This window comes from Zootoca vivipara, chromosome 1 (genome assembly GCF_965207765.1).
Source record: "Zootoca vivipara chromosome 1, rZooViv2.hap1.1, whole genome shotgun sequence".
Taxonomy (NCBI): domain Eukaryota; kingdom Metazoa; phylum Chordata; class Lepidosauria; order Squamata; family Lacertidae; genus Zootoca; species Zootoca vivipara.
Window position 1 is genome coordinate 55,613,472 of NC_142582.1, and position 72,089 is coordinate 55,685,560.

The following is a 72,089-nucleotide window of genomic DNA, read 5'->3' on the forward strand; positions in this document are numbered from 1 at the left end:
AAGTGCAAATGCCAGGGACTGAATCTGGACTGCTTTGCACATGAAATACGTGCTCTCTTAAGTGTTTGTCCTGACCAAACACCAACCAGAGGAAACATGCAGAACAGTTACAAGAACTTCCCTCAAGGAAATTTACCTAGATGCACAGAACAGGTGGCGAACCACTAGAGCTAGAGCCTTCTTCCCATCAAGGGAAGGTGGGGGACATTTGCCTTTCCCCCAGATGAACTGCTATCCTCAGATTACTTTAATAATAATACAGTAATAATAAAAGCAGGTATCTAGCCCATTATATATTCTATCTGTCTTTCTGTCTAGTCATGGGCTTTGAAGATGCTTGAACTCAGGATGAAAGGGAGAAACGTGCTAAGAGGAAGGCATGATTGGCAAACCCTCACCATGATCAACTCAGGCCCTGAGTTGTATGCTGCTTCTTGTAAGGATGTGTGTGAAGTGTAGAACATTTATTGAACTAACAGAACTGGACAACAGGGGCAAAGCAACTGCTTACAGTATATACATTTCTGAAGGCCTGGGCCACTCCCACTCCCAACGTGATTGGCTATCTAAACTTCCAAGCTGCGAATCATGACTCAGAGTTTAAGGGACAATGGCAGAGGCCCAAATCCTGTAATGTTCTGTGATTGGATATCATGTATCGAATCAGAACACAGGAGCTCAGTATCCTTAGTCCAGACTCAAGCTCAGGCAAACACAGACCACTGAATACATAACAGTGTGGATCCAGAATTGGCCTCCACAGTCACTTATTAACCTACTGTTAAAACCATGCTTATGGAAGACAATCTTACTCGGCTATGAGTGATTGCCTAATATGGGAGAAACTACAATCCTTTGTTGAAGAGAGATGGGGAAGGCCCAAACTGAGGTGGTTCTGGGTAAGGGGAGGTATGGTGTGGGAGGTGGGGCAGGCCAGTTAGTGACTGTGCTATATGCCAGTCCCTCCTCCAGCCTGGGGAATTGTGGTTGTCCTATCAGCCAGTCCTCAGACCTGCAGTGGCTGCTTTTCAATGTCAGCTCAGCTCTGGCAACTGGATCTCCCTCATCCGTGATCAGATTGTGGATGAGGAGGCCAATCTGATCTGCATCACTGAGACCTGAGTGGGTGAGCAGGGCAGAATTGGTTGTGCCCACCTGAGTACTCAGTGCAGCACCAGGGCCAGGGTTTGCCTGAGACGTTTTGGCACCTGTGGCAAGATGCGCTGCCAATGCTTCCCCATTCCTAATTATCTTCTAAAAATTGGCATACAGTCACTATTTCAAAGTAGACAGGATCTGTTCAGCTGAACACAACCTTAAAAGGGTTATCCTATCATAATACTCTATGAGCCACTGGGCCAGCTCTTGACAATCCACAGAAATTAAATGTGTTAAGTGGTAAAAAAGAATAATAATAATATTTATCCCTTCCATTTTTGAGCAACATACATCTGCCTGAAGTACTACTGGTACAAGGCATTGTGGAGTAATAAAAATATGGCAAAAACAATAAGGAAAGAAAGCAGGAGAAATAAACCATGTGTTATTCTAAATTAGGAGATGAAGAGTCCCAAACAACATTATAACATATGCAAAAAAGTGTTTTACCTAACTAAATACTTTCTTCCCACAGAAAATATTGACACACTCTACAGTGGGCATCTTAACTACCACATGCAAAGCAGACTGCAGGTTATTATACCATTATCTCCTAGCAATCACAAGCCGATACACCAAAGTGATGTATGGAGTGTTAGGGGAGGGGTAATACCCCCAGGAGGGGGCACATTGTGCTCCCTCTAGGGTAGTTTTTCCACCTTTGGTCTCCACCCTGCCCTCAGCAATCACCTGTGGTTCCTAGAAGCTGTCAGCATGTAACAATGGCTACACCCTGGGCTGGCTAAACTAGGTGAGAGTAGCCAATGGATCTCAAGCTCTCAATGAGTTAGGAACTTCCCCTTCATGTGAAGACAGGCTGCAGGCAGATTGAGCGGATGAGACCAATAGTGGGACCAATGGCTAAGCAGGCAGTTTTTGCAAGTATTGTAGAGGGATGTGAGAGGCAGATGGGGCTCGTCAACCTGGGAAGGTAGCCCATCTAGGAGAAAGAAAACTCTGATCCTAAACCTCTGCTGCATTATGGCACATATTTGGGACAATAAAAAGCTAAGGAGTAAACCCAACACAAATCCAGAGTGGAATCCCTAAGACGCTTGGATGGCACCTTGTCCATCTCCTTCCAGCCGGTGCCAAGCATATTGATCTGATTTCTTTTGGACCACATCAGTAAGGCCGAGAGGGAGTCTTGTCATTGGGCAGCCCAGGACCTCCATACACGCTGCCCAGGCTTGCTTCCAGGGAGAGTTGACTTCATTCCTGGAGGTGCACTCCATTGTCTCTTGAGACAGACTGATGCCAATAACAAGAACATCAAAAGATTTATCTCAGTTTCGTTACAGGAAAGCGCCACACCCTTACCACAACAAATGAATAAACAAATCTGAAAGTTTTTTAAATTAGCACTGTGCTTGGTTTGTTTATTAAAGTAATTTTAAAAAACAAAAAACATAGCACTCAGTAATATTGTGCAGATCCAATATCCAAACTGGGAGGAGAGACTAATTTTAAACTACTGTACAGTGCTAATTCCACAATATTAGCGATGAAGCTGTTAGCCAGCTGAAATGAATGCTCAATTCAAACTTGGCAACAGTGAAGGCACCCATCTTAATACTGGTACCCACCTAAGGGTTACACTGATGGGGGAGATGGGGAAGGGGATCTAGCAATAGAATTGTGAATGAATGATAAACTTTTCTTCCCCTAGGGAAAAAAGGATTACAGGTATCAGACAACAGCAGATTAGTTTATGTGTCTCTCTCTGTGACGAGGACTCCAATGGAGCGGTTTGTTGGGGGCAGGGCAGGGAGGATGGATATATAGTTTTTAAGATCCAGAGAATGCTATTCAATTTTAACTACATTGACCAGGCAGGAGGTGGGGAATATTCACTCTTTACCACCATCCCTATGAACATTAACATCACAACTCTATTAACAAAATTGGCTATAACATTTTTAAAGGGCAGAGAACTTGCTCCCCATCATTGTGCAAACAGAGATGTGATTTTATATATTTTGCTGCCTGAGGTAAACCAGAAAATGCTGCCCTACAACCTGACTAGGTCATTGAACAATCACCAGTTTAATTGATATCTTGGTCATATTTCTTTCCCATCACCACTATAGGTTTTTATCCTGGGGGGAAGGATGTTGGGGTGGTTCCAAGCGATCAATCAGAGCAAATGCAACTTCATCGACTCTGTATTTGTTTAGGCTGGACATAAGGGATGTGTATGCTTTTGGGGTTTTTATTGAAACGGTATGCCTGATGAGACACTTGAGGGGGAAGAAAAATGTAGGCATGCAGGTCCTGCTTACTGAACACAATGCATTCCCAGGATGTTGTTCATTAGGCAAGCATTCACATTCACAAGCTTAATGGTTTCCACTATTTCCTATGGGGCATTTCTAATCCATGAACTCTTTCCCCCCTTCTGCCATTATTTCTTCCTAAAATGGTTGCAGCCAACCAGCAAAAGAGAGACAAAGCACAAACTGATCTGCCCGATCTCTCCTGCTTTGAGCATAATTGAGCCCCCTGCTCTACACCCTCTACACATATGACTGCACAGCCATCTATTCAAGCAACAAAATCATCAAGTTTGCTGACGACACTACAGTGGTGGGGCTCATCTCAGGAGGGGATGAATCCGCCTATAGGGACGAGGTAGAGCAGCTCTGTGTTTGGTGTTCAGTGTGGCTGAATATGTGTTTTTTGTTTTGTTTCTTGTTTTTGTGTTTTATGGGATAGCATCCAATTTTATTGTAATTGCACAATGACAAGAAAATCTTATCTTATCTTAATTCCTTGTGTTCAAATAAGTGAATTTGTGAATAAGGAGTGGGCGGATAGCGGGACCTGTGTGTAGTTGCATGTTGTTATTTTGGAAAGAAGCTCTGGGGACAGCAAAGGAGACTGGAGTAGAAAGAAAAAGAAAAAGAAAAAGAAATACTGAATGTTACTCCCTAGCATATCCATCTACTTTATCCATTTGAGGATGTAGATCCATTGATTCCAATCCACTTCTGTCAAACCAATCTTGCTGCTTTTAAAAGCCCCACTATAGAGTTCAATGGGGCTTACATCCTGCTCCTATGAATGCTAACCTAGAAACAAATCCTATTCAGTTAAAATGGATTTGCAGTCCAACCCCATGCAGGTTTACTCAGAAGTAAGTTCAAAGGAATTACAGCCCGATCCTACCTAATGACACTCCAGTTTGTTTTACAGCCTTCCTTTCTACTGCTGCCTCCTCCTGCCCTTATTCTGTGGCATTTCCTTTCACTTAGCTGTTAGCACTTTCCTGAAAGTGTGCCTCCTATGTCACGTAAGCAAAACAGAAGGAAGGAAGGAAGATGAGCTAGAACCATCTACAAAATCTGCTGCCGGAGCAGGTTCTGAGCAGAAAGAAAAAAAGGATTTGGTTGGGGACACGCTTTGATCATGCTAAAAGATATTCATGCCATAATTTTCAGTTTTACAAACAGGCTCCTCCACAGTGTTTCAAGACTCATCATGTTGCAAGTGCCTACTTATACAACAACTTTGGTCTTACCACTTCAGAATGTGAAAGGACTTGTCAATAGAAATGACCTTAGTATTTGATGTTTGCTTCAGGGAGATTTCAAGCGTTTTTTCTACTCACACCCACGGCGAAAGGGAAAAGTGCCCTTGCAGGTTGGCATCCGTTCTCCTTATTGGGCAATTCTGAGTCACAGATTTTGTTCCTCTGACAGTTGTTCATTTTTCTTTTGCAATGGAAAATCTCCCGCCTCTTCCACTGTCACTGTCCTTGGCAAGGATGGCTCTGTCATGACAATCCTATGAAAATTGCATCATTCCAATGAGCACGAAGGACCCACCCCTTGTAAAGAATGGCTAGGCTGCACCAGGGGCAAGCATTCTCTTTCCATTCAGTGATGCTAGCCCACGTGTTTAACACTGATGCAAGCTGTAAAACAAGGGCTGCCTGCTGTTGTGTTACATCAGTGCAATATTTGCAGCTTATCAGATTAGTTCATTGAAATGGGACTCACAGAAGTTACTCATTTGTGTGATGAGAAATTGGGAAATTAGTGAGGACTGAGCATTTCCCCAGCCTTATCATGTCTGTACATGTATTTTCAAACCACTCCTTAGTTTATGAAAGGGACAGATTGGTAGAGGCTTTATAAATCTCACATGCTCTGCAATTCATATGCAAGTGAATAAGAAGAGGATGTTGTGATTACTAAGGCTCACCATGGGTTTCTCAAAAGTAAGATATGCCAGATGAATCTCATTTCCTTTTCCTGATTCAGTTACAAGCTTGGTGGATCAGGGGATGCTGTAGATGTAGTGTATCTTGATTTTGGCTTTAGACTAAGTTGCCCATGATAGTCTTGCAAAGAAGCTGGTAAAATGTGGGCTGGGTAGATTTGTAGCTGGTTGACTGACCAACCCCGATACTGCTCACTAACGGTTCCTCATCATTTTAGAACAAAAGTGACAAGTAGAGTGCCACAGAGTTCTGTCCTGGGCCCGTTGATGTTCATTGTGTTTATAAACAACTTGGATGAAGCAAGAGGGGATGCTCCTCAGATCTGCAGATGACACCAAACTGGGGTTCAAGATGACCTTAGATGGAAGAACTGGGCCCAAATCAACACAATGAATTTCAATAGGGACAAATGTCAGGTTCTGCACTTAGGTAGGAAAAACCAGCTGCACAAATATAAGATAGGGAAAACCTGGCTTGCCAGTAGTAACTGTGAAAAGGATCTTGGGATCTTAGTAGATGACAAGCTTAACATGAGTCAACAATGTGATGCAGCGGTAAAAAAAAAAGCCAACTCTATTGTAGGCTGCATCAATTGAAATATAGTGTCCCAATCAAGGTATACCTCTCTACTCTGCATTGGTCAGACCACACCTGGAATACTGTGCCCAACTCTGGGAACCCCAATTAAAGAAGGGTGTTGGCAAGCTGGAATGTGTGCAGAGGAGGGCAAGCAAGAAGCTCAAGGGTTTGGAATCCAAGCCTTACGAGGAATAGTTGAGGGAATTGGGTATTTTTGGCCTGGAAAAGAGGAGTCTGAAAGGAGATATGAAAGCCACCTTCAAATATCTGAAAGACTGTCACAATAAAGATGGAGCTAGCTTGTTTTCTCCTGCTCCAGTGGGTAGGACCCGAACCAATGGATTCAAGTTAGAAGAAAAGAGATTCTGACTAAATATCAGGGAGAACTTTCCGACAGCAAGAGCTGTTTGACACCGGAACAGACTTCATCGGAAGGTTGTGGACCCTCCTTCCTTGGATGTTTCTAAGCAGAGGTTGGATGGCCAACTGTCATTGATGCTTTAGTTGGGATTCCTACATAGCAGAGGGTTGGACTAGATGACCCTCAGGGGTATCTTCCAACTCTACTACAACTCTATGATTCTTTGAATTGCAACTTTTTCTTAAGGTGGAAATGGAGGGCAATATTGATATAAGATACAGTGTTAGTGCATTCAGGGCCAGCTGGGTGCTTCTCCTACAGGAGTAAGAAAAAGAGTCTAGAAAGAGCAGCTAGGGAACACAAAGAGTCTATGGAAGCACATTTTGGTTAGAGGAACAGGCTGTGCTTGAACTTCATTGCCTGAACTTATGAGAGTTCTTCAGCAACCATTCTCTGTGGGGTGATGTGGCTTTGGGGAGTGAGGCCCCATCTTGGCATCTACCCCACCCACCCCCCAATAGGGTCTCATCTTTGGTAAGAAAGATATACTACTTTGTTATCAACTGCAGGGAACCTGTCATGGTCTGATATTTGCGGTACTGATCATTAGCACCAGAAGAGAGTTTTCTTCCCTTCCAAGATATGCAGATATGAAAACACCAAATCATTCTGACCCTGGGCAAGAAACTAATATTTCTTGCTCACGTGAGAAGCCAGATATGGCTCACGTGAGAAGCCAGATCTGAAGAACACATTTGTGGGCATAGCCACATTAAATATTTCAACATCTAAGGAGATTATATTAAACCAAACTGTTTTGCTGGATTTAGGAATCCAAACATGTTTCTAAATCCTTTCTAAATCCCCTTCATCATATTTATTTTTGACATTTTGTTCATCAATTATGGTAGAGAATTCATCATGAATGCAAAACTTTCCATTCTATGACCTTTTTTAATGTACGCAGCTGTATTTTCAATTACATTTCAATTTGCTTTCTTTTTTATGACAGAATGCCCCCAGCTCTGTTAATTTCTTCACAGCTTTCAGAAGAAACTGCCTCAACAGTTCATTTTTTAGTACTGAATCTGCTATAATAGCAGTATGAGAGCCATACCAATAAAACTGAAATGTCAGGTTGAGTGATACACCTCCTGGGGCAGCAGTTTTGAGCACAGACACACCATAAAGTCTACTGATATTCAAAGCCAGGGCAGGCCCAAGGCATTTTGACACCTGAGGTGAACCCCAAAATGGTGCCCCTCCCCCACCTTTAGAGGTGATGGTGTGGACCCCCTCCCCCCACTTTATCTGGAAAAAGTTTTAAAAAACCCAGACTCCAATACACTCTATAGCCCCACTCCCACCTTAAAATGAAGCTCACCAAAATGTGACCTGAGTAGAGCATTGAACACCTTAATAAATTGCCCTCACCAAGCCTGCCCAAAGCACATACTGACTCTGTTCACTTCAACAGAACTGAGCACGCACATTGCTCAAGGGCTGACACATATGCTGCACCCAGAACCACAAGAATAAAAAGTTTAGGTAATTATCTCTGTTTTGAGACAGAGGCGAGACATGTATCCTATTCCTATACATGCCCCAAATCAGGTTTTAACCTTATGCACTTCTACCTGGAAACAAATTTTGTTGCAATTAGCTGGGCTTACCTCTGGGTAAATGCACAGTGGTTGGTTGGTTGGTTTTTTAAATCAAACAATACATTATATCCAAGACAGGCTACCCCCCCCCCTTTCAACTGCACACCCTCAGATGAAAATAGGGACAATTCTCACTCCCACAAATGAATGCATTTTGGTACACACATTGCTTGGCTGAAGAAGTGCTTTGCATAATTTGGAGAAGTGCAGATTTGGAGGGATCACTGTGTTTTGTTTTGCAAATTGTTGCAGAAAGTGTGAATTAGGTTGGTTCACCATTATATGTGTTATGTATTGGTTTAATTTGTGTACATGAGTTTCTCTGCTAGTCCTGTAACTACCTTTCCCGCTCCAGGGCGATTCAAATGGGTGCGGTGACAGTTGCTATTGGTTAACTTGTTAGCACAATTTGGATCCTCACTCTGATAGATTCCTACTGCAATAAAGAAGACTGTTCTTGTTATACTTGACTCCTAGCAGTTCCTTGCTAGTATCACTATTCTGAGCTGACTTCACGAAGAGCTGAAATCACACTCACAACATAACAATATGTGAATGGAATTAAACGTGTACCTGGTCTAATCCACTGATCCTCTTGGGCTTGCCGGTCGGAACGTTGGCGGTTCAAATCTGCTCAACAGTGGTGAGTTCCTGTTGCTCTGTCCCAGCAGTTTGAAAGCATACCACTGCAAGTAGACAATTAGGTACTGCTGAGGCGGGAAGGTAAACGGCATTTCTGTGCGCTCTGGTTTCCGTCACGGTGTTCCATTGCACCACAAGCGGTTTAGTCATGCTGGCCACATAACCCGGAAAGCTGTCTGTGGACAAACACCGGCTCCCTCTGCCTGAAGCGAAATGAGCACCACACCCCATAGTCACTTTTGACTGGACCTAACCGTCCAGGGGTCTTTTACCTTTACCTTTTGCCTTTACCATAGACTAGCTAAACCAGTGGTCTGACATGGTGCAAATAAGTTTCCTGTGTTTCTCACCCAACATCACCCAGTCTGTTTCAACGCAGAGTATACATTTGGTCTTCCCAGGTCCTAGTCTGACACTCTAACCAATATACCATACTGTCCCTCAGTTTGCTAGAATGGGCTCCCAGATTCAGATTGGGACACTAGTATTGAGAATATGGTGGTTTCCCCCTCCCCCCTCTCTATCCAAGCCAGGGACCCCATGCCTGCAATTTGCATGGCAAAAAAAGATCCCATTGGAAGAAATTGGCACCCATTCTCCAAATAGCAAAGGTGGGGAATCTGTGGCCCTCAAGAGGTTGTTGGGCTACAACTTCCATCATTCCTGACCATTTGTAGTGAAATAGAAGACTCTGGGAATAGCCAGAAACTGGGGTTCATGGTAGAATGCATTCTGGAACTGAGAAAGCGTGGCATTTTGGGAAATGGGCTATGCCGACCTTTTTCTGGAATGTGTTCTGGTCTTCTTTAAGAGCCTTGTGTGAAGTGCCTTCCCGTGCTAATTGCCTTCTGTGTGAGATAACAAGAAAGAGGGGGTAACTTTCAATTATGGGCTGATTGCAGGATAAGGCTTAGCTGTGAAAGGGCGTCTAACCTTTGCCAGCTGCATGGGGAGGCGTCCGGGAATAGGAGAAGTTATTTCTTTGATATGGGTAAATCATATACAGGCTTTTGTCCTGTCAAGCTATAAGATGGATGTCTATCAACCAGCTATTGGCTAATTCCTAATTAAACAAGTATGTTAATTGGTTAATTCAAACTTTCCCTCGTGGGTCTGAGAAGGATAAAAGTCCCGTTCTTTGTAATGGAGATGGCTCTTAGCCCTGCTCTAAGCAGAGGCTTTTACTCACTTCTTGGAGGAACTTGCCTAAGACTCTTGCCTGATTCCTACCTTTGGGAGAGCAGCCAAGGTGTTAGTAAATTCTGTTCTGTTTGTGAGTACAGTACATTCTCGAGTTGAGTCAGTATATTTTACAATGTTTGTATTTTGTTTACCTGTAACCTGGAATTGGGAACTACGTAATCTTGATTTGATATGTGGTTTTCTTTAAAATAATAAACCTGAAAAAGATTATTTCTAGTCTGTGGATTTTTGGGGGAACTTCCATGAGGCAAAGCTAAGTCTAAAGTGCTCCAGACTGCTCGCTCCTACTGTTTTGGAATTTAGTTGTGCTCATGGAAAGTGAACACAGGCTGTGCAGCTGTAAAAGCAGAGGGACTTATCCCTTTCCCCCTCTGTTTGGGCTGGCAGCAGTTATTTGCAAAGGGTGGTGGCAGCATTTCTATGAATTGGCTTGTTTTGGGGAGATAGGGTTGGGGGAAAGCCCTCCCCTGGCTAAAGGAAACCGTTGCTACACCATTGGTCATGTTGATTGGGACTGAAGGGAGTTGAGAGTGGAGGGCCATAGGTTTCCATTCCCTACAGTGCAGGAAATTGCAGGGTCTGTCTGCTTTGCAGGGCCTGTTTGTGCTACTGTGTTCTATTGTGCTGAGACTCTGATCTTGGAAAGCAAAGGAAGTCATAGGAGGTTGGCTAGCAGCAGGTCTAACGGGAGTGGAATGCCTAACCTAGAAAAATGGATAATCTCCCTGTAGTAAGATGTGGTGTTTCATGACCAATGGCGTCTCCCTTTCCATACAGTATATATTGAGTCTCTCTTCACAAGCTGGACTTTCTGTACCTAACTGTACGCAGCTGTATTTTCAATTACATTTCAATTTTCTTTTTCTTTTTTCTTTTCCCCATTTGCTTGTGTGACAGAATGTCCCTCCAGCTCTGCTAGTGTCTCCAGAGATTAAGGAGAAACCTCATCAGCAACTTAATTTCAAATCTTTGTGGTTCTGAATATGCTGTAAAAGCAGTATGAGGAACATACCCATGAAGCTGAAATATCAAGCTGGGTGATGAAGCTGCGAGGGGAGCAGTTTTAAGCACAGGCACACCCTGAAGACTACTGACCCTCAAAAGTGAGTGGGAGAGCACATTTTGCATACAGAAAACCCCAGGTTTTGTCTCCAGCAGCTCCAGGTAGGACTGGGAAAGATTTCTTTTCCAAAACTCTGGAGAGCCACTGCCAGACACAGAGGGCCATAGATCTTCAACTGGTGGGTCAGCACCACTCCCAGGATGTGGCCTGATCTAAGGTGGGTCACAAAAACAGTAGTATCACCATGCAAAGATAAGATGCAGATTCAGTGGTACCTTGGTTCTCAATCTTAATCTGGAAGTCTGTTCCAAAAGCAAGACGTGCTTTCCCATGGAAAGTAATGCAAAACAGATTAATCCGTTCCAGACTTTTAAGAACAACCCCTAAAACAGCAATTTAACATGAATTTTACTAGCTAACGAGACCACTGATCCATAAAATGAAAGCACTAATCAATGTGCCATACTACAGTATAAAATAAGACAGTATTTTAGATGAGAAAAAAACTTTTTTCTTACCTCCACTGATGATAGTCATTGTTTGGATGGGGGGCTTTTATCCATTTCTGCAGTCATACAATCAATCAGTAGCTAAACTGGGTTCCACACAGTCACAAAAACAAATTAACCAAAAACCCCTCAAAAACAAAAACGCAAAATAAATAGCAAAAACAAAAGCGCCAAACTTAAGCCGTTCCAGAAGTCTGGTTGACTTCCGAAATGTTCGAAAACCAAGGTGCAGCTTCTGATTGGTGTAGGTGCCCTGGAAACAATAGCCGACAGCTGCATCAGATGTTCAGCTTCCAAAAATTGTCCGAAAACTGGAACACATACTTCCGGGTTTTTGGCGTTTGAGTACCAAGGCATTTGAGAACCAAGGTACCACTGTATATGAAATGGGTGTGAAAACGTTAGACTACTTCCATAGGAATAAGAGAATAAGGTTGCATTTTGCAAACAATTAACTTGTGCCATTTCAACCTTACATGGTTGAAATCCAGCCAATTTTTTTGTGTCTGCTGAACCAGGCTTTTTCCAGCCAGAACTCACTGGAACTCAGTCCCAGCACCTCTCAGGTGGCTGCCATTGCCATTATAAGAGAACAAGGGAGGTGTTCATGTTTAGTTCTGGCACCAATCTTTTCTAGAAAAATAGCACTGGTGCTGAACATAATAGAAAATATAGGCCTCCAACTCCAAGAAGTCTCCAACTTCATGGAAGTCATTCTTTTGAGTGCCACCCACACCACATGACTGAGATTTCATTGAGTTTCTAGAACTGGAGTAGGAATGCAAACTGAAAGCAGAGCAGCGAACAAAAGATAGGTCAGTCCGGGCCCCTTTCCATAGGCATTGCCTGTTAACGCTGCTATGTTTTGCAGTGGCACAAGCTGTATACTGTAATTTGGTAACAAAGCAAAGCTTTAGGCCTGCGTGGGTGATGGAGAGCAGTTTGTCCCTGGCCTGCACCAAGGAAGGGGCCTTGGTTCTGCACATACTATTGGCCACCAGTAGTGAGTAAATGCCATGTAAGATTTTGAGGCCAGGTGCCACAGGGGAGTCATTCTCTCTCTCTCTCTCTCTCTCTCTCTCTCTCTCTCTCTCTCTCTCTCTCTCTCTCTCTCTCTCTCTCTCTCTCATATGAACAGTAAACCTTGTTAGCTTGCCAGGTATCAGAACTGACTTGAGAAACAGGAAAGCCAGCCTGTCAGGGGGAATCAAAGCAAGGTTTACCTTTTGCCTGGGCAGCCTCAAAACAACAGCCATTCCACATCTAGCTCTTTTTTTGGTCTACATGTTCTTATGTACTTTTTAATGTGAAACTTTTGCATCACTCTCTACTAACAAAAAAATTACACTCCTAGCTATTTGCTCTGTTGGTCACATGCTTCCAGATTCCCCCTTCCCAGAACTTTACAGATTGCTTGTATTAATACTTATTACACAACACCTTTGCGATAAATTGTGTAACTCCACAGGTTTAACTTTTTAAATGGTACACATTATGTATTTTAAATAATTCTTTATAATAAAAAACATACCCTCAAAACAAATATAAACAGTATATAAATTCAGTTTCGTTAATGTATTAACAGAGTTTAACGGATTGGAGTTCTCCAATCTCAGCCTTTGCCCTTTGATAAGGGCTGGCCCATCCATGAGGCAAGGGGAGGCAGTGGCCTCAGAGCAGCAGGCCCCAGACAGCTAGGAGGGGTGGCAGTTTCGGCCTCCAAGGAGCGCCGCACTCGCTGCATCCTGCGCTTGTCAGCTTCCTCCTCCTCCACTGTGCGTGCGGCTAGATAACCTACCATCATCTCCTCCTCCTCCTCCACTGTCTGCCTGCCTGCCACCTGCTCATCCCAATTTCATTTTATTTTTTTAAAAAATAGCAATAGATAGATGCAGTTGTGTGGGACAGAATGCTGTCTAACTGTTGCTGGGGTAAATGGAAAAATGGGAAGCAGAGGAAGATTGGAGTATTGTGAAAGAAGGCATGGTCGAGTGGCTCCCTTTTTTCTCCCTGATTGTCCTTCAAGGGATAGCTAAGGGAAAGCTGAGCACGCCCAGCCCAAGGAGGGGAAACAGCTGGTGGGAGATTAGCAGCCAAACCCAACTGATGCATATTTTTGCTAGTTAGCATGAGAAATGGCTACAGTAAGTTCACAGAGCTGTGGCGCTGATAGGTGGATACTCTAAGACAGGCATCCCCAAACTGCGGCCTTCCAGATGTTTTGGCCTACAACTCCCATGATCCCTAGCTAACAGGACCAGTGGTCAGGGATGCTGGGAATTGTAGTCCAAAACATCTGGAGGGCTGAAGTTTGGGGATGCCTGCTCCAAGAGCAGGTGAGGAACAACTGACGGAAGAAAAAGGAGGCTACACATTCTTCTGGAAAGGTCTAACTGAATAAGAACATTGAATACATGGGAGTAGGCTTTGCTATCAAAAACGATCTTGTGAAGCTCTTGTCAGAAGTCCCGAATGGCATTAATGAGCAACTTTCAACCCTTCAAATAAAACTTGCCAAAAAGCAACAGGCTACTATTCTAATCGCTTATGCACCAACACTGGATGCCGACGAAGGCATTAAAAAAATATTCTACTCTCAGCCGGATACCATCCTAACAGAGACGTCTAAGGAGGATAAAATTATCCTTCTGGGTGATTTTAATGCGAGAGCTGGTCAGGATTTCAATCTGTGGCCTGGGACTATTGGGAAAGAGGGAATTGGCAACAGCAACCAGAACAGAATCTTACTTTTGACGATATGTGCAGTGCACAACCTTGTTATTACCAACATACTCTTTTGACAAAAAAATAAATTAAAAACATCATGGAGGCACCCTCGGTCAAACCACTGGCAACCTCTTAGACTATGTAATTGTCCAAGCTGAAGATCGCCATGATATGCTCCTTACCAGAGCTATGACGAGTGTCGATGACTGCTGGACCGATCACTGACTAATATGCTCCATGATGGCTATCAAGATTATACCTCAACACAGGCTTCAAGGAAGGAATCCAAGGTGCAAAATGAACACTCAAGCCCTTCAAGATCCTGTTAAGTGGGATTGCTTCCAAACGACTCTTAAGGACCGTCTGCTTTCGGAATTCCCTGATAACATCGAGAAACACTGGACCAAGCTAAAAACATCTATTATTACAGTCTGTGAACAAACTATTGGATACCAAACCAAGAAACACCAGGACGGGTTTGATGAGAATGACAGTGAGATTGAATGTATTATTGACAAGAACAGGAAGGCCTTTCAGATCTGGTAAAGAGATAGAAACTGTGCCACTAAGAAAAAACCTATGACAATGCTAAGGCTGAGGTTCAAAGAAGAACCAGAGAACTAAAGAACAGACAGTACCACACTTCTAAAAGATAAAGAAGCTATTGCACTGTGCTGAAAAGAACATTACCAGCATCTCATTAACTGCAACTCCCCTGTAGCTGCTGAGGTCCTCTCACAAATTCCACAAAAACAAATTAGAGATGAGCCTGCAAAATCTTCAAATCTGGGAGAGTTGTGTACAGCTATTGAAACAACAAAGCCAGCGGACCTGATGGGATACCTACCGAAGTCTTCAAAGTGGGCGCAATTGAACTTCTACAACAACATCACAAGCTCATCGGAAAAATCTGGGGGGGAGAGGAGATCCCAGCAGGTTTTTAGGGATGCCAAAATTAGCAATCTCTTTGACAGAACAGATTACGGAAACTATCGAGGCATCTCTTTATTAGCTGCGGCCGGCAAAACTCTTGCAAGGATCTTAGCAAACAGTCTCTTAACAATATCCGAGGCAACCCATCTGAATCCCAGAATGGTTTTAGACCTTCTAGGGGGACAGCAGACATGATTTTCACCGCTCGGCAGCTTCAAGAAAAATGCAAAGAGCAAAACCAACCCCTGTATATGGTGTTTATTGACCTGACTAAGGCCTTCAACACTGTAAATTATAATGCCCTGTGGACTGTCCTTTTGAAAACTGGCTGCCCAGATAAATTTGTGAAGATAATTAAGCTCCTCCATGATAATATGACAGCAACAATCACAGATAACAATGGCTCTCAAAGTGAACCATTTACAGTGGGATCACATGTTAAACAGGGTTATGTTATTGCCCCCACTATATTCATTATTTTTCATTGCCATGACGTACACCCTCCAGAGTAGAAATCATATATCAAACAGATGGAAAGCTCTTCAATCTGAACAGGCTGAAAGCAAAAAGTAAGGTTACCGTAACTTCCGTCATAGAGCTTTAGTATGCTGATGACAACGTAGTGTACACACGCTCAGAGGATGATCTACAAACCATCCTAAATATATTCACAAAAGCTTACGAAAAGCTTGGCCTATTGCTCAACATCCAAAAAACCAAAGTGCTGCACCAACAAGCACAAAACAACCGCTCTACAGCACCACAAATCCAACTCAATGGTGCAACATTGGAAAATGTTGATCACTTCTCCTACCTGGGCAGTTATCTTTCCACAGGGGCCAACATTGATGCCGAAATCCAACATTGCCTAAGCTCTGTGAGTGCAGCTTTCTCCTGATTGAAGTGCAGAGTGTTTGAGGACTGGGACATTCACAGGGAAACCAAAATGCTTGTTTACAAAGCTATTGTACTACCAACCTTACTGTGTGCTTGTGAAACATGGACCACTTATAAACTCCATCTCCAACTCCTCGAAAGATTCCATCAACAGTATCTCAGGAAAAAAAATACACGTCATTTGGGAAGACAGGCAAACTATTGCCAGTGTATGGAAGAAGCAAAGATCACCAGTGTCAAAGCAATAATTCTTTAACATCAACTTTGTTGGACTGGTCATGTTGTTCAGATGCCTGGACAAACAGGCCAAACCCTACGCCAAGGGATAAATGGACATAAATCTGACATCAGGAATCACAAGACAGAGAAACCAGAAGGAGAACACTTCAATCTCCCAGGACATTCTATACAAGATCTCAAAGTAGCTGTCTTATTGCAAAAGAATTTCAGAAATAGACTGGAAAGAGAAGCTGCTGAATTGCAACTTATTACCAAACTTAAAACCATGGAGAGACCTGGTCTGAATTCTTATCTCATTATACATGATAAAGCTATCTTTACCCATCTCACCCCTTGCTTTTCCCTGTAAGACCAATTGCAGTCGTTAACAGTCGTCAACAGGTTTACCACACCTAGTAGCCAATCACCCATTCCCACCACCCTTCTGAGTAATACCCCTCCCCACCCTCTCACTATATATAAGGGTCTGGTGACTTCTGTTTCAGTGTATCTGAAGAAGTGTGCATGCACATGAAAGCTCATATCAATGACAAATTTAGTTGGTCTCTAAGGTGCTACTGGAAGGAATTTTTTTATTTTGTTTCAACTCTAGTCAAGGCAGTACCAATGCCAACCACAGAGCAATAAGGCTACACTTTACGGCGTGGGGCGTGGCATGGAAATCACAGCCTGTCTTTATATTTACAAAATGAAGAACATTTGCAGTTGCTTGCTCATGTGATTGAAATGAGTTCACATACTGGGGTGTTGCAATATTTTGTAGTAAGAGCTTATGCCACACAGATTCCACTGCCATGACAGTACATGCGGCACAGCAATACCTTAATTTAAAATAAAGCAAACCGTGCTGGGTGTTGGTAGTGGCTCATAGCCATACAGCTCAACATTGCTGCAAGGAACTCAAACCCTTAAGAATCATATGCTTGTAAAAAAGAAAAAAGAACAGGGACAGATTTATGAACAAGTCATCATCCTACTACCACAGATGGAAGAATGTCTTGCCTGAGTACATCATAGAAATACATGGTAATCTCCTAATTTTTCAGCATTATTACTGAATATGTTGGAGAAAATTTTAACCTAACCCAGTGTTTATCACTGGGTGAGTTTATTTCTCACTCAGCACATATCATATTGGAATATTTTGTGTGAGGTCTGAGTTAGAATGTGCTGGTGTTTGCTAAGCGACTCTTTTGCTAGTGTCTTGTTGGGGGGGGATTACTTCTTTAATGATATGAAATGTATTTTTCTTGCAGCTTAATTTGGGGGGGTTTATGAAGATGTTTGTTTAATGAGAAGCCAATGGGAATAATATTTCTGAGTAGAAACGTATGTGACAGTGTTGTAACATTCATATCTTTAGGCTGAAATGTGCCTCTACTTTGGGAATACATGTTAGCAGGTTTTTGCTACAATTTAAAAGTTATGCAATATTCTTTTTTGCCATATAAATAGTTTGAAAATGTGGCTGCTTAAAACTTGACATAATGGATATAAATTTCACAAGGAAAATGTTTAACTGAAGATTTACACTTATTATGGCAAAGGAGGGGGAATGGACTGTATTTGCTAAATTATCTGACTGTGTAAATCATGGGTGGGCTTTTTTTTGGGGGGGGGAGGGAATCCATGCTGAAGCTACTTAGAAAGAAGGTTTTCCCAGCCACTCTGGGCGGCTTCCAACAAAATATTAAAACACAATAGTCCATCAAACATTCAAAGCTTCCCTAAACAGGGCTGCCTTCAGATGAATTCTAAAAGTCTGATAGTTGTTTCTCTTTGACATCTGATGTCAAAGAGGGCGTTCCACAGGGCGGGTGCCACTACCGAGAAGGCCCTCTGCCTGGTTCCCTGGAGCTTGGCTTCTCGCAGCGAGGAAACTGCCAGAACGCCCTCGGTGCTGGACCTCAGTGTCCGGGCAGAACGATGGGGGTGGAGACGCTCCTTCAGGTATACTGGACAGAGGCCGTTTAGGGCTTTAAAGGTCAGTACCAACACTTTGAATTGTGCTCGGAAACGTACTGGGAGCCAATGTAGTTCTTTCAAGACCGGTGTTATGTGGTCTTGGTGATTAAGACTCTTTATTACAAAAATATTCTAGAATGTTTAATTTGCAAATGCTAATATTTATAATTATTACTATAAAAAGTTGCCGGAATTTGACAACCTAGACTGATACATAATGTGCAGTTAGTTGAATTTTATATAGTGCGATGTGCTCCAGCGTCTTTCTGTCATTCAGCACCTCATGCTCCAAAATTGGAAAAGCATCGGCTGAACTTGGTCCCTTCCAGAAAACCTGGAACCACCCATCCTGATTTGTTGGACGGAATATTAGATGCTACCTTCCACTTATTGAGTATTCATTCCAATTTGTTTGTGGGGAGGTTAGATGATGTTGCTGACGGTGTGAGCAGGGGCATAGGAAGGGGGGCAGTGGGGTGGACCGCCCTGGGTGCCCTCACTGAGGGGGGTGACATTCGGTGCGCTGCCCACCCGCAACTCCCAAACCTACCCCGAGCTGTCGAGGTAAGGGGGGAGCTGAGCCACTTTGCCGGCGGCATTCTCCCCTTCCCCCTTCATTTGACAGCTTGGGGGAGGCTTGGGAGTCGCGGGCGGGCGGCGCGCTGAATGTCTGCCATGGGCAGCTCGCTCCGCCCTGGCTGCAGGGCGCGCATGCCACTCCGGGCACCCGAGTGGCTATCCTGTGCCTGGGAGGGCAACCTCCATGCCACCCCTCTCTCGGGAGCACACCCGCCCTGGGCAGCTGCTCCACTGCTGAGTATAAGGTGCCAAAAGCCCAGGCACGCCTGTCTCCTTGTATTAGCAGAGAAGCAGAAGCATAGTGGATGTGTGGAGAACAATTATCATAAAAACAACCCATAGAGGCAGCAGGAAATTCTTCATTTTCTCAGTTTACTGAGTTCAAAAACCATACAGTTCATGCTGAGTTTCAGTAGGTTCAAAACTTAGCACCTGAGAGCAAATCCAGTTTTTTTTGTAATAAAAAAATACACCACACAGGATAAAATATTACAACTGAAATAAAGAAGTATTGAATGCAGTAGAAGAAGACAGAATGACAGAACTGCTCAGCGGACAGCAGATATAGTTTGTGCCCAGAGCAGTAGCCTTGAACAAAGATAACACACAGCCTGGAAAAAACACCAGTTGTGCTCTTGTGTCCCCTGAGAAGCTTAGTGACAGCTAAAAAAAAACACCCCCGCTAGAATGTTCTAGAAAGTTCTGGTAACTTCCACACCCACAACAACTTACTCCCTGACAATTGCATCAATGTTATCCCACACTTTCCAGTGCATTTCTGTCACTTTCCTTACCACTTTTCTGAAAAAACAAGTTTGTTGTTCAAGAGCTACAAATCAACTTTAATTGATCAACCTGAATTTTCCAGTAGGTGACTGAATCCCAACCTAAAATAGTAACAGTCTGGAAGTGCCCTTAGATGATATCACAGAACGATGAATCAGGCATTTTCTGTAGTGCTCCCACCACAATAGCTATCAGTATAAAACAAAGAAAGACCAGGGACTGATAAAACAATGGAATTATATTAAACCGGGACTCTGAAAGCTTGGGAGAACATCATCTGCATAATTGGGACACACCCCTGCTTGGATTCCCACAATGATGTCAGGACTTACAATTGGTTAATATGGAGAAAGCCATTAAGGGCTTTATTACTGTTAGCACCTTGATCCCACCAAATAGGTATCTGGCATTGGCACCGTTTTCTGGCTAGATCTCGCTGAAATCTCATGAGATCTTGTGAGGTCTTGGTGAGATTTTGTAGGATCTCATCAGAAATTGGTCCCAGTGCCACCTCTCCACCAGGACAGTGCCAATGGCAGGGCTGGGTGCTGACGGGACAGTACTTCCCATTTCACCTTAAGACATGCCGGTCTTACACCCTTCCCCTTCCATTTTTGACTAAAACAGACAACTGCCTGCTACAATTCTAGAACACCAGATTTTGGTAGACTGACTCACACATGGATTTCAAAAAACCATTGAAAATCCTGTTGCTCACAGCAAAAAGTATCTTGATAAAGGCGACATTGCTAGATACACTAAATGACTGTGTCCTAGTAGGGTTGGCCTTGAAAGCAACCAGAAGGACCTGGTGTGAGATGTAAGAATTGTTCTCTCCAGCATGCTACGGGGGTTACTCAAAACCACATTAACATAAGCTGAACTAAACTATGTATTGCAGACCAAATCCAAGAGATTGAAAAAGAAGAATCAACATGGCTTCTGCAAAGGAGGCCTTGTTTCACTAACATTTTAGAGCTATTTGACAGTGGCAATGAGCATGTGGTTGTAACCCTTGAGTCAGCACCCCAGGGCAGGGATGAGTGTCTAGGGATATCCTTCGTATATTAAGTTCTGGCTCATGCCCCCTTTCAGGAAACCTGGGACTCCCATTTGGATCTCTAAGTAGCAGCCTTCCCTCAACTAACTAACTAACTAACTAACTAACTAACTAACTAACTAACTCACTCACTCACTCACTCACTAACTCACTCTCTCTCCCTCAAACACACACACACACACCCCTACAATATGAACAAGCAATTATATTTATTCAGCTAACAGCAGTTCAATGAGATTAGCAATATAGGGAACAGTGTAAAAATATTTTTTGTTCATCATGTCCATCTTCTTCCAGGGCACCACCATGCCAAAGGAAGGATGTGCCCTTAGGGCTTACTCACAGTTTGGTGATGAAGCTAATGAAAGGACTTCTTCAGGACACAGAATTTGAGAGCGTTGCAATATCTTGTTCCAGCAGAGAGTCTGCAGCAGCAACTGGGGTGCGCTGCAATAAGGTACTCCAACCAGCTAGTGGTAACAGAGAGGCTTCTGCAGATCTCCAGCTCCTCCAAGCCAATAGGAATTGCTAAGCCAGGTCCAAGGTTCTAGGGTCACACTAAGTTTCCTCTCTAGGTGTGATCTCTGCCAGTAGTGATTCAGTCAGTAAAGCTTAGCAATTCCCTATTTCAAACATTCTGCATTTCTCCCCTCTCCACAAGGAGAACTGTAGTCCTAGTCTCTCCCTGACCTGACCAGATCTGTGCCCCCTGCTCTCCAAAGGTCATGTACATTTGGGATGAACCAGCATCCAGCAGCACTCTTAACTAAGGGGAGCTAGTTGAGGAGGAGGGCCCAAGTGGCCCAGACACCTTTCTGTTTGTTGTTAACTTATTCCAACAGTTACAGTAAAACACAGGAATGCAATTCTATCCAACATGCACATGAGTGTGGCACACTGTATTTGGACAACTACGCTTCCTCTGCAGTTTCTGCTTCCGCTGCTTAGTGGAGAGTGTTCTTTACAGCTTTACATTGTGATCCAGGAGACATTGTGTATTTTGGAATTTCAAAAAGCTGTTGACAGTTTCTCACCAAAAACTCCTGAGCAAACTTAAAAGTCATGGGATAAAGAGGAGAGTTTCTTCTACGGATCAGTAACTGGTTAAAGAACAAAAACAGTGTAGAAATAAATGGGTAGCTCTCACAATGGTGGCACACAAGGAACTGTATTGGGACTTGCTCAAACATGATCTGTGATTAAGACTGAGGAATGAGGTGGCCAAGTCAGACAATTGATCCTTGCTCATTGTCAAATATAAGACTAACCCTGCAGAGTGCTAAAAGATTTCTGCTGTTAGGATAGTACTAGATTCTATAAGGCATAATCTTCTAGAAGGAAGGCCACTTTCACAGCAGGAATAGTATGATATTGCTCTGTTAGGTTCACATTGCATATTTTACACAATAATTGGTGTGTCTTTGGTATGACTTCATGACCACAACTCAAACCAAGCACAGGTTTACCCCCAAACCTTTTAAACTTGTAGTGCTCGCAACTAAGATTCATTGTAGCTTTAGCAGGCTGGTTTTCATCACTGAACTGAGTTTCCATTGAGACTTCATCAGATCACCTGCTTTGAGGTGTGGTTGGGAGAACAAGCTTAGTCTATCTGTTGTACCATTTGTATAGGTCTTGTACACCCACATCTTCTTTTGCCTACCGATCTCTTAAAACTCTATTATGCAAACATTTTAATCCCCTAGCTTGCCAGCATTGTTTCCAGCAACTTTTGCATATGTGGGATGATTCTGATCTGTCATCACATATTGCACAACTTGAGCAACTGGCTCTGTCAAATAATAATTACTTATGATCACAAAATAAACTAACATGTGAAATAAGATAATAAGATGAATTTGAGCTCTTAATATAGGATGGCAAAAATGATCTTATAGATGTGTATGTAAATGAGTATATATAATGAGTAGCATTATATGTAAAGGACGTGTAATGACATGGAGCATGGAAGGCAGATTGAGAGGACCGTACTTTTCTGTGTATAAGACAAGACTGTGAGTGATTTTCAGCAGTCCCTCCTTTAAAAAGCTCAACAACTCTGTGCCATCTCCCCTAAATAGGGGGTTTCTTTTATATGGGTGCATCTTATAGACGGAAAAGTACAGTATATAAGTAAAAATTGTAGGAAAGGAAAACAACAGTGACCTTACTGCGGTGTAGACCTCGAAGCCAGAGTGAAGACTTAGGTGATGCCTTCCTAGGGCAGATTACCAAACATTCAAAAACTTTCTCCTCTCCCTCCACACAACATAAATCTGCTTCAGAAGTTTGGGGAAAACCCTGGAACAGATTCAGAGGATACATGGGGTAAAGATTAAGGAGAGAAGCTTCACTGCACAGCTAAAAGGCCCTGTGCTAGAAGAGGAAGCTGGATACTGCCTATATCAGGGGTGGCCAACTCCCAAGAGACTGTGATCTACTCACAAAGTTAAAAACTGGCGGTGATCTACCCCATTTTGGGGGGTTCAGGTCAAAGTTGTGGGGGTTTTTTTAGGGGGAAGGAAAGCCCCATTTCTTTGGGGCGCAGGACAAAAATGTTGAGCTTTTTTTAGGGGAGCCAAAGTTGTTGAGCTTCTTTGGGGGGAGCCAGTGATCTACCAGTGATCTACCACAGACATCCAGTGATCTACTGGTAGATCACGATCTACCTGTTGGACGTGCCTGTCCTATATTATAGCTTTAACTGTGCAAACCATATCACACGCATCATTTACACCCATAAGATTGTCATAAGATTAAGGCTGTGAGACAAACTGAGTGCCCTAATCTGAGCTGCCACTGCATCCTTGCCCAACTAAGTTATTGCCATCCATCGCAATATCAGAACGCACAGATAAGATCATTTTTACCAGGGTCATGGCAGGCAAAGACGAAGAGTACACCTGCCCCTCCCCCACCACTCATGGTCCCAAGGCTGCACAGGCTTCCTTGAAGCTGCTGTTAACACCACATCAAATGGGGCTCTAATTAAAGTTAAGAGCAGACTCAGTGGGAATATTCACACTGCCAGAGCACATACACAAGCAAAATCTGTGATGGAGAATGTTGTGAGGTAACTTTAATCTTTAGCCCAAAGCCTTAGGTTAATAGCCAGTGTTTTGGTAGTCAACAAATTGCAGTATCATCTGGGAATATGAAGGGGGTGTCTACAGTGCTAGCTTTTGTCTCTCACTCAGTCAAGGAGAAAGAGAAAAGCCCAGGGTCAGAGCAGTTTGAGGGCAAAGTCTCTGGCAGGTCCCAAGCCAAGGAGAGGAGAAAGGGATACATTTTGGCCCAGGGAAGCCTGGACTGGAGTATTATAAACTCATTATCTTGAGGGGGAAATTGAAGCTAAGCTAAAAGAGATCATGCTTAAGAAGGTTTAGCAAAGCTTATGTCTCAGCACATTTATAGTATCTCTGTATTTATGCGTGCCACTTAGAAGCAGCCCTATAACAGAACAAGCAAAATGAATCTGGAGGGAGGGCTTGCCTTGGGCCTCCTCCAGAGCTCTCTGGAGAGCAGGCCTGGTGGAAACCAGAGCCTGCTACTATTCTTCCAAAGAACATAATAAGAGCCTGCTGGATCAGGCCAATGGCCCATCTAGTCCAGCATCCTGTTCTCATAGTGGGCAACCAGATGTCTGTGGGAAACCAGCAAGCAGGACCCGAGCACAAGAGCCCTCTACCCTCCTGCAACTCCCAGCAGGTTGGTGGTCAGAACAATACTAACTTCAACTGTAGGAAAGGTAGCCATTGTGGCTAGTAGCCATTGAAAGCCTTTACCTCCACGAATTTGCCTCATTCTCTTTTAAGTCCACCCATTATTAATCCTCTTTTAATACCACTTGTGGGATTTTCTCTAGGTGTTTCCTATTGACTATTTGGGAAGTCCAAGGCTTCCTAATTTCCATACATTACTCTTGCCACTCCAGCACACATGCTGGAGAAGATGGGCCTGTCCTTGACCCAGCCGGATGTCTATTATATTTTTATCTATGGATGCCAATGATCAAGGGTGCTATGCAACTGTTTTACTCGGAGTACACCTGCTGAAATTCATGGACCTAAATTCATGGACCTTGATAATTATATTGCTAACTTGGAAGCAAAAAATGCAGAGGAGAATTTTGTGGGGTACCTTTAATCTCTACCTCAAAGCCTTAGGGTAATATAAAAAGTTAAAAGAGTAGATCTGCTGAGACAGGGTGGGCTCCCGAGTATGACTTAGCTAAATATCAAAGTATTTCAATCAATTGGTTGCATGTAAAATAACTCCAACTTATAAATCATACCATAGCTCCAAGAAAAATCTAAATTAATATTAAAATGTCTACGTAATGGAAAGGCAAAATGCCAGGCACTAGCTTAGATGGCACCTAACTAGACTATGTTAGCTACATAAATAATGTGAATTAATGTATATATGCCAATTTTATCATGTCTATGCCAAGGTAGCTACTGTTGCATCAATATATTGTTGGGTGTTAATAAACAGATTGATGGAGGGGGGAGGGGGTGTCCATGAGGTATACCTTCATCAAAGGAAACAATCAAACACTGGAGTAATAATTATAATTATAATTATAATTTATTATTTATACCCCTCCCATCTGGCTGGGTTTCCCCAGCCACTTTGGGCAGCTCCCAACAGAATATTAAAAGCACAATAAAACGTCAAATGGATCCTATGTAATATAGCAAACCTAACTCTTCCATTTCATGGGGAAATTAAAAATCGTGGTGAATGAATCACTCTAGTTTTTAAAGAAAATAAAATAGTGTTTATACCCCAGCTTTCCCCCAGGGGTCTCAAGGTGGCATATGTGGCATATCTCTGGCACACTGTGTCCACCTGCATCACTCCTGCTCTTGAGGGTAGGGCTCGAGGCAATGGCTTCAAGTTACAAGAATGGAGATTCCAACTAAACATTTGGGGAAAACTTTCTGACAGTAAGAGCTGTTCAGCAGTGGAACAGATTCCTACAAGATGTGGTGGACTCTCCCTCCTTGCAGGTTTTTAAACAGAGGTTGGATGGCCATCTGTCATGGATGCTTTAGCTGAGATTCCTGCATTGCAGGGGGCTGGACTACATGACCCTTGGGACCCTTCCAACTCTATGATTCTGTGGTCAACTTCATACATGAAACAACACATTTAATGAATACTGAGGTAAAAAAAATCTAGACTTTTGGCAAACAGATTTACAAAGTTAAATCTAAATCAAGGGTACACAATATTCAAAAAAGCAATGGCACTAAAATGTTCTCTCCAAAAGACATCTGCTCAGAATTTGCCTCCTTTTATTCTAAGTTATATACCGTAGCTTGCAATCCCAAAATAAAAAAGATATCCACAATTTCTTAGAAACTTACCTATACCATCACTAACCCATGATGAGAAATCCTTCCTAGATACCCCCCATTTCCCTAGAAATAGACTCTGGACAACAACAACAAAAACCCTTGTCTATTTTGGCAAACTATAGAGAATTAACCCTAAAACCCATGGTACCTAACCCCTAAGAAGCTGGCAGATGTATATTGGTGCCTCACCATGTTGCTGGAGGGGCTGCCCCAGACTTGGTATATATTTCCACATGTGGTGGGAATTCTGGAATTAGATGTTTCAAGAAGTTAATAAAATAACAAAACAACAATTGGAAGTCAAGCCAAAATTCACTTTATTAAAAATATTTCAAGATACCAACCTGGCTTTGCATAATAAAAGCCATTTATTACAAGCTGCGAGACACAACACAACCAGATGCTGGAAAGAATTTTCTGACATGCTAGACCAGGCATCCCCAAACTGCGGCCCTCCAGGTGTTTTGGCCTACAACTCCCATGATCCCTAGCTAACTGGACCAGTGGTCGGGGAAGATGGGAATTGTAGTCCAAAACATCTGGAGGGCCGAAGTTTGGGGGTGCCTGTGCTAGACAATTGTTACATAACCATTTGGGAAACAACTCTTCTTGAGATATTGAGATATTAACAATAAACCTGAGGCCTTGGGTGATGGTCAGGTGCAGGGCAGGTGGACATAACTTACAGGCCAAATGGGGAGGCAGATGGGCCTAATGAGGCCTGTGGGCCATTGTTTCTAATTTCTAATTCAGCCCTGGTTTCAGAGTGGAAGCTGCCTTGGCCAGTCTGTGAGATGACCTCTGCCAAGCGAGGGACAGGCAAGTGCAGCCCTGTTGATTCACTTGAAGCTCTCGATATCACAGATGATGGCATCCTTCAGGGTGGGCTGCCTGGTTGGATACTGGGAGGTACCATGTTGTGTAGTGGTTCCCCTCTGACTCTGATGGTTGATTGCAGAAGGTGGTGCTATGGGGTTATTGATATTCCCCTTAGCAAATAGGTTGTGGATTAACATGCTTTTCAGTTAGAAAATAAGTTTGTGTTTAGAACTTGGACACTACAGGTTTTATTCTGATGTTTTAATTGGCGCTTGATTTTATGTTCATGCTGTACTTTTATATTTTATGTCTGTGTTATTGTTGTATTAAAAATCAAGTGTACACTATCCAGAGCACTTATGGTCAACAGGCAGTATAAAAATGTTGAAAATAAAGATAAAATAAATTATAAAACAACCAGCTGGTATGAGAAAAGTTGAGTATGTATGCTTTAAATGTATGGTGTATAAGCAGTGTTAGTCCCTTGCAAAGTGTATTCTCCCTTTCATTTCCTGTTTCCTTCTGCTTCCCCCCCCCCCCCCTCCATTTTTCTGAGTTTTGGTTTAAGGGGAATATGGGTAAGTGAGTTGCAGACTGATGTGCCACAGTGTATATAGTATGTTTCAGATAATGGGTTGGATGCAGGCTAAGTTGGTTGAACTTGTTTCTTGTTGAAATGAAGGAGACAAATCAGTAATGGCATGGTTCCCATTGAAATTGATGGAACTTGAGTTCCACTAACTTAGGGACTCCAGCCAACCATATGCCTCCTCTGAAACATACTATTTTGGTCTCCAAAATGTATTTTGGCTGGAAGAAAGGGATTTGGTGCAGGGTGTGTGTTGCATTTTAAGAAAAAGAAACGGTAAAACCACAAATAAAGAATTTAAAGAGAGGTGTGAGAAATGCCGGGCACCAAGCTCAGGCCCGGCACAAAAAAGTGTGGTCAAGGCTGTACTTCCCATACTTATTTGAGTCACTGAGCAACCACTTTCACTAAAAGCTTCTACCTCCTGGGAAGGTGGATACAACCTATCAAGGATAGAACTCCCTCTGGCGGAATGTTTAGACAGATGCATTTGAATAATGAGTCACTTGGTGCTGTAAGATTCCATAAAACAGGCTTCCTCAAACTCGGCCCTCCAGATGTTTTTGGCCTACAACTCCCACGATCCCTAGCTAGCAGGACCAGTGGTCAGGGATGAGGGGAATTGTAGTCTCAAAACATCTGGAGGGCCGAGTTTGAAGAAGCCTGCCATAAGGTAATGTTAAACAGCAGGGAAGCATCCATAACTAAAAGAACTATCTTTACTCTAAAGACATGGACTGCTCCTTTTAAAAAAATCACCCCCAAATAAACTGCAATCTGATGGGCCTGCCCAAGTAATTAAATCTACATTTCTATCCTCGCTATCTATGATCCAGTTCCTGGCATCTCCAGTTATAGTATGTGGAACCTTACATATGCTAGACTAGTTACAGGAAGGTAGCCGTGTTGGTCTGCCATAGTGCACACAAAAGCTCATACCAATGACAAACTTAGTTGGTCTCTAAGGTGCTACTGGAAGGATTTTTTTGTTTTGTTTCATATGCTGGACTGATAGAGGCTCACAATGCCACCTGCTGGAGCAGAGATGGGAACTGTGTGCTCTCCAGATGTTGTTGGACTCCAACTCCCATTAACCCCTACCAGCATAGCCAATGGTCAGGGACGATGGGAGTTGTAGTCCAGCAACATCTGGAGTGTGGCAGATTTCTTACCCTTCATTTTCACTGACTGGGGTCCCCATCACTATGGTAGAGGTTAATTCAGACCACATGCAAATTTAACCTGACACAGCCATGGAGAAATACACAAATCCACATACAATGTGTTTAGGGTCAGCTCTTCTTGTCTATTTGAACCAATAAGAAGAACAGGGAGAAAAAAAGACAGCCACACGTATTGACCCAAATAAAATTTATGAAATATATTAAAAGATACAAATAAATACAATTATGTACACATGAAGTGGTGTACATCCTAAGAGGGCTGTGCTAAAGGACCAACAGAAGGTCGGTGCTTCCAATTGTGGGTCAAGACAACAAATACTGAACTATTTAATACTTTCAATCACACTGCCAGATAATCACCAGGCAAGAGGCATTGCCCCGGGTAACACATTCCCAGCGGCCTTTGTGTAGTAATGGAGTAAGAGAGTGTGGTTTCAAAGAACTATAAGCAAAGGCATTCATGCCGATACCGGATTACATTGAGATTGCAACCACACAATTCCTCTCCTTCAAAAGAGGAGCGCTAGTCATGGGATCAGGCATTGGTGTAGAGGCCCAGGCTCAAGCATTCTCGGAAGTGCATAGTGGAGGGGAAGAGGCACTTCTTTGGTCTGCCATCATGTGAAGGCAACCACCTTTGGGAAGATGTTGGGGCAGTGATAACTTTAGATAGATGAATACAAGTTGCTGAGAAAACGTTTCCTAACCTCAGCATGGAAAGGTCATCCTGTACAATATGTGCTGTTTGGGAGGAGGGGTGCATGAGGAGAGTTCAGATCACATGTGATTATTCTCCAGGAGCACCTCTTTCTCTGGTTATTATGAGGCTTTGAAGAAAACTATCAGCAACCAACGGCTCTTAATACAACACATTTTGAAACAGGAACATGAACACACTCAGCTTTAAACTCAGTAATGTTATCTGGTCCCTTACCTCTATGCAAACCTGAAACTGCATCCCTGAGCTTGCAGCTGAAGCTAAGATTTAAAGTTGACCTTCAACTAAGGCCTTATCCACACTTACCTCTTGCCCTGCTCTTTCCAGGCACAGGTGCACGCTTATAAAAGCTCCATGTCTGAATGTTGCTGTTTTCTTTTTTTGCCCCAGAGATTTCCTTGAAAACCCATTCTTTAACACTCAATCAGCACAAACATCGATTCAGATTTCCAGCGGATTGCCAATTGCTCCGATTGTGCTTTAAAGAGCAGGTTTTTTGTGGGGAAAGCTCCAAAGGAAAAGGAAAAGGTCATTCAAACACAGAGCTTTATAGTGTGGACCATGCATGGAAAGACTAGAGGAAAAGTAAGTGTAGATAAGCCCTAACACGTGGCTTTTGCAAGTAATATTACATCTGCATTGTAGTTCCCCACTGCAGCTCTGCCCTTTTGCTTTAAACACACCCCCTCTGAAAGCATCCCTCACCGACCATAAGGAAGACGAGAGTCAGGTTTCAAACTCATACATGCAACAAAAAGCAAGATGTACTTCTACATGAAGCAGACCTTCCCTTTCCTTGACCCTGTCACCCTAAAAGCCACAGTGCAACCAGAACAACATGTGCACACACACAAAAACCCACTGTGCATAAATGTAGGAAAGTTTCAGGAGTCCCCCAACCCCATGCCAAAAATAATTATTTAACGTTTGTCCAGCTCACCCACCAGACCCCAAATTCTTCATAGCACATTAGCTGCCCTCTAGTCTGTGATGCATCTTCATGGTCCTCCTCAAGTCCCTGCTGCTTCTTATCCATACAGATATGCTTCACGCCAAGCATCCCCTGAATCCTTTAGAGAGCTGCAAGATGGGGAGAGAGGGCTTTGATTAAACAAGAAGAGAGGACAATGCGGCAAGTAAAAGGTGGGTTCCCCCCCCCACTACATCTCACTACTATATACTTCTTTGATCAATGCACAGACAGCAATTCCATATCCAGTGATGTTGATCAATCTGAAACACTTTCCACTGCCCTAAATCAATGAACTTCTGATTTACCATATTTATTTGACTAGCATATAGAAAATTAAACTTCTAAAGTATGCCACATTAACTTTACCATGTTGTAAACCTAAGCATTTGAAAGAGTTCAAAATGAAATATTCCCACAGGAAATATAGTTTGAACATTGTATTCCAACAATTTCAAACTGGATTTCTTTTTCTGAACATGTGCAGATATTTAAAACATGAACACTTAATAGCATATATTTCTGTTATACAGAGTTGTGTTCAACTAAATAATTGCACCAGCAGAATGAGAGAGATCCCCCTTAGCTTTACTTTGAATAAAAAAGAAGGTACTGAAAACTGTTAATGTACAAATTTTAGCATGCCTGATGTGCATAAATATATACGCTTCCTAGGAACAATCACCTGAAAAACTTTGGCTTTAGATATGACTGGTATTTTATGCATTTCAGTTCCCCTGTATGGTTTGTATCATGTTCATTTTTCCTAATATACACATCTTTGCAATGCAATTTTCCTTACTATAATGCATTTCCCCCCATTTTTATCACCAACATACATTTATTGCACACTTGGCAGAATATGGGATTTTGTATTTGGCAGAACAGCTACATTGCAAAATTTGGAAAAGTCCAAAGTGGGTGGCTATGTTTCAGTTCTCGTATTCTTTCAGACGGTGTGAATCGGGAGCTTCACCTGTAAGTAGAAACTGAAACCGTTCCCCACCCCCCACCCCCCCCGTCCCTAGTGAAGCTAAAGGAGACCAACTGGATGTATCTTGAGTTCCCCCTTTTTCCACTTCAGCTGTTCAATGCCATGCATGAAGCAAAACACAGACAAAGGAGTGCCTGGAGGACCTTAATAAGGAAAGGTTTTGAAAAAGCCTCTTTTGCTGTTCATGATTTGGGGAGTGGGGTGGGGGAGGAAGGGACTGAACAGATCTTTGCCTGTTCCTTGGGTGTCAGGTCATTATTTTTGGGTAGGATTCAACCACACACCGGCAAAGTCAGGTTAAGAACATAAGAATAGCTTGCTACATCAGGCCAATGGCCCATCTTATATCCAGCATCCTGTTCTCCATGGAGCAAACAGCAGATGGAAGACATTGCCATCTAGTGCCCAAAGGCAGGAATATCAACTTGTGGAAGCAGCTGGTCTCATGAGTTTCCTGCCTTTAGACACTAGACGGCAGTGTTTCCTTAACACTTCTCAGTGATAAGAAAAGCCATGGGGAAATGCACTGGGAAATGTGGGATAGCACCTGCTTTGATGCGACATCATCCAACATCCCTTCAAACAAATCGGAATAAATGCCTAAACAGGTCACCTGGAAGTGTCACTAGACAGAGGGTGGAGCCAGTGTTGCTCTCCCCTCAGCCCTTGACTGCACTAAGGGACAAACTCTATTAAATGTTAATGACTGACCAGGGCTCCAATACTTTTTGCCTTTTTCTTCCACTTTCTTATTGCTTTTCTTGCCACACTGCAGTTCATGAAGCACCCTTGCCATACTTACTGCAAAATGTCTGCAAAGGCCTGGAGCAGGGACTTGCTGTGGTAGTCAATGCCATGCTTGGCACAGAGAGATTTCACCAGGGGGGCCACCTTCCAGTAGTTGTGGCGAGGCATCGTGGGGAAAAGACTGCAGAGGGAAGAAAGGGTGTTCTGTCAAATCAGCTCCTCTTTCTTATTTAGAATGCCCATCCCACTAGCAATGATTTCATAAAACCACACACTAGGGAGATACACAAAGGATTTTGTGGCTCCCACTGTCCTACTTACTGGTGCTCAATCTGGAAATTCAGGTGGCCAGTGAACCAGTCATTGAACGGGGACTGATCCACATTGCACGTTGCCTGGAGCTGCAGGGGAAAATATAAGAAAGGATGTAGAACAATGGATCTCTTTATTTCACACAAAGAGACTGCATCTGAATGAGGCACAGTTATCTTTTATATTCCTCTAAGTTGCTCAGTCCCTAAATCTGGATTTAAGGATTTACTATGAAGCAGCTACCTTTTGTTGGTTAAAAGAATGGTGTTTGTTAGAAAATACAGATGTGTTGGATTTGGAAGGATATGATAATGTATTTGGATGGCATGCGTACTTATGGTATGACAAGGTCAAAAGTCATAAAGGATTTAAAAATCATGTAATTAGAAAATCTTTGTTTAATGTTTGGAATAAGTATAAAGATTTATTAGAAAGGAAAACACCCCTTTGGATTTCACCGTTAGAAGCAAAGGCTCAAAATAAGTTAAATATGGAGACCAGATGGCCAAAATATAGAGATATTCTGGTGGAGGAAGGAGACCAGTTTAAACTAAAGACATATGAACAGTTAAAAAGTAATTTAGATGACTGGCTCCAATACCATCAGATAAATGAATTGTATAAGATGGAGAAGAAAAATGGTTTTCCATTAGAAAAGTCCAAGTTGGAGATGGAATTACTAGAGCCAAAGACAAAAAATCTTTCCAGAATGTATAGCCTATTGCTGCAGTGGCATACGAAAGATGAACAGACAAAAAAGGTTATGATAGATGGGGCGAAGGTTGTGGGACATAACATTATGATGGAGGATTGGGAAAGGTTATGGAAGAATATGAAATTTACTGCATGTACTGTTTTAAGAGAAAATATGATGAAAATGATGTATAGATGGTATTTAACACCAGTAAAACTTGCTAAGATTTACCATAATCAAGACAATAAGTGTTGGAAATGTAAAAAGGTGGAAGGAACATTCTATCACATGTGGTGGACTTGCCCAATAGTTAAGGATTTCTGGGAAAAGATTTATAATGAATTGAAAAAAAGTGCTGAAAAACACTTTTATTAAGAAACCAGAATCCTTTCTATTGGGCATAGTAGGAAAAGAATTGCCTATGAAAGATGTAAATTTGTTCTTATATGCCACAACTGCAGCCAGAATATTGCTAGCAAAGTATTGGAAGACACAGAAGATACCTACAGTGGAAGAATGGCAAATAAAGATGTTGGATTATATGGAACTTGCTGATCTGACCGGAAGACTACGCGACCGGGGAGAGGAGAAGGTGGAAGAGGAATGGAAGAAATTTAGAATCTATTATAAAAAATATTGCAGAATTGATGTATGAGGAGAATTATAAGCAATTGCGAAGTTGCAGGTTAAGAAATTAAGTGAGATATAATTGAAAATAGGTTAGACTATTATAATGAGTTGTAAAATAGAGAAAAGGATGCCTAGCAGTTAGAAAGCACATCAAAGTGCAAGCAGATAAATAGGTACCACTACAGTGGGAAGGTAAACGGCATTTCCGTGTGCTGCTCTGGTTCACCAGAAGCAGCTTTGTCATGCTGGCCACATGACCTGGAATCTGTACGCTGGCTCCCTCGGCTAATAACATGAGATGAGAGCTGCAACCCCAGAGTCGGTCATGACTGGACCTAATGGTCAGGGGTCCCTTTACCTTTTAAGTAGCAGCAACTGGATCCCACAGGAGTAGCATTCCAGCCAGTTTCTCAAGGGAAATGGTCAGAAAGGCAGGTATCCCACCTTTCCAAAAGATGCTATGCAGGCAACAACTGATTATCTGCGTCCAATTGACACACGACTGTGCATTGTGGCCAGAACAAGAGCGGGGGCAGAACAGGATGGGACAGGGCACAGCAGAGTGCATGGAGCAGGCTTACGCACCCTCTGCAACTGCATGCCATGACACGGAACACATCCCCTAAACATATTGGGGATTGCCTGTACTGATAGTGTTTCCTTAGCATTCCTTTCCCACAGAAATAAAAATGGGCAAAATATCCTTCATCCCAATTTGCAATTGGCTCAGCTTTTGTTGTTGTTGTTTTTTTTTTAAAAAGAAGACGTCTCAGAAAAGCTTGAGATTTACATTTTAAAGTACTCCTAAGCTCTGAAATACTCTGTCTGGAGGAGTTTGCCCAGCAACAATAATTGCCCTGCCAATAATCCCCCCACCTCACTTTTCTACATACACTACGATATCTCTGGATGTTATTTGATTCCCAGCTGGAGAAGACCATGCTGGCTACCTTTTTGTGGGACAGGGGAGGAAAACTCGCAGCAGGGGAAACTGGCAAGAGGTTGAGGATTTTTCAATACCACCTGGATATCTTTCTTGTTTTGGCCTTAGACCCGACTTTCCCTGGCTCCTCTGGATTTGCAATCGGTTCTTTCTGTTTCTGTACTCTTTTCATTTTACTTTATATGCTACTGAACCAAGTTCTCCAAATTCTCCAAACAAACAACACAATACAAAATCTCACTAGAAACACTAAAACAAGATAAAAAATAAATCACAAAAACAAAAGGCTCTGCAAAAAGAGCCAAACAAAAATCAGTATAAAAACACAACAGCCAACTCAATTTAAGTCCACAAGGGGGAACTTTGTGCAAATTCCAAAATTGTGATTTAAGAATTTTGGGAGAACAAGAAGGTGTTCAGGTTGCAGCTAAAAAGATCACAGTTGTAGGCACAGGGCAAGCCTCCCTGGGGGCTCCACCACTGAAGGCACCATGTCCCTAGCAGGTGTCTGCTGTGCTTCCTTCGGTAGGGGAACATGGAGAAGGTTGCTTTAAAAAACAACAACTGATTGCTTTCAAACTTTTGATTTGGCTGCCTTGGACATTTCTATTATAATGGAAAGGTAGGATGTAAATAAAAAAGGTAGGATGTTTTAATAAATGCATGAATAAATCCCTGTCTGACTCTGCATTAAAAACTTCTTTGCAGTCAGAAGCACAGCTGAAGCACGGGTGGGGTGGTATTCAGCTTGACTTGCCAAACTGGAGCTATATTGTATTCCATTACCCACCCACCCCTCCATATTTTCGTCTTCTGCACCATCACTAGTCTAAGTGTGTCTGTGATGACTCTCAGAGCCCCTTCAGACATCCTTTCTACTGCGCGTTCATGATTATTTTTGCTCATGATGTTATTGGGATGGTCATACGTGATCTAATTTTCAAAATCGTTTGTGTCGCTTCCAAATGTGGTTTTTTTTGGGGTGGTGGTGGTGGTGGTGGTGGTGGTGTCACATTGCTTCATTTCCAATCAGTGCATATACCATAGTTCCAGTAACTTTTTGTACCACAAAGGTTCTGCTTTATTTTTGTCCCACTTTTGTTGGTCAGTTGCCCCTCTAGACAGAAATAATGTGGTAGCATTGGGGAAACACTGCAGAACAAGCCAAAGCCACTAATAATGAACTAGTATTGTGCCAATAGCAGTTTGCGTAACACACGCACAATAAAACACCAGAAACCAATTATTTGAACAATAAGAAAGTGTCTTACCTGGGTAGACACCCAGTCCATATTTCTATCATAATCAATGTTCATTGGGATATGATTCATTTGTGAAACCCAAGTAAACCAAGTGGACTCTAGATACCTGCCAAGTCAAATGCATTAACTGTTATTATTATTATTAATATTGAATTTCTATAGCACCATTCATCCAAGGACCACAGACTGGTTTACAATATAAAAACACAAAAATGCATAACATAGTAACAAACAAAACAATACCCCCTCCAAGTTTAAAAGGACACCGATTGTTCAGTCACCCAAAGGTCTGGGAGAAGAAGAATGTTTTTTGCCTGGCGCCTAAAGATATCTAACGAATGCGCCAGGTGAGCCTCCCTGAGAACAGCATTCCACAAATGGGGAGCCACAACAGAAAAGGCCCTTTTTCGTGTTGCCACCCTCCAAACCTCTCAACAAAAGCACTCAAATGATGATTGCAGGGTCCGGGTTGGTTCATAAAGAGCATTGTCACACAAAAAAACACATCTTGCAACTTAACTTGGTATGTTGATCTGGGATATGTCTGGTAAAACCCATCACAGCCATATTCAAGCTTTTTGCTGAGGACCACTTTACATATTACAATAGAAACAGGTACACATTTAAACTTCAAAGAGTACACCCTTCACTGTAAGGTCCCCCCCAATTGCATACATCATGGCATACTATGCACTAAATCTGTACCTCTATTGCTCTTTTACTATAATAGGCGAAGCAGTCCTAACAAAATATCCATAGTAAGTGAGAGCAAGGCTGTTTCCACATCAGAAATCTTCATGTTCTGGAATTTTTTTCCAGTCCCCTAAACATATTTAGTATGTTTATTCAACTCATATTTGGTAAGCAAAGCTAAAATTACCCATTTTGAATTTGACAGTCTGTCTAAATAACTCGAGCCAAAAGTAACTGAACTAAAATACCTGATTAGGGAAGAGAGAGGAAGTGTTGCAACAATGGAGGACATAATAATCCTCACATAGCCTAGGTAAATTCCAACCCATAAAAAAAAAGACAGGAAAGATAGGTAGAAAAGGGAATTAAATGCCTGAGGAGAGGGAAACTGAAATTGGGAATGTGTGCTTCGACAAAGCAGGAAAGCAAATTGCTTGATGGGAGTTCCACTTCCCTAAACGTTGCCTTTTCTGCCTTTAGCCACGCGGTGGCACCAAACCTTCCTTGATGTCTTGCTGCAGAATCCAGAGAAACATGATTTCCAGGTATACAAAATGATTGTGCCTCAAAACAATTGATCAAAGAGCTGTTGGGAGGTGGTGCTAGAAGTAATCCTAAATACTTTGGGTGTAAGTAAGGTGCAAGGGTAGTTGAACTGACTGGGAACAGTGACCGCAATGTTGTCAACCTCAACATATACACAACATTCTTGGAGATTATTTAAAACAAAAATAAAGGAAGCTCTTCCAAGAAGTATACTGTACACAGATTTAGGAAAGACGCCATCAAATTAGCTGAGATTCCTGCATTGCAGGGTTTTGGGACTAGATGGCTCTCTTCCAACACTATGATTCTATGAAATTCAGGAGGATGCCAGTTAAGGAGTAGAGTTAAGGAAGCAAGGGCAGGCAAGGAAGCTTCCTTCAGAACAACAAAGCTCTGCCCAGATGAGGAGGACTCAGGAATGCAAACTGCAGGATAACCAGCATACAGTGACAATGGTGGAAGTGAAAGCCAATTCCGCTCAACATGCATAATTAATAAAGTTGTGGCCTTAACCACCCAATTTAATCTTAATCACTGCGTCACGAGTCTTTATTACATGGGAAGGAGGGACATTGCCACACAACCAGCATACAGTGACAATGATGGAAGTGAAAAGAGAATTTGGGGAGTGTAATAAATAAAAAAAGAGTGTGTCTGCTTAAAAAAAAAAAGCCCAGCAAAAATATTTGTTTAGATACCTCAGAATCAGAAAACTGGTCAAGGAGGTAGGTAGCTGGGCCATTAGACAACAAGGAAGTAAAAGGTCTGCTATGGGAGAATAGTAGTGAAGCTGAACACATTTCCATATTTTTTCTTCTGATCTTCTTCTGGTCAGATACTCGACTTAACTGGATTTTTAAGGGAGGGAGTATAAAGAATTAAACCAAAAAGGGGCAAGAAGAGACTAAGTCCTGGGATATATTGACAAACTAAATAAATCCCTGGGTTTGGAAGGAATCAACCCAAGATCTTGAAGAATTCAAGCTGAAATTGCTGATCTTCTGACAATTGTGTCACTTAGATTCGTGGAGTTGGAAGGAGCCACATGGGTCATCTAAGTCAAACCCACCGCAATGCTGGACTTGTCTATAAATGAATCATATTTTTAGCTTGATCAAAAAGCAGTATAAAATACTGATATTGTTTCTGTCTTATTGATACAATCTCTGTCCATATTGGTAAATACTGATAATTATTTAAAGGGCTTTGAGGGGTTTATTGAAAATTATTTTATTATGTGCACTGCTTAGAGATTTTACCGAGTAGGCAAATAACACAGGGCTGGAAAGTAGGCAGTGTAACAATGGCTTTTAAAAAACTAGATCCATAAAAGATATAGGAAATTATATCCTTGGCATTGCAGCTTACATGTAAAGTAATAGGGGAAATTTTATTTGCTAATGCTGACTAACCATGAACTGATGCTGACTAATCAGAAAAGAAATAGGACACCGGCTAATTAATCCTGCAAAAACTATTTTGAAAGCAGCATGTGGGCAAAGCATGCTCTTAACCATGTTTTCCTTTCCCGTATAATGCAAATTACACTGCTGAGAAGACAAGAGGTCTGTGTGTGGCCAGTGACAAACCCAAGTCTCTTGTCTGGCTTAACTTTTTGCTATTTCTCCTTTCATGCAATACAAGCCATGCCTGACACTTACCACCAAACCACAACCCAAATGTCTAGCTAGCATTTCATTCATCTCTTTAATATTTTTTTAAAATCCATATAAACCATAAAGAGCATCTATTAAAACAAGAAAGACAGCCTAAAAATCAATAATATCTATGAAGCAACTGATGGTTGCTGCTTCACATACAGTAAGAGGGAAGGATATAGTATCAGGATCATGTCAGATTAGTCTGACATGATCTATTTTTCAGAAACCCATGCTGACTTTTAGTGATCACAGAGTTCCTTTCTAGGTGCTCACAGACCGTTTGCTTAATGATTGTGAACTTCAAGTGATGGATTTCAGGATTGCTTAAACTGACTGGCAGCAGCTAAGATCCTTGACTAAGTGTACAGGGCAGTGCACAGAAATTAATATCAGAAGAAGGCAAATTAGAGAACAAAGGCAGGCCTGAACTTTCCCCATTCTCTCCCCAGGAGTTGAAAGGAGGGATTTCTCCATTCCATTTTTTCCAGAAGGCAGGTTAAAGCAACCTCCTGTCCCCACTTGCATTTTGGCAAGCCCACTGGGCCTATGTAAGGTCCCTCTCCCACTCCTTGGCTACATTCCTACAACCGTTCACGATGCTTAGAACTAGCTTAGATGATTCCCAGCTTTTGGAGTAGCATCTCTACTGTGGCAGTGCCCACCGCCACCTATGCTTAGGGCTCAGCCCCCCAAAACACAGCAGCCAACATGAGATGCACCGAAACTGGATTGAATGCACCTACCAACTTGCACTGCAAAGAGGCGGTGTTTGTGTGCACCCACACCAAACACAGATGTGCACTTCCAGAAACGGAAACACAAGCAGGCTAGGGGGCACTTGGTTTTGCCGTTCTCTCCTGCCCGCCTTTCTCTCCCCATCCGCCTAGCTCTTTACCTCCACCCCCATCCTGCCAACCATCCCCTTGCAAGTCCATTGCCAGCCACGGGTGATGCTTCCGCCTTCCCCAGCTCTGCCAAGTCCCCAGGCACCCAAGCCACAGAAGGCAATGAAGCGCCAATCTCTGATGGTTTTCCCTGTGCCATGTTGCTCAGGGCCACGGCAATCAAGTCTATTTGCAGACACCTTAAGGAGCAGCTGTCTGTGGAGAAGAGGGGCCAGACAGCTTTCGGCATAGCTGCCAAGTTTTCCCTTTTCTCGCGAGGAAGCCTATTCAGCATAATGGAAAATCCCTTTAAAAAAGGGATAACTTGGCAGCTATGGCTTTCGGGGGGGGGGGGGGGAGAGAGAAGAAAACAAGAGACAAGCACCTGAGACCTGAGGAGCCCTGGCAGGTCAGTACTGCTGCAGCTCACTTCCCCCTCCTCACCTTGATCCCTAGAACAAACAGGGACCGTGGTGGAGAGGGACACAGCGCATTGCCATGGTCAGGGAAGCAGAGTGCCAGGTGTGTTTGCTAGTGCTTATTTTCCCTGTTGCCGGTAATTTAGCAAGCCAGCTGCCCATTGCCCATAATTTAGCAATCGCCCCCACCCCGCCTGCTGCCCAGGGCACAAGCTCCCTTTTTTTTTTTTTGCCCCCACCCCTTTCCATCACTGGCTATGCTTTCTAAACAAAATGTGAGAAATACTTCTCCTTCTGGTTTCTTAGTTTATAAATGCCTCTAAAATGTTAACTAAAGGCCATGTTGAGCTAGCATCTTGATGTGTGCAGGACAACAATATTTATGGGGCAAAAGATTTGTGTTGCAGTCTGGGGGCCGATGCAATGCAAATTGAAGACCATTTTGCACAACCTGAATGTGTTTAACCTAAAATGTCTAGCAGGACCTAACAGTTGGAAGTAACATATGTTTAGAGTATATCATAATTGGTTAGAAAAATATAGATATTAGAGATTAAACATCAACACACAAAAAAAGAGATGAGAGTTCAGCAGAGAGAAGGATTCTGAGGTTTCGTGTTACCTGGAGAGCCAGTAGTATGCCATGAAACAATTAAATCCCATAAGGGGTATGTACATGAAACAGACTCTGATGTTGTATGAAATGATCAAGGCTAGATCCTGTCAAAGGAAGGGAAAAAAGAAAGGTTATATTTTTTTACTACACAGTGGCACTGTACTATGTAGTAACACAGAAAATGGACTCCTGCTACTTGCATGCTGATAGATAACAGAAAACATATTTACTACTAGAGAGGGAGGAGGAATCCATTTTAAACAGATTTATACACAGAATTTGGTGGTTCCGATTCAACAAAGCTTTGCCCGCATTGGACCGTGTCTTGCATTGACTGCCCATTTATGTCTGAATCACTTATGCATTGCTGTTGCTGCTTTTAAAAGTCTGATTAATTATACCAAAAAACAATAATACATGTATTAAATGTATAATACACATAAGAGTCAAGTCCCATGCAGTACTATATTTCTGCACTATAATTTAAGATGTAAGTATTTTTATACCACTATGTGCATTCTTTTATCTATCTGCTTAGCACTTGGTTACTTTAGGAAACCTGAGGTACAAAGGTGTATGTTATATTGTTATGGATCTGTGGGTGCGAGTCATTGTGAATTCTGGATTAAGTTAGTGTTAGAATTTAGTTATGGCCGAGATGTTAGAGCAAGGAAACAGCAAGACCTGTGTGTATTTAACATGTGTGCTAGAATTAGTATATGTGAAGAGTGAATTAACCTAGGAAAATTTTCTAAGGTGTGTATCTGCCACCGCTTTAATGCTAGGCAATTGACAGGTGTAAAACCTATTTTCAATTGAGGTAATGAGCCATTTAGCACATCTAAGGAGTGGAGTCTCTCCCTGTGTTAGTAGAGGCCAGAGCTTATAAAGGGGAAGGATCAGAAAGCAATGGGAGCTCAGAGAGGAAGCCAGTCATACGTGGGAGTCAGCAGGGATGTACGCTGGAGAGTGGGCAAGGCATGTCTGTTTGAGTGCAAGGCTACAGCTAGGGAAGAAGCAGGGACCTTTTGGGGTGGCAATGCTCTGAGCCCCTTCATCTAGGCTTCAGGTTGTATATATGTATCTAGAAACCAACAATACTGTATACCATAAAGCAGGCATCCCCAAACTTCGGCCCTCCAGATGTTTTGGACTGCATTTCCCATCTTTCCTGACCACTGGTCCTGTTAGCTAGGGATCATGGGAGTTGTAGGCCAAACATCTGGAGGGCCGCAGTTTGGGGATGCCTGCCATAAAGGCACCACTGTGCCTTATTCTCAAAAGGAAACACAGACCCTGGGTAAGTGCCTGGAACCCCTGAATTCTCACACACCACTCGGCAGAGATTGGGATGGCATGTAACCAGTGCTTTTCCCCCCTTAAAAAACGTTTGGGGGTACTCTCATTTTGACTCAAGAAAATAATCATTCTGTAGTTCAAATTGGGAAAAAGAAATACAGTAAATGGACCAAAGTACAAAGATTCACAAAATATTTAGGGGTATGTGTACCCCTGTGTACCCCCAGAAAAAAGCACTGCATGTACTGTAACAATATGTATAATAATGCATATAATGTGCAACAACTGTTTGCATTTTTAGTGGAACAGATTAAAAAGAAATCTGCTTCTTGGTGGGAATTAGGAAAAAAATCAATGCAGATAAGATGCTCATCTAGATTTTTTGGGGAAATTCAATCACTACTTACCACCCATTCTTTGCGCTTGATTGAGAAGTAGAATACAGACCACTGGAAGAAGGGAACCAGCAACGCTGGGGCTACAACTGTTGAAAAACCAAAGGAAAACTTAAAAAAACAACCTTTATAAAAATTTCAAACTACCATCCATCTTCCTGAGAAAGTCGAGCATTGCTTATCTTTGCTCACAGAAGGGTTCTTCTTTTTCACTTTTTTCTACCTTTCCCTTATCCAGCTAGCATTTGTCCTCACTTGAGAACTCCATTTTATCTGCTTCAAGGGGTGAGTCTGATGGCCAGTAAGATAAAAATTTCGCCATCCTTGTTCCAATTCTCCCCTGCAGTGTGGTTATAGCAACTCAGTTCATAGTCAAAAATGCCTCTTCTTAAGCTATAAACTTTTATTCTGATTTTTGCTGATCGTACTGCTATATCTCACTTTCACCCTACACCTCAACAGATATGCAGTGTGCTTTTATCCTATATTCTCTGGTTTTCAAACTCTGCTGGCTAGGATTCTATAACTTGTGCCCTTTCTATGTACGGCAATGTCCTGAGAGAGGGCTCCAACGAATGGTCCGTGGGCAGCAAGGGAGGGAATAAGCTCAAAAGCCATCCCCAGCTGTCAGGGGATTGTTGCGGCTACTCTCGAGTAAAGACGCTCCAGTCCGCTCTGTCTTTAAGAGCTTTACTGTGCATAATATTTAGTGCTGAAATATCAGAAAGCATGACTGTCTAGTCCGATTCAGAACCCGGCAATGGCTTCTGTCGTGTCTTGGACCAGCATAAAAGCCTGGGCACCCCAAAGCGCCTCCCCCTAGCCCTGTGTGTGGGCACGCGCCTCAATTCCTTCTCCCGTCCTTTGGCTGGAGCGTTGCAGAGGCTCCAGTACCTCACTGCGCTGTCCTTCCTCCTTGAGAGCCCCCTCTCCACTCCGCTCCATTTCTCATTCCCTCCTCCTGACCTGCTGCTAGCGCTGTCGCTGGGCGAAGTGCTGGTCAGGATGACTGGGGGAGGGTCCCTGTAAGGAGTCCCCCTGCCACCAGCTAACAACGAGACAAGCAAAGTACATCAACTCAAAGTTTATTGAAGGTTAGTGCTGGGTACAGGCCCAGGACCCCGTAAAGCCACAGATTCCAAAGGTCTTGCAGAGCAGCAACAACTCATTTTCCATAGGCTCTACCTCACCTTCTCAGAGCCTGGGTCACCCCAGAGACTTCGGATACAAACATCAAGGGCTCAGTCCAACAGGAATTAACATATACCCCAATAACTCCCTTCCCTGAGCTACAGAGCTTGGGAAGTGAGAGATATAGAGGTTATGGCATTCTCAGCCTAACCTCCATCACAGGGGGGTTGTGAGGATAAAATGGGGAGAAAGAGAAGGAGAATTCTGTAGGCCACCTTGAGTTCCCTGGAGGAAAGTTGGGATATAAATATAATACTACATAAAACCAAAATGGCACAAGACCATCTTTGGGGCACTCCAAGAGCCCTTCGTTAGGATTTTGTGGTAGCAGCTGTGCCCTGCTCTGCCCCTGGCTGGACCTGATGAGTTGTGGCAGACCTGGCTCCTGGGGAGGTGGATCAGGGACTCGATCAAGGGCAAGTCCCGTGACAGAAGCCTCTCTACCCAGCAGGTATCCACTCTATTTCACTTAGAAAAGTATCTTCAGGAATGAAAAGCTCTGGGACAAAGGAGTGGAAACTTGTGGCGTTTTTCAAGGACAAAGATACTCACGCCAGAAGTACTTGTGCTGATGGTTGTAAGGCATATGCTTCTTTTTCTGCAACCCGAGCTGTGAAGAAAGAGGTATCAACGGCTCACTCAGGCTATAGACACCCACCTTATCACCTATTGCCTATTCTTTCAATCCCTGGGTGGCAGCTGCTCCATGAATAAAATATACTTAGCACCTTAACTCCCATCTCCCCCTGGGCTTCACCATAGAATGGGGTGTGTGGAAATAAAAATCATAACCAGAGCTGGGTCATGACCTTATGAAATTACACATCCTTGCTACCATAAACAAGAGAGAGGCCAACTGGGATGATCTGCCCCCCCCCAAAAAAACCCTATTTTATTTATTACACTTTAAGACCGTCTTTCTTCCCACCAGGGCCATTGCAGATCATTCTCTGCTTAGGGCCCATTGTACCCTCTTGACCCCATTATATATTTCTGTGGTCTTTCCTGATGGACAACATACCATAAAACTGGAGGCAGCATTCAAATCAATAACCCAAACTAGGAGCCAGAAAGACACACAGAACATAGAAACAGGAAAACGGGTACTTGGCTTATTAAGAAATTCAGGTGTTGCCCCTTTATATCACAATCCTCTGCATATCTACTAAAACTAAAACCTAAAATGCCTCATGGAAGCCAATGGGACTTACTCCTGTACACGCTTTTATCTTCTATAAAAAGGTAAAGGGGCCCCTGTCCATCAGGTCCAGTTGCGTCCGACTCTGGGGTTGCGGCGCTCATCTCGCTCTATAGGCCGAGGGAGCCAGTGTTTGTCCGCAGACAGCTTCCGGGTCATGTGGCCAGCATGACAAAGCTGCTTCTGGCGAACCAGAGCAGCACACAGAAACGCCGTTTACCTTCCCGCCGGAGCGGTCCCTATTTATCTACTTGCACTTTGATGTGCTTTCGAACTGCTAGGTGGGCAGGAGCTGGGACCAAGCAACGGGAGCTCACCCCATTGCAGGGATTCGAACCACCGACCTTCTGATCAGCAAGCCCTAGACTCTGTGGTTTAACCCACAGCGCCACCTGGGTCCCTTCTATATATCTTCTATATGTCATGCTTATATATTATTTGTCTTTATAATTTTGTGTGTGTGTGTAATCTTTATATTGTATACAATTTAAAATATTTTTTAAACCTGACGTTTTCCTGCTGAAAATCATGGCTGTCTCGTGTAAGCTGCCCAATAGCTTTATTCTTGGCTGTCCACTCTTACTGGCTGCTTTCCTTAGCAACCCTTCAGTAGCATACACCTTGCAAACGTACCTCTGTAGCCAGCTTCTTCCCCAATGCAAACACCAGGGGGTGCATGTTGAGATCAGGGTCTTTACGGAAACAGTTGGGTTTGGCGTGGTGCTGGAAATGCAGGTTATTCCACCAGTGGGCTGGCATTCCCTATAGGAGAGGAGAACCCAGGGTTGAAAACAGAGCAGAAGTCAAACCCACTGGCTGTCAGAAAGGACAGCTTCCACTCAGAGGGGGAAATATACCTACTTTCACTGTGCCCATTAAGATCTTGTGAACCCAGTGGTTCCATGTGGATGTGGTGAAGACTGAAAGGTGCCCCAAGTCATGCTGAAACCAGGACATTTGATTCTGTAAGATAAAAAATAGGATCATTTAGAAAACATAGCTCAGATCCATTGCACAACTAAACATAGATTCAGGTAGGTAGTCTGGTTGGTCTGACGCAGTTGGGGGAAAAAAAAATAACCAACTAAGTTTGTTCTGGGTATAAGCTTTTGTGTGCATATCTGAAGAAGTGTGCATGCACACGAAAGCTTATACCCAGAACAAACTTAGCTGGTCTCTGAGATGCTACTGGACAATTTTTTAATTTATTTCAACAACTAAACATAGAATGAAAACAATGCAATTACTCCTTTTTAAAACAAAGTCCCAGGAGATCATCCATGCCAAAGGCAATTCTTTTTTACATAGGGTTGCAGGGTTTAATTATCTCGAATGGAATCCCCAATTAGCTGGGAAACACTATGGCTTGGTTTGGATGTAATTCTAAGATGTCGTTAAGGATTACTTCCCCAAGCCATGGGCTTACTTGCTTCAAGTCCGTAAATCACCTGTCTTTAAAAAGAAGGACACAAGGCAGTGGAAACATGCTTTACTTGCTATGGTGAGTGGATTTGTTGAAGGCTGAATATTGCCAGATTAACATGGCACTTGCCTCTTCAAAAAAAAGCATGGTGCAGGAGGCTTGTGTACTACTTCTGACCTACCCAACATCTGTCCCTACACCAGGGCTGAGAAACCTGTGGCCTTCCAGATGCTTCTGGACAACAACTCCCGTCATCCCTGGGGCTGATGGGAGCCAAGTCAAACAACATCTGGAGGGTCATACATTCCTCACCCCTGCCTTTCACAATAAGCTGTAAGTCCGTGTCTTTCAGTTTGTTGGAAGAGCGGGCAGTTTGACTGCCTAGGTCAAAGAAGCTGGCATAAGGGGATGTAATAGGTGCTAGAAGGCTTTCCCTTCTTTACTACTACTTTACTAAGATTATGCCTATGCAAAAACAACAACACCCCCATATTTACCAGGGTTGAGCTGTGAAACTGAAAACAGATTTTGTGTCTGATTCTTGGTGAGGCATATTAAACTATCATGGATTAACTACCCCGTCTGAATATGGATTTTCAAACAGCAAAGTTCTCTAGAGACTTTCCAAAGTTCCACAAGTGCTTTTTAATGTAGCACAAGGAAATAGCTTTGGTTTTTGTGGTAACAAACAAACAAACAACCCCAAACCTGAGTGTGCTGTGAAGAGCTAGCTGCATTGGACTGTGTTCTGGTTTCATGAACCCCATGGTATTTTTGAAGTAATAATGTGTAGGAAAAAACAGTTTCAAAGATAGAATGGTGTCTCTGACATTCTACCTGAGCGGTGGTAAACAGTGCAACGCCCACAAAGAACGGCACTAAGGATGATCCAAAGTACCAGATGGTCAACCAGGCAGCAGCATCCAGCACCATGATTTGAAGGAACATCAGGAAGAAGAAAAGCGTGTTGGGCTTCAGGAGTCCCATCTTCTCAACAGTGGACCTCAGCTCTCGGAAATCTTCTACTAGCAATTTCTGTGGGGAAACAAAGAATAACAACCAGTTGTTCCGGACACACAAACACAAACACACACACACACACAAGTAACATCAGAATGCATCAAATAAAAACGGGGAGAAAGAGCGCCAGCCACTTACAGGTGTTGTTGGGCTCCAACTCCCATCATCCATTGGACCACGCTGGCTAGGGCTGATGGGAATTAGGAGTCCAAAAATGTTTGGAGGACCACAAGTCCCCCATACTTGCTCTCCACGATACTAGCCGCATCATTAAATCCTCTGGTGATTCCTGTGGCACAGGGGGAAGCTTCCAGCTGTGCACATTGAGTTGTGGCAGTGAAGAGAGGCCACGAGCTGTCCTCTATCCTGAGCACAGGCTTGGTTATGCCACTGAAAGTCTTCCCAACATGAATGATTATAAGCCTTTGGAGAAATATATGGCCGGGGAGTCCACGTAGTCTCCCTGTTACAACTGTAGTGTTTCCAGAAGTTCATTCCCATGCTTAGATCACCATTAACCAACTAGTCTTTGACAATTACGCTGTCTGATGAGCCTTCCTCCCAAGATTCAAGCTGCAGAGATGGGCAAGCGTCATTCTGGCAGATCCACAGTGATTCCCGCATCCTCGCCAGATCCAAGTTTTGGAGGAAAGCTGAGGGCGAGGGGCTGGAAGTATACCCCCAATCTCCTTTTCTCACAGGAAAAGGAAGTGAGGAGGCAGATACAGTTGCTGTTCGGTAGAGTGGCAGGGGTTCACTATTAACATGAGCTGAAACCCACAGGCTCCCCTGCCTCTTTCCTGCAGAACAGGGAAATTGAGAAGAGAGATTCCTGCAGCAGCTGCTAGGTGGAACTGAATCCCTTCACCCATTATCAGCCAAGGCTGGAATGCTCACCTCTGCCTTTCCTCCTGGAAAGGAAAAGAAGGTGCAGGGGTGGGTGGAAAATGTCTTTGCTGATTTATGGAAATGCTTGCTTGTCTGCATCCGGATTGTAAGGTGGCCACAACTTTTGGCTTGGCCATTGCAGCCCAAATCAGTGTTAGTTAGGGTATATCTAACTAACTAAGTGTTAGATCCCTACTCCTTTTTTCTAATATTCCCTGGGGAGAATAAATCATTCTTAAACCAATCTAAGGCTGAAATCCTGCGTATGCTTACTTGGGAGTAACATCAGGATAGACATCTGTACGGCCAATATACCCAACAACATACAGCTTATGTATGTATGTAGCGACATGGGTGGCACTGTGGTCTAAAAACCACTGAGCCTGTGGGCTTGCTGATCAGAAGGTCAGCAGTTCGAATCTGCGCAACAGGGTGAGCTCACATTGCTCTGTCCCACCTTCTGCCAACCTAGCAGTTCGAAAGCATACCAGTGAAAGTGGATAAATAGATACTGCTGCGGCAGAAAGGTAAACAGCGTTTCCATGCACTCTGGCTTCCGCCATGGTGCCCCGTTGTGCCAGAAGTAGTTTAGTCATGCCGGCCACATGACTCAGAAAGCTGTCTATGGACAAACGCCGTCTCCCTCGGCCTGAAGCGAGATGAGCACCACACCCCATAGTTGCCTTTCACTGGACTTTACCATCCAGGGGTCCTTTACCTTTTTTATAGCTTATGTAGTGAAGTGCAACAAGGAAGATTCTCTTGTGAATTAGTTCACAAACGAGTTTGTTCCATAAGAGATCTAAACATATTAATTTTCTTTCCTATGTGGGTCAGCGGGGAATCTATGACCCTCCATGTGTTGCTGGACTGCAATTCCCATTATCCCTGACCATTGGCCATGCTTGCTGGGGATGATGGGAGTTGTAGCCCTGCAATATCTGGAAGGCCAAAGGTTCCCTGACACCTGCATTACATAATGAGGGATAGGAATGGATTGTAAGCCTAGTTAAAGGAGAAAACAGGAAATATTATTATTTCGGATGTTTGCCATACTGTCTGAAGGCTCATTCACACTTCCATTTGTCCCATGACTTCTTCCATTTGGTCCATGACTTCTAGACACAGGTCGGAGAGGTTTTTCTTAAATTCCACTGTTTACTGCCGAATCAGAACAAACGTCAATCCACAGGATACCCAACTGATGTTTGCTCCAATTCAACAGTAAAGCAGCAGGACGAAAGAAAAACCTCTTGGACTCATACCTAGGAGTCATGGGCCAAACAGAAGTGTGGATGAGCTCTGTCACAATGTAGTCTTAGCTTCCCTGTTTTGAAATGCAGATGAGATGCGTCCCCCCTGCTGACAACAGAACATAAACCACTCTTTAGCGGTGCAATATTATGTGCACCATAGAGTTATATGCAGTGTGGAATGGAATTCTGATTTCCCTGCTTTCTTCCAGTGTAAAGGTAAAAAAATAATGATAGACATATTGTAAGAGAGAGGGCTTGCAGAGAGTGCTTACTCGGGAGTAGCCAACACCCATCTGTGACACATATAAATTGTTTCCCATGCCCAACTTACATTTTTGCTGGACTCAGAGCTAGGTTGATCTGGTGCCAATTCTCCTATCAGCAAGGGATTCAAGAACTTGCTTACATAATCCCTATGAAGGTGGAATGCTGTGAATGCATCCTGGGAGAGAAAGAAAAAAAGCATAAAATTGGGAAGGAATGAAAGGCAAGCATACATCTAGGCAGAGGTGAGAGATGAAAAGTAACCTCAAAACAAAGAATTTGCTGCATGTGTTCCACAGCTTATTTGCACCCATTTTCATTTGAGGGTTGAAGGAGTGTTGGCTGTGCACTTCATCTACATTCATATCTGTTGTTTTCATGCAAGTGTGTAAGGTAACATGGTCTGTGTTACTTCCAGGTCCAATATCTGTTTCTTTTCTCCACTACTTTTCATTCACCTGGCAACTGAGGGTAGTTTCTCAACAGTTGCGCAAGGGGGTGGGGGACCTGTCTTGTGCATTTTTCAACATAAAATTCTATGTAGGAATTTTGTACTGTGAAGAAACAACTCTTACATCCCTCCCTTTTATATCAGACACGGCGTATCTCCAGCCTAAGCACAGGTCTCATATACTATACTAGACAAAAGTATTTAATTTTTTCTTGAATTCCCACTTTGCATCTATGGGTCTTAAGATGTGTATTCTTTTCCATTCCATTGATCTCTCTGCTCTGTGTGTACACTTCTTAAATGCTTAACAATAATGCAATATTTTAAGAGACAGTCACATCTTTTCTACTACACACATATGGTCATTCATTCACAATCCATTTCTTTCTTTATTAGCATCCTTCTCACCACTAGTGTGATGATTTAACATCTCCTGTGCACATGTATATATGCTACACCCATTTCTTATATGTGTGGCCACATGCCTCCTTCCACAACAATCAGCACGTAGGCAAGAAACCAGGCTTTTAAATATTTGCTTTATCACCTACGGTAAGTTAAAATTAGCCTCCATGCAGGACTATGCAGAAATGGCGAAACTTACTTGAAGAATAAGAAGTCAAGATAACCAACTTTTTGTAAAAGGACAGAAATGGTTTATTGAATATTTACAAACAAACTGTAAACAGATAAAGACACTGGCAGGATTATTGAAATAACCTGCAGTTTCAAAAGAATATATAATTAAAATAAACGAATAAAAGAATAAGTTAATTTAGAGTATGCAGGAAATAATAAAATTAAGGAACCGCAGAAAGAGGAGGAAGGAAGACGAGGTTTTAAATGTTAATAATAATAATAATAATAATAAACTTATTATTTGTACACTGCCCATCTGGCTGAGTCTCCCCAGCCACTGTGGGCGGCTCCCAATCAAATATTAAAACAATACAGCATTAAATATTAAAAACTTCCCTAAACAGGGCTGCCTTCAGATGTCTTTTAAAAATAGGATAGCTGCTTATTTCCTTGACATCTGTTGGAAGGGTGTTCCACAGGGCGGGTGCCACTACCGAGAAGGCCCTCTGTCTGGTTCCCTGTAACCTCACTTCTCGCAATGAGGGAACCGCCAGAAGGCCCTCGGTGCTGGATCTCAGTGTCCGGGCTGAATGATGGGGGTGGAGACGCTCCTTCAGTTATACAGGACCAAGGCTGTTTAGGGCTTTAAAGGTCAACACCAGGGGTCCCCAGACTACGGCCCGGGGGCCACATACGGCCCCTGAGGCTCTTTTATGCGGCCCCCAGGGACCCCCACTGCCCGCTGCCCGCTCTTACCAGCGCGGTGTGGCTGCCGACTTCCGACCCGGAAAAGCAACGGAAATAGCTTGTGCGCACGCGCAAGCATCATTTCCGGTGTACTTCCGGATCGGAGGAGGCTTCTGCAAATGCGCACAAGCTATTTCCGGCGCTTCCCAGGTCAGGAGTGTGCCAGAAATAGCGTATGTGCATGGGCGCGCACAGCCGCACGCTCCCCCACCCTCTGGCCCACCACGCAATCGGCGCGGCGGGCATCCGGCCCAAAGCCGGGTAAGTTTGGGGACCCCTGGTCAACACCAACACTTTGAATTGTGCTCAGAAACGTACTGGGAGCCAATGTAGATCTCTCCGTTATTTTCAGTTATTGTAAAATAACTGAAATTTATATAAATGAAAATTATTATATACACACACCACACCTCCACACAACCCAAGAGTTGTTATAAAAGTTAGTTGTTCTCTTTGGGATCACATATAACACACACACACAGAGAGAGAGACTGGTGGGCTAGAAAAATCTGCATGATGAGTAAATGTGGTGGGCATATTTGCAAGGCTGGATTAGACATATTTTATGTAGGACTCAGGGAAGCTGACAGTGAATCTGCATATATTTAGTGAGAAAAAAACTATTTATTTATAGGTAACTCAATGGCAAAATGCACAGGGTTTCAATCTTTTTGAGTCCGCGGCTCCCTTGACCAACTACAGTACCTTCTTTCTGCAGCACCTCTGTGGGGCTCAGGAGCCCAGTTATGTCACCCCTTGCCTGCAGAGCCGGCAGCCTCTTACCCTTTTTCAAACACCCTCCCTTGTGCCTCAGCCCCCTCTCCACTCTCCTTGGAGTCCTCTGGGCAGCCGCTGCTGCTGCCCCTGGCCTCTGAGCTGCCCCACCCCAAAGATAGGTGCCCCCTCACACTGCCCCATAGGGGCCCTGGAAGATGATGCCCCCACCCTTAGTGGCCCAATGAAGACTGACCAAAGGTGAACATGGGGCCAGCACCTTACCTTGGGGGGGGGGGGCAGCAGTAGCAGTAGTGGGAGCTGCCGGGCCTGCATGGTGGAAAGGCCCTCGGCTCCCAGGCAGGCCTAGCACAAGAAAGGCCTGTGCAGTGCCTGCTCGTTTCAGCTGGATCGAGATAGACCTACACATTATCGACCTGATATGGAACTCATTAAGCTACGCTTGCAGCGCCTTAATACTAACAGCTCATTAGTAAGTACGAAATAAAAGACAAATACGCAGCAAAAGGATACTGACAGGTAGTTTTGAAACCACCATCCCCTCACCAGCTATGAGAGCGCCAGGAAGAAACCGTCAGGGCAGGGGGGGGGGCACTATTGCCAAGAGCTGGAACGTTCACACGACCTCTACGTGCATCCCGTGTCATTCACAAGGATAACTCCGTTTTAGAACCATCCCAAAAGTTGCCGGTCCCAGTGAAGAGTGACTGATAATCTGCATCTCAGACTCTCTCGCGCGCGATGCACTTGGTAATCCAGGGCCACCAGGGCTTCCCCGCCGCGACCTGCAACCCCCGGCCCTGAGGAGGAAGAGGAGCACAACCCCCCCACCGCTCTCACCGTGGCGTCTTGCCCGGCATAGTGGCTGATCACCCTGGAGCCTCCCGGGTGCCGCCGGTGGAAGCTGCTGATGTCGTAGACTTTCCTGTCGATCACCAGCCACCGCTCGGGCTTGATCCGACCCGAGCGCTGCTCGATCTCCTCCCAGGTGAAGAAGCGGCGGGAACGGACCTCGCCGCCCCCGTTGGCCCTCTTCTCCTCAACTCCCGCTCCCGACCCCACTCCCGACGCCGCGGTCTCCTGCAACGGAGGAGCCATTCTCTCCCGGCCTTCTCTCTGCCCGCTGGGATCCCCGCGGCAGCCACGGATCTCCTGGTGAGAAGAATTCCGACGTCCGCGCAGCGCCGCTGTCAGAGAGAAACTCTCTCAAAGGCGACGAGATCATAAACGTGCTTCGCTCAGCGCCTTCCCGCAGAGACGCTCCCTTTCGGGATCTGATTGGCTTCCCGCGCTCTCCGGAGAGCCCATTGGCTACTGGGCGCCGGCTTCGGTGTCTCCGGAGGCGCCTTGGAGAACCGCACCCATCAAGAGAGCGGTGTCTCTTGGATTCCTGGTGGAAGAGCCAAAGTGGCACTTTTTTATGTTGCCCAGTTAGCGCCCCGAGAGTTGGCATGTGATTGAGATGAAGCTATACTTTCAGACCCCGAACTTAATGATCTTTCGACAGCCACGTGAAGCATGCATATTTCATCTCCTTCCTCCTCCGTCATGTTTTACAACTGCTGATTTACACCCCCGATTTAATAAAGAGATACTTGGATGGACTCTGCAAGACTGGTAAAGAAAAAGCGAGTCATATGCGTGGCATGTGCGATATAACACTGAGCCACCAAATGGCGACGTGGAGTCCCGTTTTTCTCTACCTGTTTTCCCTGTTTAAATTTGCAACGCTTTGACCAGAGACGCTTCTTGGATCATGTGTCTAGATCCAGCCAGACTGTGAGCATATGCAGTTTTGCGTTTTAAATTTCAGTCACGGGACCATCATGGTGTCAGACATAAAACAGGATTTGATTCTGCTGTGCTGATGGTAAATAAGCACTACTGTAATTTTGTTGCTAAAAAAAAAGGATGACGTATTTTTAAAAGCAGAAATAATGAAATGCATACTTGTAACCATGCACCTGCTTTGCCAGCCACTCCCTTTAACTATAAACTTCTTTTTTAAAAGAAGAAGGTTGTAAGGTTGTTGCAGTGACTAACCATGCCCTGGCATGCCTATGCTGGACCAAATGATGGTGTAGGGCAGGGGTGTCAAACTCAAATTCATCGGGGGCCGCATCAGCAGTTTGGTCACCCTCAAAGGGCCGGTTGTATCTGTAGGACTATGTGTCCACTCTTTATTATCATAAATTATTGTCACTGCATTCAATTATTATTGTTTTTTTTTGTAATAATGTAAGTAATAACTAGCTCTGAAAGCAGAAACATAGTCAGAATAATGGCAAGTAGATATTCAAATGTACAATCATTGTACAATTTATTGAAAAATGATTTTTGGTAACTGCACTGGGTGGTGGAGGCTCGCTAGGGTTTCATGCAGGAGCTTTGCAGAGCTACTGGTACCTGGAGATGCTGGGGTCCTTCTGCATGCAGGACAGATGTTCTGCCAGTGAGCCACCACCCTTCACCAAAGGGACTGGCTGAGGTTGACTCACTGGAGCTGCTCTCCTGGTTCCAGGGTTTAAGGGCCAGAAGTATAAAGCAGCATCCTATGTTTCTGAGGAGAGGGAGAGGGAGGGGAGGGAGGAAGGAAGGAGGGAAGGAAGAAAAGAGGGAGTGGGAGGGAGAGAGAGAGGAAGGAAGGAAAGAGGGGAGAGAAAGAAGAGTAGGAAATAAGGAAGGGAATAAAGAAGGAAAGAAAAAGAAAGAGGGAGAGAAGACGGAAAGGGAGAAAGAAGGAAGGAAGTAGAGGGAAAGAAAGAATAAGAATGAGGGAGAGGAAGAAAGATGGGAAGGACGGAAAGAAGAAAGGAAGTAAGGAAGAAATAAAGAAATAAAAAAAGAGGGAGCAGGAGGGAGAGAGGAAGGAAAGAGGTGAGAGAAAGAAGAGTAGGAAAGAAGGAATGAAGAAGGAAAGAAAAAGAAAGAGGGAGAGAAGACAGAGATAAAGAAGGAAGGAAGGACAGGGAAAGAAAGAATAAGAACAAGAGAGAGAAAGAAAGAAAGGGAGGGGGGGTCACCGCCTTGATTCAGCACCAGAAAAGAGCGCGAAGGGACCCAGGGGCAAAAAGCATTTCCCGTGCAGCATGAGGCAGCGGGTGTCCGTTTTAGGAGACGTGTGTAAAGCCTCAGAGTTGCACATTCATGAGGCTGAGCCGCTGCTGAGCTCACGTTCATGAGGCTGAGCCGCGGCAGGAGGAGGAGGAGGTGGAGGTGAGGCAAGAGGAGGAGGAGGCTTGCCGGGTCGGTGCCCGGCAGCGCCATACGGAGAGTCCTGAGCCTCTGGGACGCAGCAATGCTCTGTAGCACTTTGAATCCTCCTCCTCCTCCACGCGGCGCTGCTGGGTGCTTTGTCTGTGCTTCAGCAACAGCAGCAACAGCAGCAACAGCAACAGCAGCTGTTTCCAGGCGCCGAGCCGTGGCAGGAGGAGGAGGATTCAAAGTGCTACAGAGCACTGCTGCGTCGCAGAGGCTTGGGACTCTCCGTGCGGCGCTGCTGGGCGCTGACCTGGCAAGCTGCCTCCTCCTTCTCCTGCTGTGGCTTGGGGCGCTCCACGCAGCGCTGCTCCGGCCGCCTTTCTACCCCCCCTCAGGCCCCAGCTGTTTGTCGGCGCTTTGTCGGCTGGGTCCCGCTGGCTGGGGCGCTCGGCGGACCACATGACGAGGTCTGGCGGGCTGGATTTGGCCCCCGGGCCTTGTGTTTGACACCCGTGGTGTAGGGTTTGACTGTTGCTGTCTCCATCATTTGCTGTTGTCAGGTGACAGTCAGGGCCTGGCCCTGGACTTTGGTTCCAAGGCACAATCCTGGCACCACCACTGACTAATTCTATAATACCACCTCCCAAGCTATTTCATCTCTCTCACTTCCCTTTCTATTTCATTTTCTGCTGCTAGAGCTTTGGAATTTGGGAAACAAGGGACTCAGACCCCTACATTATGACCCCTACATCTGGGTGGCTTCCAACCGAATATTAAAAACAGTACAGCATCAAACATTAAAAACTTCCCTAAAGTCTTAAAAAATGCACGGCACCTGTTTCTTACAGGGTGGGTGAGCGGCTTTACAAAGCTGCTATTTGTCCATGATCTAGCCCAGTATTGTCAACTGTGACTGGCAGCAGCTCAACAGGCTTGCAGGTTGAGTTCTGAGCGCTTCCATGCTGCTGGTGTTTTGGAGGTTGGATTCGATCGCCTCCAGGCAAACCCAGGTTGCGCAACCCATGTCGATCTGCACTACAAACCCGAAGTTTTGCAAGAAGGAAAGCAACCGGTAAAATCCCTGTAAAGCGCAGGATGAAGCTGTTGACTCGCCTCCCGGCAATGAGCGCCCGTTATCAAAACAGTGAATGTCGTCATTTCCGCAGCCGTGCCAGCAGGGGGCGCTCTGCGAGCCTTAATATTCCCCCCTCTCTCTAAATCAAATCCCTTATGAATACACAGTGGAAGTGAGGAACAGGTTTAAGGATTTAGATTTGGTGGACAGAGTGCCTGAAGAACTATGGATGGAGGCTCGTAACATTATACAGGAGGCAGCAATGAAAACCATCCCAAGGAAAAGGAAATGCAAGAAAGCAAAATGGCTGTCCAATGGGGCCTTACAAATAGCGGGGGAGAGGAGGCAAGCAAAATGCAAGGGAGTTAGGGAAAGATACAGGAAACTGAATGCAGATTTCCAAAAAATAGCAAGGAGAGACAAGAGGGCCTTCTTAAATGAGCTATGCAAAGAAATAGAGGAAAACAATAGAATGGGGGAAACCAGAGATCTGTTCAAGAAAACTGGAGATATGAAAGGAACATACAGGAGGCAGCAACGAAAATTTAGATTTTTATTGGAGCTATGGTATGATTTATAACTTGGAGTTATTTTACATGCAACCAATAGATTGAAATACTTAGATATTTAGCTAAGTCATACTCGGGAGTCCACCCTATCTCAGCAGATCTACCATACTCTTTTAAGTTTTTATATTACCCTAAGGCTTTGAGGTAGAGATTAAAGGTACCCCACAAAATTCTCCTCTGCATATTTTGCTTCCAAGTTAGCAATATAATTATCAAGGTCCATGAATTTGGGTCCATGAATTTCAGCAGGAATACTCCGAGTAAAACAGTTGCATAGCACCCTTGATCATTGGCATCCATAGATAAAAATATAATAGAAGTCTGGCTGAGTTAAGGACAGGCCCATCTTCTCCAGCATGTGTGCTGGAGTGGCAAGAGTAATGTATGGAAATTAGGAAGCCTTGGACTTCCCAAATAGTCAATAGGAGACGCCTAGAGAAAATCCTAGGAGTGGTATTAAAAGAGGATTAATAATGCGTGGAATTAAAAGAGGATGAGGCAAATTCATGGAGGTAAAGGCTTTCAATGGCTAATAATAATAATAATAATAATAATAATAATAATAATATGGAGAAGCTCTATACGGTCAGCAAAAACAAGACCTGGAGCTGACTGTAACTCAGATCATCAGCTTCTTATAGCAAAATTCCAGCTTAAACTGAAGAAAGTAGGAAAAACCACTGGGCCAGTAAGATACAATCTAAATCAAATCCCTTATGAATACACAGTGGAAGTGAGGAACAGGTTTAAGGATTTAGATTTGGTGGACAGAGTGCCTGAAGAACTATGGATGGAGGCTCGTAACATTATACAGGAGGCAGCAACAAAAACCATCCCAAGGAAAAGGAAATGCAAGAAAGCAAAATGGCTGTCCAATGAGGCCTTACGAATAGCGGAGGAGAGGAGGCAAGCAAAATGCAAGGGAGATAGGGAAAGATACAGGAAACTGAATGCAGATTTCCAAAAAACAGCAAGGAGAGACAAGAGGGCCTTCTTAAACGAGCAATGCAAAGAAATAGAGGAAAACAATAGAATGGGGAAAACCAGAGATCTGTTCAAGAAAATTGGAGATATGAAAGGAACATTTCATACAAAGATTACCATAATAAAGGACAAAAGTGGTAAGGACCTAACAGAAGCAGAAGACATCAAGAAGAGGTGGCAAGAATACACAGAGGAATTATGCCAGAAAGATATGGAGGTCTCGTACACCCCAGGTAGTGTGGTTGCTGACCTTCAGCCAGACATCTTGGAGAGTGAAGTCAAATGGGCCTTAGAAAGCACTGCTAAGAACAAGGCCAGTGGAAGCGATGATATTCCAGCTGAACTATTTAAAATTTTAAAAGATGATGCTGTTAAGGTGCTACACCCAATATGCCAGCAAGTTTGGAAAACTCAGCAATGGCCAGAGGATTGGAGAAGATCAGTCTACATCCCAATCCCAAAGAAGGGCAGTGCCAAAGAATGCTCCAACTACCGCACAATTGTGCTCATTTCACACGCTAGCAAGGTTATGCTTAAAATTCTACAAGGTGGGCTTAGGCAGTATGTGGACCAAGAACCCCCAGAAGTGCAAGCTGGATTTCGAAGGGGCAGAGGAACCAGAGACCAAATAGCAAACATGCGCTGGATTATGGAGAAAGCTAGAGAGTTCCAGAAAAATGTCTACTTCTGCTTCATTGACTATGCAAAAGCCTTTGACTGTGTCGACCACAGCAAACTATGGCAAGTTCTTAAAGAAATGGGAGTCCCTGATCACCTCATCTGTCTCCTGAGAAATCTCTATGTGGGACAAGAAGCTACAGTTAGAACTGGATATGGAACAACTGATTGGTTCAAAATTGGGAAAGGAGTACGACAAGATTGTATATTGCCTCCCTGCTTATTTAACTTATATGCAGAATTCATCATGCGAAAGGCTGGACTAGATGAATCCCAAGCCGGAATTAAGATTGCTGGAAGAAATATCAACAACCTCAGATATGCAGATGACACAACCTTGATGGCAGAAAGTGAGGAGGAATTAAAGAACCTTTTAATGAGGGTGAAAGAGGAGAGTGAAAAAGGGGTTCTGAACCTCAACATCAAAAAAACCAAGATCATGGCCACTGGTCCCATCACCTCCTGGCAAATAGAAGGGGAAGAAATGGAGGCAGTGAGAGATTTTACTTTCTTGGGCTCCTTGATCACTGCAGATGGTGACAGCAGTCACAAAATTAAAAGACGCCTGTTTCTTGGGAGAAAAGCAATGACAAACCTAGACAGCATCTTAAAAAGCAGAGACATCACCTTGCCGACAAAGGTCCGTCTAGTTAAAGCTATGGTTTTCCCAGTAGTGATGTATGGAAGTGAGAGCTGGACCATAAAGAAGGCTGATCGCAGAAGAATTGATGCTTTTGAATTATGACCAAACTGCGGGAGGCAGTGCAAGACAGGAGTGCCTGGCGTGCTCTGGTCCATGGGGTCACAAAGAGTCGGACACGACTAAACAAGAACAACATATAATCCAGAGATGCATTAAATAAAAGGACACATTCTACTCATGTAAAAACACGCTGATTCCCGGATCATCCACGGGCTGGATTTAGAAGGTGATTGGGCCGGATCTGGCCCCTGACCTTCATTGTCTAGATGAGCAGCTTATTCTTCAAGTATTGCTACAAAATTCATAGAATCATAGAATCATAGAGTTGGAAGAGACCACAAGGGCCATCCAGTCCAACCCCCTGCCAAGCAGGAAACACCATCAAAGCATTCCTGACAGATGGCTGTCAAGCCTCTGCTTAAAGACCTCCAAAGAAGGAGACTCCACCACACTCCTTGGCAGCAAATTCCACTGCCGAACAGCTCTTACTGTCAGGAAGTTCTTCCTAATGTTTAGGTGGAATTTTCTTTCTTGTAGTTTGAATCCGTTGCTCCGTGTCCGCTTCTCTGGAGCAGCAGAAAACAACCTTTCTCCCTCCTTTATATGACATCCTTTTATATATTTGAACATGGTTATCATATCACCCCTTAACCTTCTCTTCTCCAGGCTAAACATACCCAGCTCCCTAAGCCATGGGTGTCAAACACAAGGCCCGGGGGCCAAATCCGGCCCGCCAGACCTCGTCATGTGGCCCGCCGAGCGCCCCAGCCAGCGGGACCCAGCAGCGGGACCTTGCTGCTGAAGCGCCGCGCCGACAAAGCACCGACAAACAGCTGGGGCGGGGGGGGGGGGTAGAAAGGCGGCCAGAGCACCGCACGGAGAGTCCCGAGCCTCTGGGACGCAGCAGTGCTCTGTAGCACTTTGAATCCTCCTCCTGCCACGGCTCGGCGCCTGGAAATGGCTGCTGCTGCTGCTGCTGCTGCTGCTGCTGCTGCTGCTGAAGCACAGACAAAGCACCCAGCAGCGTCGCATGGAGGAGGAGGAGGATTCAAAGTGCTACAGAGCACTGCTGCGTCCCAGAGGCTCGGGACTCTCCGCACGGCGCTGCCGGGCACCGACCCGGCAAGCCGCCGCCTCCGCCTCCTCTTGCCTCACCTCCTCCTTCCGCGGCTCAGCCTCATGAACGTGAGCTCAGCAGCGGCTCAGCCTCACGAACGTGCAACTCTGAGGCTTTACGCACTTCTCCTAAAACAGACACCCGCTGCCTCACGCTGCACGGGAAATGCTTTTTGCCCCTGGGTCCCTTCGTGCTCTTTTCTGGCGCTGAATCAAGGCGGCGACCCCCCCCTTCCCTTTCTTTCTTCCTCTCTCTCATTCTTATTCTTTCTTTCCCTCTCCTTCCTTCCTTCTTTATCTCTGTCTTCTCTCCCCCTTTCTTTTTATTTCCTTCTTTATTCCTTCTTTCCTACTCTTCTTTCTCTCACCTCTTTCCTTCCTCTCTCCCTCCTGCTCCCTCTTTTCTTTCTTCCTTCCTTCCTTCCTTCCTTCCTTCCTTCCTTCCTTCCTTCCGTCCTTTCCATCTTTCTTCCTCTCCCTCATTCTTATTCTTTCTTTCCCTCTACTTCCTTCCTTCTTTCTCCCTTTCCGTCTTCTCTCCCTCTTTCTTTTTCTTTTCTTCTTTATTCCCTTCCTTATTTCCTACTCTTCTTTCTCTCCCCTCTTTCCTTCCTTCCTCTCTCCCTCCCACTCCCTCTTTTCTTCCTTCCTTCCTTCCTTCCTCCCTCCCTCCCTCCCTCCCTCCCTCCCTCCCCTCCCTCCCTCTCTCCTCAGAAACATAGGATGCTGCTTTATACTTCTGGCCCTTAAACCCTGGAACCAGGAGAGCAGCTCCAGTGAGTCAACCTCAGCCAGTCCCTTTGGTGAAGGGTGGTGGCTCACTGGCAGAACATCTGCCCTGCATGCAGAAGGACCCCAGCATCTCCAGGTACTAGTAGCTCTGCAAAGGTCCTGCATGAAACCCTAGCAAGCCTCCACCACCCTGTGCAGTTACCAAAAATCATTTTTCAATAAATTGTACAATAATTGTACATTTGAATATCTACTTGCCATTATTCTGACTATGTTTCTGCTTTCAGAGCTAGTTATTACTTACATTATTACAAAAAAACAGTAATAATTGAATGCAGTGACAATAATTTATGATAATAAAGAGTGGACACATAGTCCTACAGATACAACCGGCCCTTTGAGGGTGACCAAACTGCTGATGCGGCCCCCGATGAATTTGAGTTTGACACCCCTGCCCTAAGCCGTTCCTCATAAGGCATCGTTTCCAGGCCTTTGACCATTTTGGTTGCCCTCTTCTGGACACATTCCAACTTGTCAGTATCCTTCTTGAACTGTGGTGCCCAGAACTGGACACAGTACTCCAGGTGAGGTCTGACCAGAGCAGAATACAGTGGTACTATTACTTCCCTTGATCTAGATGCTATACTCCTATTGATGCAGCCCAGAATTGCATTGGCTTTTTTAGCTGCTGCATCACACTGCTGACTCATGTCAAGTTTGTGGTCTACCAAGACTCCTAGATCCTTTTCACATGTACTGCTCTCAAGCCAGGTGTCTCCCATCCTGTATTTGTGCCTTTCATTTTTTTTGCCCAAGTGTAGTACTTTACATTTCTCCTTGTTAAAATTCATCTTGTTTGCTTTGGCCCAGTTGTCTAATCTGTTAAATTGTATGAGATGATGTGGGCTCTGGATGGCTACTAAGGAAACAGCCTTTTCAGTGGTGGTGCTCAGTTGCAGAATACACTCACATGCCACCTGTGTTGTTGCCTTTTTGGTGCTAGTCAAAGACCTTTTTATTTTCACTGTCTTTTTGTTAATGGGACTTATAAAATAAAATAAATAGTTCAGTGTTCCAACATGACATCATAATGGCAATAAAAACTGACACTAAAAGCTTGGTTGTGAAATGAGCTATACCCTCTGTTATTAAATAAGCCTAACCTTCTTTTATAACAGAATAATATTTTTGCATTATCTCTTTCATTTGTTTAAGCTGGCCTCAGCATTATTAATATTTTCTTGCATTTCACAACAATACTTCGCTTATATGTGCTACAAATACACTGTGTGTTATCCAGTGATTTTTTGAAAGAAAAAAAGGTGCCAGTACTCATAATGAAGTTGTTACAGTAAGTGGCACACTTTTAATATGGGGGGGGGGATAAAACTGCCAGTACCCTTGAGTACCCCCAGAAAAAAAAGCACTGGTGATATCCAATGTTAATCCAAATTTGCACTTTATATTTAAAGCAGTATCATGCCACTTTAAAGAATCATGGCTTCACCCAAAGAGTCCTGGGAACTGTAGTTTGTTAAGGGTGCTGAAAGTTCTGAGTCAATTCTCACAGTTCCATGGAAAGAGGCAGGGCCGTCTTAAGCGCCCCTGGCGCCGTGGTGCGACAGATCCCTCCGGCGCCCCCCCCGCCCCGTTTCCCAACGTGGTGGGCGGTTGGGCGCAGCGCGGCTGCCACAGGCACTGCTGTGCGGTGGCGGGCAGGCACAGCACAGCTGCCGTGGGCGCAGCTGTGCGGCGGACCGGCTGGCCAGCGGGCGGGCGCAGCTCACGGCGCCCCCCTGGCGGGCCGGCGCCGTGGTGCCCTGCGCCACCCAGCCTGGCCGTAGGGCCGGCCCTGGAAAGAGGCTTAGAGGAATTGATTGTTAAACCATTATGGGAACTGTAGCTCTATGAGGGGAATAGGAGTTTCCTAACTACTATCAGCACCCATAACAAACTTTGTGCTCCAGGATTCTTTAGGGGAAGTCATGACTCTTTAAAGTGCAGATGTGGCCCAAGTTACACTCAGTGTAGAGCTATGTAGAGCTATGTACTTTCTTTGCCAATTTTTATGTGCAGCAGTGATGGAATAAGAGCTCATTGCTTCTCTACTCCGAGCACAGTTCAAAGTGTTGGTGCTGACCTTTAAAGCCCTAAATGGCTTGGCCTAGTATACCTGAAGGAGTGTCTCCACCCCCATCGTTCTTCCTAGACACTGAGGTCCAGTGCCAATGGCCTTCTGGCGGTTTGCTCACTGCAAGAAGCAAAGCTACAGGGAACCAGGCAGAGGGCCTTCTCGGTTGTGGCGCCCGCCCTGTGGAATGCCCTCCCATCAGATGTCAAAGAGATAAACAACTACCTGACATTTAGAAAACATCTGAAGGCAGCCCTGTTTTGGGAAGTTTTTAATGTGTGACATTTTAATGTATTTTAATCTTTGTTGGAAGCCACCCAGACTGGCTGGGGAAACGCAGCCGGATGGGCAGGGTACAAATAATAAATTATTATTATTATTATTATTATTATTATTATTATTATTATTACCTCTCTCTACCTAGTCTCTGACATAGAGCCTACCTGTCTACTATTGGTCTTCAAGAAAAATGACGCAAACATTTTGAGACGTTTAGCATAATTTTTAGAAGTTTAGCATAATTTTTAGAAGCAGGAGGAGGGAAGCACTGATTGTGGTGCTTGAAGAGCCTAGCTGTTGGAGTGCAAAAGCAAATTCTGTACCTGCTTGTGTTTCTCTGATAAATACATGTTGGATGATAGCCAATGCTAATCATAGTCAAAGTAGACCCACTGAAGTGAATGGGTATATTCTGAGTAAGACTTAGTTGGATTTCACCAGCCCTCTTTTAATTGAAAATTACTCCAGTTGTAGCCCTTTGAAAGAGAGGACCATGTAAATGCATTCATGAAAAGATGCCGCCTGCTCATTCACCACTTCAAATTTATTTTTCCTTCTTTTGTATAAATCTGATGGAATGTAGCCAATGCTGCAGTGGACTTCTGTATGTGCAACAGAACTTCCCCTCCCTCTCCAGCTACCTCCCCTTGTGTGCCTTCAAAATCTTCCACAGAGGGTTGGGAGAAGAGAAAGGGAAGTCCCATTGTGTGAGTGAAAATCCACTTGTGCAGGGTTGGATATAGCCAAGTTCTGTGGATGGTTTATGGACTATTAACAACAACACAACATTTAAAGGATGGAAATCAGGGCTAGCCCAAGACACTTTGGCACCTGAGGTGAACCACAATAATGGCACCTCTCCCTGCCAGGGAAGCAAGGACGAGTGAAGACCTAAATCTGTTTAGGGAAGCTTTTAATGTTTAATAGATGTTTAATGTTTAATGTTTTAAGGTTTTGTTGGAAGCCGCCCAGAGTGGTTGGGAAAACCCAGCCAGGTGGACAGGGTATAAATAATAAATTATTATTAATAATATTAATATTAATATTGCTATATCTACATCGGGATCTGCTGTCCCTGTGGATTCTGCCGCCTGAGGAGGTTTCCTCATAGGTAGGTCAGCTCTGATGAAAATGCACTAAAGCCAATTAAATATAAACAAATCAAAACAGCTTCAAGCAGCACAAGCATAGAAACTAGAAACACTTTTGAAATATACTCAGTACAATAACAACTTTGAAAGCAGCAAGGAGAATAGATGTAGCCATTAGAATTAAAATAGTCCAGTACAAAACAAAAAGTCTTCACCTAAAAGATAACAGGGTGGGCACCAGGCAAGCGTCTCTAGAGAGGGCATTCTACAAGTGGGGTGCCACCACCAGGAAGGCCCTACCCCTGATCACTGCTTGCCTTGGGAGCTGCTGAAGAAGGGACTCTGGGAAAAGGTTTGTTTGGTTTTTACATTGCTTCGCGTAAAGCATCCTGAAGTTATTTAACAATTTTAAAAAATCAACAGAAACATACAGTGGTACCTCGGTTTACGAACTTAATCCATTCCAGAAGTCTGTTCTTAAACCAAAACTGTTCTTAAACTGAGGTGCGCTTTCCCTAATGAGGCCTCCCACTGCTGGTGCCCTTCCACTATTCGCCTTCCATTCTTAGACCGAGGTAAAGTTCTCAAACCAAGACACTATTTCTGGTTTTGCGGAGTTTGTAAACCAAATCATTCTTAAACCAGACTGTTCTTAAACTGAGGTACCACTGTATATAGAAACAGTTTTCAAGTCCTACACAGTTACAGTCTAGAGTACAAATATCTGCATGTGAGAAGGCAATCCTTCAAGTAGCCTGGCTCAAAGCTATTTAGGACATCACATTAAAAAAAAAACCCAACACATTCAATTTGAATTGTAAACAATCAGGGAGCCAGTGCAAATGGCAAAGCGCTGGTATGGTTTTTTAAAAAAAGATTTTTATTGAAGTACGAGAATTTTTACATACATTATATTCTCTCCTTCCAATTTTTAATTTCCCGTACCATTTTTCCTTTCCCTTCCCACCCCTCCCCCACCCATAATCCATTGGAAGGGTTCAAACAGTTGTCCTCAGCCACGGGCACAATGTCTTTAATTTCCACTGAATGTCTTCTGGTCCAGTAGTTGTTATCCATTGAAGGTAGAAGTTCCATCTGGTCCTTATCGTAGTAGACTTGGCCTTCCATGTTATTTCCTGTGACGTTACTGCCACGATGTCTGACTGAATAAATTCAAACAAATAATTAGTCCAGACCTCTACTGTCCATTTTTCTCTATCTTTCCAACCTAACGCGCTGGTATGGTATGATTGTAATTATCAAACCCAGCCATCAGCATGTCCCCCCTGTTCAGGATCAGTTTCTTTTTTTCTTTTTTTAAAATTATATTTATTAGCATTTTCAACTTAAGATTCCATTCACATCATCATATTACATCATAATATCCTATAAAAAAGCATAAGAAAAAAGAGCATAAGAAAAAAGAAAAAAAAGAAAAAAGAAAATTACAAAAAGAAAAACAAAAAACAAAAAAACCAATCTTATATTAATAACTCTGTCGTAACTTCGACCTCCCCGTTCCTCCCTTCCTGAGTCTAATTATATCCCATATTAGCAATTTTCATAATTAAATGATTCCAAAACCATCAATTTAAATCTTTAAAAAGAAAAAAATACCTTATGTAAATTTCTTTAAACCACATAATATACTACTTCTTCCTCTAATTATACCCTTTAGCCTATTAAATTTCACTAAAAATATTCTAACTTATACACTCTAACAATGCTAACATCTCACCTTTATCAGATTAAATTCTAAATCCCCTCTCCTCAACCATGTGACATTCCCCTGGATACCAGCTCCTGTATACAGTCCAGTTTCAAACCATTTAATCCGTCCCTTAATTACACTAAATCTCAACCCACTCCGTCTCTCGACCACTCCAGCCCAGCTTCCTCTCTCCGACAGCCCCTCTGTCGACCCCACTCCAGTTTCCTCTTTTTCTTGTCCCCCCAGTTAACATGTCCTTCGCCTGGTTCTTGCCTCCTTTCTCTCACTAAGGAGGTTCGAATCCAGACCACCTCTTTGATTCTTGACACAGCTTGGTTGTTTTTGCCAAGAACCTGCTCTCCCTCCCTCACTGGGAGAAGCATTTCTTTTGTTATAACACATTTCCTGTGCAACCTCTCTCATCGGTTGCACTTCGTTCAAAGTCTGGAGCTCCTCTTGGTCCTCTTTTAAAAGTTTAAAGTTTTTATCTTCTTGTTCAGGATCAGTTTCAAAGGCAGCCCCACATACAATGCAAATGAGAAATTATAGCAAATGGGAAATTATAGATAATGTGATAAATGGTGCTCTGAGCCACCTGAGCCTCAAGCAACAATACTAGATTTAGGTGTACCCCCCCAAGCTACAAGCCTACTCCTTTAAGAGAGTGAGCCTCCATTCAAAGCAGGCTGAACACCAGCTAACTGGGTAGACAAGCTTCCAACCAGCAATACTTCTGTCTTACTTTATTGGCCCTCATCTAGTCTATTGCCAAGTCCTGGCACTGGTTCAGAATACCTCACCTGATCATGATACTAAACTGGATATCATCTGCACACACCCAGAGGGCCTCTCCCAGTGGTTTCAAGTAACTATGAAATAGATGGTGGGGGAGGGACAAAATAGAGCTCTCTGAAATCCCACACTTATCTCCATGGGGTAGAAGGATAATCCTCCAGCTGACTGGTTTGGCCACACTGGATACTGGGCTACAGGAGGTGGCACAACAATGTTATAGAACAGAGCTCAAAGGGGCAGGGGCATACACTGAATTTTAGCATCGCATAGGGTGCTGTTGAAATTAGAGAGCCTAAAGTCGGCCACTGCCTCCAGATACACCTTCTGGAATCAGATAGGTAACAGCAGAAGCACTGCCACGCAATATTTCCAACCCCCAACTCAGATAGTGTCTCCAGGTGGATGCCACAGTGATAAACACTACTAAGACTTCGAAGAACGAAAGGGACACATTACCTGCTGTCTCTGTTGGCAAAAACATGACAACGAAAGTAGTTTCTGTTCCAAAACCGAGGTATCGCTGTATATTATAATGCAGATAGGAAAAGAATACAGTACTATTTAAAAACCCTATCCTTAAAATGAGTCAGTTGCAAAAAGCTTGTTGGAATAAAAGTCTTTTCCACGTACAGTGTGTTAGAATAATCTGAACAGGATGCAACTAAGGTGTGTGCCACTGTGTCCATATCAGATGTCTCCAGGAATGGGTACAGCTTGTGCCCTAGTTTTAACTGTGCAGATGCATTCCTGGCTGCTGCAGAAACATGGGCATCCAGACTCAGAGCTGAATCAAGGAGCACATCCACCACAGGCTGAATTCCTATTTCCTCATTAGGCTTCTGTCCAACTCGTCTGGATTAAATTTCAATTAGTTCGCTCTCATCCAGTCCATTACTGATTACAGACACCAGTTTGGAACCAAGACAGATTCCTTGGATTTAGATGAAACGGATAAATAAAGCTGGATGTCATCAGCATACTGGTGACACTGAACCCCAAAACTCCCAATGACCTTTCCCAGTGGTTTCATGTACATGGGACAAAACAACACCCCGAGGGACCCCACAGGCCAATGGCCAAGGTGTTGAACAGTAGTCACCTAGCACCACCTTCTGGGTTCACTCCTCCAGAAGGAAACAGAGCCACTGCAAAACAGTTCCTCCAAGTCCTATCCCAGCAAGGTGGACCAGAAGGATACCATGGCCAATGGTAATCAAAAGCTGCTGAGAGGTCCAGCAGAACCAACAGGAACACACTCACCCTGCCCAATTCCTGGCTGAGTCACAAAGGTGACCAAAGCCATCTCTGTTCAATAACCAGGCCTGAAAATGAATGGAAATGGATCTAGATCAGTGGTTCCTAATTGGTGGTCCATGAACCCCAGGGGGTCCACATAACCCACCCAGGGGGTTCATAGCACCATTCACATAACAAAAACTACCATAGAGATATCAAAATTTTCAAAGTAGAGGGTCCATGGCTTGGCTTTTGAAAAATTGGAGGGGTATGCAGTACTTAGCTGATTGGAAACCAATGATCTCCTGGAGCTGAGATGCCACCTCATGCTCCTGTACCTTGCCCAGAAATGGAATACCGGGAGCTGGCACATAATTATACAATATGGCACAATTCAGGAAGAGCTTTTTCAATAAAGGTATTACAACTGCCTCCTTAAGTCTGGAACTCAGCACTCAGAAGCACTCAGGAGGCACTCGGCTAGTCTCCCACTGGTCTATTTAGTGAGCCAGGAAGGACAAGGATTAGCACACATGTGGTAACTAGGACTATAATTTCCATCATTCCTGAGCATAGCCTGTGTTGGCCTGGGTTGATGGTGTTGGAGTAAGTAAAAAAATATACAGAGGAAGGATTGAGGAAGTAAATTCATATAATTTAACAGGACATTCGTCAGCCTCAAGGCTCTGAGAGAAAATGCAGTCAAATCATAACGTCGTCATGTAGAAATAAAATCAACACAAAACCAGCACACAGAATACAGTAAATCTAAATCTTAAGACTCAGGCAAACTCTGAATCTAAAGACTGGGGCAAATGAAAAACGCTTTGCCTGGTGCTGAAAAGATTTCAGAGCTCACTGGGTGAACACCCTTGTTGAGGGCATTCCAAAGCTGGGTGCCCCCACCCAAAATACTCTACCCTTGCTCACCATCCACTTCACCTGTGAAAGTGGAGGGGTCATGGGAAAAGGTGCATAGATTTGTGTATGGACAATGCAAGTGGGAACCCTGTTTCCGCTGTTTAACTACCAACTTGAAAAATGCTTCTCTGTTAATCTTTCTACTAATCTTTCTGACCACCTTCAGTGCCACAATTTTGCAAGAAGGAAACACGCTGCTTGTGCCTATTGTAGTTGTACTATGAAATATTCAAGGGCCTCGGGAAAAGAAATGGCTATGAATTATAAGTTGGAGAGATCAGAGATATAAGGTTAACATTCAGTCACTGCCTATTCTGGTGTTGAACTGTAGTATCTTCTTTCTCATCGTGACGATCTCCCTTGGGAGGTTGAGGACTCTCCTTCCTTGGAAGTTTTAGGCAGAGGTTGGAAGGCCATCTATTATGGATGCTTTCGTTTAGATTCCTGCATTGCAGGAGGTTGGACTAGATGACAAAATAAACAAGGAACTTTGTTCCTTGTATGTCAACAGATCTTTCTTCACCAAGAGAGAGAATTGCATATGACAAGGAACAAAGTTACTACGTGCATTCAGTGACTGGCCCATATACAGTTTAAGAGCTGTTTCCTACTTGCTCCTTTAATATGCATGTAAATAAGAGTTTACATTAGTAGCGTTTGTTGTTAATAGCATTAAGAACCTTAGACTTAATATTAGAGTTGATAATATGCATTAATTGAGTTTTAGAGTTAATAGTGGTATGCTGGTTTGGCAGCCATGGACAGAGAGTCCCTAGGAGGGTGGTGAAGACAGCACACAATATCGTGGGCTGTCCCCTGAGTCCGCTAGATGCTATCGCGGGAAACCATTACATCAGAGGAGCGAGGAACATTATCAGGGATGACTCACACCCTGACCAGCACCTTTTTAATCTCCTGCCCTCGGGAAGGAGATATAGAAGCATGATAAGCCGCACCGACAGGTTAAAGAACAGTTTCTACCCATGGGCCGTCGTGAGGCTGCTGAATGGAAGACAGCAACATTGCAGCTGACGTTCGGGGTTGGTGGTCGTATGACAGTGTACAAGGACTGAGAGATTGGGGGGGGGGCTCATTTAATCTCACTGTAAACAAGTGGTACTGTGACAATAAAGTATTTCTATTTCTAGTAACCGTGCAGTTGTGGAAAGTGAGAAGCCTTTTTTCTCTCTCTTGGTCAAGGCTCTCCTGTGCATTGTGGAATTCTAGGGTCACAACACCAGAGTCCCATTTTGGAAGTGGAAGCTGACTAAATCAGTATTGCACGGAGTGGAGTCTGCATACTCATCCCTTCCCACCCAAATGGTAATGTTGCTGGATTGTGAACACCTGAAGAGAACTGCTTTACGATTCAGAATCAAAATGAGAACAACATGGTTCCTGTAAATGATATGAAGGCACACCATTGCTATGGACTTCAGAGTATCTTTCCCACACTGCCAGGCTCAGCCAGGCTCTGTGAGTGGTGAGTGTCCTATGTACTGACAGCTTCGTCTCCATGAACCCAGGAAGAGCAGGACACACAGAGAGGGGCAAAGTGGTGAATTCCCCCAGGATACCAAAAGGCTGGGGGGGGGGCCTTAATATATTGATTCAATCATCCGCTGCAGATCAAGAAAGCATTTTGCTCTATGCTCATTTACTCAATGGAACATATCCAAGACATTAATGAAGTGCTTAGATTTTATTTTATTTTATTGGTCATTGTTAACATTAAAAAGCATCAGGACTGTGTGACAACCATGGCAAAAATGTAATGCTGATTGTCCAAATTTATGCATGATGCCAGGAAATTAAATTTCTGTAAACATGCATTACCCCAAGAACGCTCATTTGCATTCCAATATCATTTGCATTCAGGCTGCAAACACATCATACATTTTAAGTGCTTTTAAAGTATGCATACGTGCACAAAGACATACCAGAACACTGAGAACTGTAGATTACTTCTTAGAAAGCTACAATTCCTATCACTGGGATTCCTGGAGAGTTTGTGTGCTTTGAACACAAGGTGTGTACACAGCCTCAGTTTAGTAAATTGAAACTGATGAGGAAATAAACTGAAACTCGAAAAATTCCATCAGGGACTGGAGCTGATATTGGATGGAGCCAGAGCAAAAATAAATGTACGGTAGCCACACTTTCTCTCTCTCTTCTACTCTCCACCTTTCTGCCCCCCTCATCTCTCTTGTGGCCTTCAGAACATGCTCCTGTCCTAAGGGGAAGCATCCTTTCCTTTGACCTCATGCTGCATCTTTGAAATGGAGCATTAAATCAGAGGCACTAGGAGGCAACTGCCACTTCCACTCCTGTCTCCAGCAATGGGCTGGAGAGGCACACGCCGTTCTTTGATTTTGCAAGATGGTTGGAGCTCGAAGGGAAAGGTGGTGTGGAGGGGAGCATGTGCTATTGGACACCTTTGGGCAGTGACACCCAAAGCTCCTGACTTACCCAGTCTTTCCTTTAAATGTTTAATCTTTATTAAGTTTAAAATCAATATAAAACAAAACAATTCTCTAAAATAAAAGCAAAATCAATACATACATAGATAATCATGCAAATTCAAACAAAGCTTACTCCATCTTCTCAAATATATCGTCAACTTGTCTTATATATCTTCCATTCTGTCTTCACATCTTCTTTGTAATTCGACTTCCCCTTCTCTTCTATCCTGACTATAAAATTGTTTATCCTCCTACTGCTTACATTAACTTTCCTCCTTGGAATACTACAAAATATTGGTTTCAAACCCAAGTTCTTTTAAG

The 72,089-nt window shown here is 43.8% G+C and overlaps 1 protein-coding gene and 1 long non-coding RNA gene across 7 annotated transcripts; one reads left to right on the forward strand and one right to left on the reverse strand.

Annotated features, from left to right (window-relative positions):
• The first annotated feature begins 16,919 nt into the window (after positions 1-16,919).
• LOC132592439 (uncharacterized) lies at positions 16,920-34,765 on the forward strand. Of its 6 annotated transcripts, none has more exons than XR_015948771.1 (6): positions 16,920-17,227; positions 20,889-21,048; positions 30,308-30,410; positions 31,121-31,215; positions 31,322-31,388; positions 33,446-34,765. It is a non-coding gene; the product is annotated as an uncharacterized LOC132592439 (long non-coding RNA). The 6 variants fall into 6 exon arrangements; XR_015948772.1 differs by having other exon boundaries at positions 16,921-17,227; positions 31,191-31,215; XR_015948773.1 differs by lacking the exon at positions 31,322-31,388 and having other exon boundaries at positions 16,921-17,227; positions 31,126-31,215.
• LOC118089057 (acyl-CoA (8-3)-desaturase) lies at positions 28,722-54,285 on the reverse strand. The gene is made up of 12 exons (XM_035123435.3): positions 52,925-54,285; positions 49,640-49,750; positions 46,982-47,179; positions 45,583-45,684; positions 45,355-45,483; positions 44,076-44,133; positions 42,345-42,421; positions 40,645-40,742; positions 35,829-35,925; positions 32,300-32,379; positions 32,034-32,159; positions 28,722-30,347 (listed from the first exon to the last, which is right to left on the reverse strand). Exons 1-12 carry the CDS (start codon positions 53,180-53,182, stop codon positions 30,296-30,298), a joined length of 1,386 nt encoding a protein of 461 aa, XP_034979326.1. The 5' UTR covers positions 53,183-54,285; the 3' UTR covers positions 28,722-30,295.
• Positions 54,286-72,089: the final 17,804 nt, after the last annotated feature.

Coding starts and splice junctions, on each gene's coding strand:
- LOC118089057 (XM_035123435.3), bottom strand. CDS start 53,182: ATGGCTCCTCCGTTGCAGGAGACCGCGGCGTCGGGAGTGGGGTCGGGA. Junction 45,685..46,981: donor CACTGTTTACCACCGCTCAG/GTAGAATGTCAG, acceptor TTTATCTTACAG/AATCAAATGTCCTGGTTTCA. Junction 32,160..32,299: donor AATTTCCAGATTGAGCACCA/GTAAGTAGGACA, acceptor TTCCCTCTGCAG/TCTTTTCCCCACGATGCCTC.